Below are 70,081 nucleotides of genomic sequence, written 5' to 3'. Positions count from 1 at the left end.
TGGAAATTTCCAAGGAGTATTGAATCATTTTTTTTCCATTTGAACAAGCTAGCTCCAGCAGCCGCCAACAACTCAATTAACATAACCAAAAAGGACGTACATTGATCAATCATGTATTCATGTTGCCCTGGCCTTTCTCCCAAATTTTATACTACTACTCCATATATATTACACTTGATTATATAAAGTGGCCGAACTTGGGAAATTTAAAACAATCCAATTTTCTTTGCACCGCTTGACTAATGATTTGACTGACGGCCATGCATGACGGAAAGAGAGATCTAGATGGTATAATGAAAGAATGGTAACAACAAAATGTGGCAAGATTAAAGTTGATGGCGGGGCCAAGGAAAAGATGATCGAACACCTCTAGCTTTGATTGAAAGGTGCCTCTGCTCCGTACAATGAGAAAGAGATCGAGGACACTAGCAGACTAGCTAAGTTGTATATTCCCTCTCCGATTCTAAATTTTTGACTCAAATTTATCCAAATATAAATATATTTATTTTTAAAAGACGTCTAAATACATGTAATATTTCGACAACAATTTAGGATCGGAGTGAGTACATCCTAGCTAGCTAGCGAGCTAGCTAAATGCACACAATTCCTATTTTCGATGGATCGGTGGACGTTCAGTGGACTCGCACCGAAAACCTTGTGATCCTTACAGTGAAAGTGTTGGAAACTTGGAATGTTCTTTTCTTCCCAATAAAGGCAAAAGCCGGAGCCCAATGGTTCGACCAGCTAGTGGGCCTGTGATCATTTCGATCGCGAGGAATGCCGTTCTTTCTATAAAGGATATAAAGGCAAAAAATACCTATGGAGGAGTACGTACCAGAGATAGAAAAAGAAGAGGAAGAGAGATAAGCATCTGTTCCTCCTCCACCGATTGCACCGCACAGCCACTAGCTGGTGGCCGACTGAATTAATAGGAAGTCGATCATCAGGCGTTAAGGGAAAGAAGAATAAGGAGTGATTCTGTGAGTTTGTGACTGCGGAGCCGCGGATGTACCTGAAAGAAGAAGGAACTACCGCGGAAAGGAACCGCCCTTAATTAATTAGGAAACCATGATGAAAGGTTAGCTAGCCGCTTAGCTTATTAGGACGTACGTACGCGGTACATCTGGTGGTTTTTGGTATAGTGCTAGCTTGCTGGCCGGAGCCGTCCGAGGAAAACAAAGTGTAGTCGCAATGAAGCCTGCAGCAGGGGCAGAGGGCCTTGGTCGGCTGAAGTTTTGTTTTTTGACAGCTGGTCGGCTGAAGTTGACACTTGACAGAGCCGGGTCCATCTGTATCTATCCGTCGCCTTCTGAGTTAAACGGCTCCATCGATGGTCCTCGCACGTCCTGCAGCGTGCTCCATGCGGCCACACGTACACGTACGCAATCGATGGACCGAACAGGCCGGTTTACGCATGTGTCCTTTAATTTACCTTGGTCGTCCACTTCGACCAATCAGCCGCGGCGTACGTACCTAAAAACATGACGCACGTGTCACGTCCCAATCGTCATTACCGTGATCGTAATCAAACTACATTTATCTAAGCTCCGTTTTTAACCAATTCGACCAGCTGGTTTTGGGCTCACATTTCTCTAGCTAGCTAGGCTGCGCGCCCAACAGGCAACATCAAAAGTAGTGCATCGGCCGTCCGGGTCCCAGATCCAAAAGCTTAGACGAAGACTGATTTTGATTTTTAGTCATAGATAAGTTGACGGTCTTTAGATGGTTGTTTTGTGTGAAATGTAATAAGCCTTGTAACTGCTGGTTTCTGTTTTCACTGCTACAAAACGGTCTATATCTCACGACACATCAGTAACGGTTACGGCGAGACCGTTACTGATGAAAAAACATCAGTGCCGGTCGCGGCCGCGACCGTTACTGATGAACAGAACAGGGTCTGCCCGTTCCCGCCCAGCCATACAACAGTGACGGTCGCGCGAGACGACTGCCACTGATGTACCATCATTCCTCGCGAGAGACATCAGTGGCGGTCGATTAAGAGCCGATCGTTGCTGATGAGTGACGGTCGCCCTAACGTGCCCGCCACTGATGCACAGAGCATATCAGTAACGGTCGTTGATGGCGCGACCGCCACTGATGTTCTGTACAGCACTAACGGGCGTATATTCAGCTATCGTCACTGATGTCGCCCCTGTTATCAGTCACGGTCGCAGGCGTCCCGACCGACAGTGATGACTCTCGCAGTATAAATAAGCTGGACAAAGCCGCAGCTGGTCGTGCTGCGCGTCGTCACAGACCAGCTGCGGCCACCTCCACGTCCGGCGCTGGCGAAGCCCTGGCAAAAAATGCTGGCGGCGGCGCCCAGCAGCAGGTCCCCCCTCTCTCCCGGCCCCATCTCGTCTCTCCCCTGCGGCCGACGCCAATCTCGAGCTCCCGCCCCGGCCGGCCGGCGGCGGCCATTTTTTTGGCTAGCTCAGCCGCCGCCCGCCGCCCCCCATCAATCCCGCATCGCGAGCTCTCTTCCTCCCTCTCCTCTGTATCCCCACCCTGATCTCTCTCTCTCCAGCCTCTAGCTAGCTAGATTTGGCCGCCTAACCCCCGATGAAGCTCCATTTTTTGAGCTCCGTCCGCCGGCCAAAATGCGGCCTCCTCGTCGTCGCCACGAGCTTCCCTCTCCCTTGCGAGCTCTCTCTCACTCCTAATCTTTCTCTCCGGCCTCCAATTTCTCTCCGAATTTGCCCAATTTCAAATTCCCTAACTTCAAATTTCAAATTTTTAGTAAACCCCTCAATCCCCTTGTTAATTATCATGCTAACTATTTTGATTTATGTTTTCTTGTGTATTGTGTTGTAGATCAAATGACCGTTTTTGGATGTACGCCACGGAAAGAATCAATGCTCGATGGATAACCGAATGGACGGTCTTTTTTGGAGTCGCGAAAGGTGATATGGAACGAAAAGGACTTGTGATGATGTGTTGTCCATGTCGCAAATGTAGAAACACATGCATGATGAAGCATGAAGATGTTCCGATGCACGTGCTGACATCGGATTTTGTGGAAGGTTATTCATGCTGGAGTTGTCACGGGAAGGATGCGGTTGATGTCGGTAGCGGTAGCGAAGATGATGATGTTCTGCGGTATGATCTGGCGAATGATTCTGAGGAAGAAACAAGAGTCGATGAGGAGGCTAATGTGGAAGGTGAATGAGCTCCACGTGGCAGGATTGCCGAAATGCTAGATAACCCGTATCTACGAGACCAGCTGGAGGACCCCGAAGATGAGGCAGAGTGTGCTCAGTTCAAAAAATTATTGGAAGACGCAAACACACCCTGTATGATGGAGTTAGCGAAGAAAAAAACGTGCTCGAAGTAACGCTCGAACTTTTGAGGCTGAAAGCAGCATCATGCTGGTCAGACAAGGGCTTCACGGACTTGTTGAGTTACCTTGCTTCGATTTTTCCACAATCAAACAAGTTGCCCAAGAGCACGGCATTCTTATGAACAATCACCGCCACTGGTGCACGGCATTCTTATGAACGACACACAAGTGAATGTGATGGTGGACTCCATCGTCGAGGAGCATCGTGATTATGCTATCCCGCTACCTTCGGAGGAAGGCGTGGATATCCGAGGCGGTTGTCCAAACTACCGCATAATGTGGACTAGGAGCTTGGTATCTCTCTACAACCAGCGCCGGCCCTCTTTGACTCCATCTCCCTCCGCCCACAAAGGTACTTCTCAATCGCCGCTCGGCCTTTCCCCTAGGATACTGCCTCCTGTCGATGCCGGCGGAGATGAAGAGCAGGCAATGTCGATGCCTCAGCTTAAAGATAGCCAGACCACAGGGTCGGCACATGCTGGAAGCGTCCCTCCTACCTTCTCTCTCTTGGGTGCCGCTGAGTCCATGGGTGGCCGCAAGATCGATGACAAGTACAAGACAGAGGAGCAAAAGGATTGGGACAATAAGAGGAGGCATAAAAAAAGGGGGCGCGACGGCAAGACCATCAAGAACTCCTCGAATGTCAAGCAAAATGAGATGCACGATGTGCCTGACATAACTGGAGTGTGGGAAGACAATAGGCCTGATATTCTCATGAAGAACCCCCGTCAAGGCTAGAGATTCGAAGACGGATCCTATTTCGTGGCTAGCGAGTTTGACTGGTAAGACCAATGCTCACCGAAGCTTCCCTGCGTGCCGTGTCCAGAGAGATGCAAGCATCAGCTGGTTCTCAACAGCATGCCCAACAAATTAATGTTCGAATCCCACGAGACTATGGCTTCTTTGACCAAGAAACTGGAGCCATTCAGGAACGTCCTATCACATTTGGTGTGGAGTTCAACGAACTGTTCCACCTCTTCAACCACCAAAAACTTGATATCAACCTCTTAAGGCTGTGGTCTGCCTACCAAATAAGGAAAATGCAGTGAATGGAGGTCAAAAAATTAGCCATTTTAGACCCCGCGGTGTTTAACTACGGTGACATCGGTCTTGAGCCAGAAAAGGATCACTCAAGAACCCTGGCGTCTAAATACTTGGTGGCATGTCTGGAGAAATACGCGGACCATGATTTTATCCTCTTCTTGCTTAATTTGGAGTAAGTTGAATTTTATATATGAAACCGTTTGTTTTTTCTAATTCAGTCTTTTTTATACACCCTTAGTTACTAAAGTTTGTTTCTTTTGAAAACAGAGACCATTGGGTGACACTACTCATTTGTTTGCCTTGGTCCGCGGTGTACTATTTCGATTCATTACTTCCGAAGAAGGGTGTTCGAGGTCGCTACCGAAAACCTATCAGATCACTCATTAACACTGCCTGAAAAGTTGCGAGCAAGGGAAAACTAGCTGGTAAAGGCTATAAACACGAGCCTCACCACAATCACAGGTTCCCTTGCCAGCAACAGCCGGCCGGCAGTGTGTACTGTGACTACTACTGCTCTCACATCCTTATGGAGAATGCCAGCATGTTCAAGCCTGAGTGGAAGGGGTCAGTCGCGGCTGTGGAAGAGTACTGGCGGCCCCGAATAACAATTGCACACTGACCTAAATGGATCGTGTATAACATTCAAAGGGAGTTCGCCCATCTCATCAACAATGAGGTAGATCAAGCCTAGTGGGGACTTCTACGAACACGTGGAACAAGTGGTCACTAGGGTTCACCCACAACAATAGCTTGAAACTTGATTTTACTATGGAATTTTGACACTTTGTAATCAATGTCGTGAAGTGAGATACATTTGTATTCTTTATATGCTTTAAATGGTGCAGCTTTATATACATTTGTATGCTTTAAATGATGTGGCTGTGGTTTTAATTCGAAATATATGTGATGTGCTGTGTATTCCAAATATGCATGTGCTGTGTATTTTTCTGTGTATAAATGCTGTGTATTTTCTGTGGTTTTAATTTTTTTTAATTACTGAAAATGTATCAGTGTCGGTCGCTCGCCCGACACTGATGTGGCAAAGCAACTGTTACTGATGTACCTATCAGGAGTGGCGGGCGCGGAAACGTGATCGTTACTGATGATTGGTACATCAGTAACGGCGGGCCCGACCATTACTGATGCATTTTTTTGACCGTTACTGATAAGCCTTTTTGTAGTAGTGTTTGGTTGTCTTTTTCTTTTGCTTACCCTGACATTTGGTTGTGTTGCTTAGTTAGAGGGCAACATGTTTCATTTTTTTTCTAGAACCTGCTGTAAGACATAATGTTGGCGGTTTCTCTAATAGAAATTGATGGGGCGCCAATTTTTCAAAAAAGGAGAGGAGAAAACAGGAATGACTCAGATTCTAACTAATCCAACGGACATATATAAGTCGCCAATTAATATATCCGTCCATCTGCCAAACCTGGATTATATGTTGCACACATAATGAACGGATTCACCTGGCTTAACTAGATCGATGCCAACGGTGCAAGATCATACAGTAGTATGTTGCGCACAGGTAAGCACACACGTACGTGCGCAACTAATTATTCTTGCACTCGTGTACTGGATTATTGGCCACTTAATTCGTTCTGTCTGTGCCGGTGCCAGCTGGCCGGTGATCAAGGTGCCAGCGCTCCAGCAGCAAAGTGTCAACGGTCGATTAGTACACTTATCCGAAAAAAAGATTAGTACACTTGAGATTAATTAGCTGGCATGGCAGCACTATTTGTTCTCTAGAAAAACATAGAGCTGAGCTAGCTCCCGTAGTTTTTTTTTTCCCATACCGGCCACGAAATCGATTTGTATTTCATATCTCAGATTATATGACACCATCGATCGATCGACATGGAGCTGGAGTCGTATCCGTATGGCGCTGAATTGGTTGGTTTAGTTATATCATTATACAGGCCGGTTAGCTAAAGTTGGTTAATTACTTAGCCGTGGAGACGCACGCACTAGCTACGTGTGCCTGGTTCTATTTTTTTTTCTTCACACGAGGCCGGTTTCCACTGTGATCTTTTCTGTTGATATCGATGGCGTATAGTATGGCGCTGAATTTTCAAATTGAGTGGATATATAGCATGCGACCGCTAGCTGGCTCATATATACCGAGTATAGTACACCTCATTACCAAGCGTGCTAGTAAGCTTGTTCAAACATGAATATGGCTCCAACGGACCAAAAGGCGATTAGTTATGCCACTAATTTTGAGAGATCAATCGTTGGAGACAAGTGAGGATCAATGAGAGGCCAGCAGGTCGATCCGTACGTAGCTCCAACCGATATCGGAAAAACTCCCATGATCGATCATCTTCTTATTTCCTGACTTCCTCGGTGCGCCCGGCAGCGAGAAGAATTATATATAATACACAACTAGTACTGCATTATGCGAAGATCTCATATCCCACACAAGCATAATCAATTAATCATAGGCTAACTGATGAGATCCAACGACGAGTCAACGTCCGAACCTCTTAGCTGAGAACACCACAGCTAAGAGATACCATTACGGCCGGGGTCGGTGCATGCCCTGCTAATTTAAGCTCGATCTCCATGCATCGATGACCGTACATGATCATCATGTGAGTAACGTACGTGTCCGCTGGTTGAGCGGCAGCCTGACAGATCGAGCTGACGCGCAATGCGTAGTCCCTGCACATTATTCCAAATGTCGGGCCTGGGCTCGTACCACGTACTCCCTCCGTTTATGCTGTTGCACTAAAACAGCATAAATATTTAGGAACGGGGAATAGCTGCGACTAAAACCACAAGTAGATATTCCGTATTTTAATCAGCTGTGTGACTTTAGGTTCAGACGCATGGAATGGAATGAAGGAAATGTTTGGCCAGTAACATACGTGACACGTATCGACCTTTCCAGAAAGGAACCCAAGTGTACACATTACGTACAAAGTCGATATACGTGTTTCTTTCTCCTCCTTTTTGTAGCAGAAGAGAAAAGGCTACGAGGCCGACCGGCCGGCCCAACAACCAAATTGAACAGCAAGTCTCATGTACACTCCAATTGCCTTATTTCTGCGACGTCTCGTTCTACTCGTGTACGTTACAGACGAGAGTTTTACCTGTCGGTGTGATCGAGGCCAACTTAATTAATCAATGGCGCTCTCCTTTCTGATCAGGTGAACAAGTTTTCTAGGGCTGGCTCTGGCCTGCGTGATCATTTCGATCGTACGTTGTGGAATGTTTTGCCTTTCCCAAAAGCAAAGATTTGGGCATAGGGCAAGGCATCGATTCCTTGGTTGATTCGATACGCCGGCCGGCCGAGAGGTAGATCATGATCGATAAACAAGTTGCTTAACTCAAAACACGTCCGTACACGCAACACATTAATAAACAAGATACGCACATCGATATAGTCCAAGCGATGATCGAGAACACCGACCTCAGATGCACATCATGCGCGAGTGGTGTACGTACGTACAGAGGATAATTTCTAGTGTGACAGTACAACCCTTTCCTTCTCGATGCTGCTAAAATACATACACATATACACTCTTAATATTCACTCCCCAGCGAAGCCTTTCTTTTTTTTCTTAGGGAAGCGGGGGCCTCTCTTCTAGCTTCTTCCTCTTTGAACCTGGACCGTGGACAGACAAACGTACGTACTGCTAGCCCATACATGGCCTGTTTGTTTGGTCTTCTGTTTCAGATTTTAGTGCTTTTAGCAATCTCAAAAACATTTTTTTCGTTTACACATGAAGCTGAGAAGCACCTCCGGACGTACTTCTTCTCAGCTTCATGTATAAACGAGAGAAGTGCTTTTGAAATTGTTAGAAGCACAAGAACTTGAAAAAGACCAAACAAACAGCGTCTTACAAGCGCGTTTGATGATTAAATGAGCAGGTTTTGAACAGAAGCTTAATTAAGTCCTGGAGGCATCGCGTTCCGTGTGCATGGCTGGCGGGAGATGCAGCGTCGACCAGGTTACATCAGCTGGCAGCAAGCCTTTTTCTTAGCCCGCTTAGCTTCCGTGCCCAGATAGACTTTGGCTATACTATAAAAGAGAGCTAGATGATCTGTTATCAAGTGAGAAGAAAGGCAGGTCCAGAATGCCGTTGATAGGCCTAAGTCCCTCACCTAGAGTCATCGTCCGATTCGTCGGAGGAAAATCGGTAACCTAACCTACAGGAGTCGAAAATGAAGTAGGTCCAGGTATGATCAAGCCCCGTCGTGAGCCGGTGCTTGAACCGTGGTTGAGGCTGCCTCTCACATTAGCGAAAAGACCTCCCGGCCGCTAAAAATAAGGCTAGGCTTGCGAGCCCGCCTTCCCTAATGAGAAATAAAACTATAACTATTATAGCCTTGACTATAAGCTGGGAACTCTTTCTGACTAAAGAAAAAAAGGAAGCAAAGCTATATTTCGCTCCAAGCCCTAGGTTTGGCTCACGCCCGGAAACCGATAGTACAAGGGTCGGTGGAGGGGACCCTGAGACCTATGGGATGAGATTATAAGGAGGACTGAGAAGGCAAGACGGATATCAAAGGATTCTATTCGGTCAGGGCGGCTCTTCAAGACGAATGGTATCGATGCACTGCTCTCAGGCGAGATTGAACACGAAAAAGGTGCATCAAGGCGTGAATAAGGAAGAAGTCACCTTTGTCGGTTTTCAAATTGAGGACCAACTGTGCTCCGAAAGTGAGAGAAGAGATCTGACTCACCGACATCCACATCAAGAGAAACAGACGAAGCAGCTCAAGCAGAGCTAGAAACGGAAGCCGAAGCAGCATCTTCTTCCTTTTTCCGTACAGAGAAAGGTGCCTTCGCTTATAAGGCCTTTATTTTTTTTATTTGATCAGGATTCCTTAGAATAAATTGGAAGAAAACCGTAGCGAAACGGTTGAACCTTAGCGAAGTATTTTTGGTTCATTACAACCTGATCCTATTCAGAATCGGAGAATAGGAACAATAGGAACGAAGTAGCTCGCCTAAAGAGGAACTACAATGATTCTTTACTTCGGTCAAGAAAGAGCTTTCTCAATAGAGTTGCTTACTACGAAAAGAAAGATGCCCCACTAGTCTGATTAGATGGATCACTAGCCCTTAATCTCAGTCACTGATTCAAGAACGAATACCGAGACAGCCGTTCCCTTGCCGGTCTACTGCCTGATGGCTTTACATCGCTAAAGAATCTGTAATGGACAGCAAGAACTCTGAATCAAGAAAAGTACCAAATCGATTGGAAATGTACGCTCCTGTGGGAGTCGAACCCACCGCATAGGTGCCTTGTTCTACCGAGAGATGAACTAAGGAGCGGCAACCCCTACATCAGTTCTTTGTACCGCCCAGAAGGGCACGAGAGAAAAAAACCAATAAAAGATCAGACGAGACGGAATTGGTAACGTGAACGTCTTTTCGTCTTCTTGCCTGAGTTTCATATAAAAAAACCTGGCTTTCCAAAAAATAAGTACTGATTGAGACAGGCTTTCCCTTTTCTGATGGCTATCCCTAGTCTATTACTTACTTAATTTCTTGTCTACTGGCTGGAAACTTGAAAGGCTTACCACTGGATTGAAGGCAGAAGAACTTTTAGGATTGGCTAGAGGGGAACTATGAACTACTCCCCCAATCCCATTGGCTGCACGGGAACCCGATGTTATTATAAAGTCTTCATTCATTCTGAATCTTTTATAATATCGCTTATTACGGGTATCTTTAGAATTTAATTGACTATATATGTTTCTTTCCATATGAGCTATTCCCTTTGCTTTCAATCTGTCTTGTGCCACTCCAGCTTTCACTCAAGCCATTCTTTGCCTGTCGACCCTCACTCTTCCTCTTGCTTCCTTAGTCTCGAGCATAAAGAAGGCACCGAAAAACCGTCAAGTCTGCTGCCGGGAATCGTTACCCGTCGAGTCCAACGAGTACTGTCGTCTCGTTTGCTCGGTTCGGTAAGAGCCCAACACCTGTTTCAGCCCGTGAACAGTCCTAACGAGCCTAACAATCCGAACAAACGAGCCTCCCGCGCGAGTAGCCCGGTAAACCCGTTGGTTTCTGTGAGCCCGGCCAGCCCAGAAGGAGAAGCCCACTCAGCTGGTTAGCCCATCATAACTCACACGACCTACACCTCAACCAGTGAATCTCACGCCCCCGGTTCCTCTCCACTGCACGCCGCCCGGTTCCTCTCTACCCGTCAGTATCCATAGGCTTGTCAAATATGGAACCACGATTATTAGTGAGTACTTATTTCTTTAAAAAATGGAGTCTTCTTAAACCTGACCACAGCATCACAAGATGCACACAACCCAAACAGTAAATAAATAAATAAAATGTAAGAACACGTATATGACAAAGTTGTCAATGGCGAACTCACATACCACGCCATCATTCATGGAGGACGAACAAACAGATCCTTAAACAAAAATAATTTAAGTCTTACTACTTGCTCCCAAGCCGAGATGCGAAAGTACGCTGGCCAATCCATCTCAAAGGGCACAATGTTGGTATAAATAGTGCCCATTACACCGAGAAAACGAGTCCGTCACCTCCTCCATCAGGCTGTCTCGAGATCAGCAACATACACATTCTAGTTCAGCACGTCCTTGACAAGCAACGTGCCACTCTTCTCTGCTAACCACCATTCATATGGCATGTACTGCTTCTCCCCTTCGGGCAGTTCTAGCTTGATTACCGAGGTGAAAATCCAGCCTGCATTAACATTATTAGCATCCTTGCGTATCTTTTCGTCGTCGTCTTGCCGTGTCCGGATCTCTCCCCGAAGTGACCAGGTAAAGCAACGACATCAACCCGTTGGCCGCGATGCTCAGGAGTGGTGTATGATAAAATCCGATGTTGTTGTCTGTAATTGGGATCGAGGTGTTTGTCGTGGACAAAGACAATTGCCCGGTTTGGATGCTCGCGCTGAGGATGTAATCCCCTGTCGTGCCCCAGACGAACCATCGCACCATGCCACGCCATACAATCGCACTGGACGGCCCAAAATCCATCTAAGGGTGGGGATCATCCACAAGATGAGACCAAGGCCTGCCTGCTCCGCTCCACCTCGTCGTCGACTCGGTGGACGAGAATGAAAGTGTACAATTTGCAAAGTTGTCGGCCCAGGACAACGACAAGCACTTTGAAGGAGGAGGCTAAAGTAGCCCGAGCCGAGCAATGGGTAGCAGTCTGCGTCGTCGGTCAGAATGGCATAGCTTATCTTCGTACTGAAATATACGCAGTTGGGGTTTCGCGGTAGCAATGTCAGGAGGACGGACGTGCCGGCGAGCAGATCGCGAACGGCGAGACGGAGCACGCTTATGTCAGGATTTAACGGGCCTCCGTGCGGTGGAACGAGGCGGACGAGGAGGAAGCCATTGCGTGAGGTGAGAGGCACCACGCGGTCGAAAGGCCCGGCGGCGACGCCCTGGACAAGGGACTCGAGGGACCCGCAGGGAGAAGCCATGGCCGACCGTGGCGACGGGATGAAGACCGGGGAAGGCCGCCCCACGGCCACGGGCGTTACCGTCGGCCACAGATCTTCTCAGTGGTTTGGGCGGAGCTCGACGAAGAACCCGATGACAGAGGACGTGCGGCGGCCAGAGGCGGCGGAGGAAAGAGGGGTCGGCTGCGAGGCGGCTCCACCGCTTGCAGGCCGTGGCGCAGCGGAAGAGGCCGGCCACGTCCGCCGCGCCCACGCGCACGAGGATCTCGAGCACGAGGTCGTCCGGGAGCCTTGCCGCTGCCTGAGGATCTTCCATCTTCTTCCCCAGGGACGATGTGCCGATCAAGGTGCTCGCCATGGGATTTGGATCCATCGGAATTGAATCTTCAGGAGTGGTCCTTTTTGTTTCGAGTTGGCTTGCGGATCGATCTGTTCTTCGTCCTTGACTCCCTCGATCTGTGTATGCAGCGTTTTCAGGATAATGCACGACCAGGCAGAGCAATTTAAAACTAAAGTACACTGGCAAAAGAACCCGTGCAATGCTGCGGAACAACGGAAAGTGTATCAAGCATGAGTCGATGAAAACGAAGTCTGGACATTGATTTTTCGATTGGATTGATTTCCATACTGAGATTGATACCGAGATTTTTTGTTTGGATTCGGATTAATTTCCATACTGAGATGGATACGAAGAATTTTGGATTTCATGCTAAGGAGATTGATTTATTTTAGGACTGTTCGTATTATGTTGTGACAAATTTGGACCGTGGGATAACTTTTGGTAAATCTAAACCGTAGAATTTCTACTACTGAAATCGTGAATAAGGCAGGAGGGAAAAAAAATAAGGGGCATTGACATGTTGATTGTAATTTTAACGAACTTGACCGACCAACACCGACCAACGCGCCCACTCATCACCACCGATTCCAATGTAATATATTGTAATAGATAATAGATAATAGATAGATTAAGTGACTAATATACGGTACTTTTATACATCTATACGCGCACGAAGGGGTATCTTTTAATCTGGACCGTCAATTAACCAACGTCTGAGATCTGCCCGCACTCTCTCTTCCCTCTCTCCCTCTGACAGATGGGCCCCGTCTGTCAGGCCGTCTTCCTCCTGGTGCCCAGCCTTGGCTTCCCGTGGCCGTCAGAGAGAAGTGAGTGATTCATGAGAGATTCTTCGCTGCCCCCTCTTCTTCTTATACCCAGCACCGAGCGCCCTCCTCCCTCTCCCTTATCTCTTCCCCCAACCCCAGCACTCCTCTGTTTCCTCTCCTTCTTTCTTCCCCCACCAAGCAGCTAAGCTTGCAGCGCCACCTCCGAGCTCCCTGGTCCCCGGCGCCTGCATCGCGAGCACCAGCGGACGCGCCGCTCGAAGTTGCGCAAGAAGTAGCGCCTCTCCAGGGAGCAGGCCGCGTTCCTCGAGGCGTGGGCAGGGACTGGCGCGGGTGCGGGGATTGGGGCGAGCGGCGGCGCGGGCACGGGGATGGCGGCGGGCGGCGTCGCGGGCAGGGGCGGGCGCAGGCGCGGGCGCAAGGCCGGATGGCGGCGGGCGTCGCCGCAGGCAGGGTCGGGGCGCGGGTGCAGGAATGGCGGCGAGTGGCGGCGCGGGCGCGGGGAATCGGGGATGGCAAGCGCGGGCGTCAGCTGCAGGGGGGAAAAGAAGAACATGGAGAGGTGGAAGACGACCTGACAGGCGGGCCCGACTGTCAGAGAGAAGGGAGAGCAGAGCTCAGCAGTTGGTTAATTGACGGTCCGAATTAGAAGATACACTTCCAGGAGCGTATAGATGTATAAAAAAACTGTATATTAGTCATTTAATGTTTTTTATTTCCTGATTTCGTCCAAAACGTAAGTTTAAGAACTAACTTGCACATGCTTCTCAAGTCAAGGGACTTTACTCTTTATACTAGCATAAAAAACAATATTCAACCGTATGCCCCAATTTCCTGAGTTGATGGCCCCACATGTAAGCCTTCCTCCCTCCCTCTCCCTGCTCTCTCCGTGGTCTCTCGCTTCCATGGCCACCGCTTCCTCCTCCTCCCTCTCCTCCCATCCCACCTTCCTCCTCCTCCCGGCCCCGGCGCGCCGCCTCTCCCCCAACTCCACGCCCACTCCCCTAGCCAAGCCCCAGAGAAGTACCCGGAAGCCTCCTCCCATCTCCTGCACCGCCGCCACTTCCCCTTCCCCCGCCACCACCACCGCCGCCGCTGCGGCCAAGGGAGGTTCCTGGAGGGACCTATGCAGCCTCAACGCCTGGGTGGTCCGCGACTACCACCGTCTCATCGCCGCCGTCAGCGCGCTCGAGCCGCCGCTTCGGAGGCTTTCCGACGAACAGGTGCCGTGCCGCTCGGAAACACCCTCCCTAGCTAGTCCCCAATTCTTGTTTCCCCCGATTGTTTCTTTTGACGTGGATGGTGCTCGTGCAGCTGAAGGGGAAGACGGAAGAGTTCCGCGCGCGCCTGGGCCGTGGGGAGACTCTCGCTGACGTCCAGGCTGGTGGGTGCTCTTTCCGTTTCTGTCCAGTGCTGCATTGCAAGGTTCCCCAGAGTTGTCATTTGAAAGCATTTGTTGTGTGTTTGATTCTATGCAGAGGCGTTTTCTGTGGTGAGGGAGGCGGCGAGGAGGACGCTCGGCATGCGGCACTTTGATGTTCAGGTATGCTGGCTTTGCTTGGATAGGGGGTGGGGATGTAGTGCAGGAGTTTCCTTGGGGGTGCTTGAGCTTTGTTTCATTATGTGTTTGTGTTAGATTATTGGTGGTGCCGTGCTTCATGATGGGTGCATCGCGGAGATGAAGACTGGTGAAGGGAAAACACTCGTGTCGACTTTGGCAGCTTATCTCAATGCTCTGACAGGGGATGGGGTTCATGGTAATGTTGAGTTTGGATTAGTTTTATTTTCTGGTCAAACATTGCAAATTAAGCTTTACCATTGAATCTATTATACATTCTGCATGGTGTAGCATGAGCACAATGCACATATATGTTCTTCAAACCACCACATTCCCGATTGGAGTTTGTGACAACCATATTAAATAATTTATGCATGAGTAATTATAACTTGTTACTGCTACATGGATTGGTTCTACTTTCTGTTTAATGAGCCCAAAAAGATTGTTATTCCAGGTCGATATTTTGATATTCCCAGATACATTGATCTGATCCGCTTTGGACATTTCCATTGCTAAGCTCTAGTTAGCCATCCATGTCGATGGCCCTATTTCTTCACATTTTATAAGCACTATGACCCTTTTTCAGTGGTGACTGTAAATGATTATTTGGCTCAGCGAGATGCTGAATGGATGGGTCGTGTTCATCGTTTTCTTGGTCTAACTGTCGGTCTCATTCAGGTATTCACACCGTTGAGCATAATGCTGTTGTACTTTTCTAAACCCGCTTATCATTCTGGCTTGTAAACACTGGGTTTTGCCGTTGTTACAGTATTTATAGAAACATATCATCAGAGGCAAAGTATAACTTGCCATCACTATTTCCTCTGTGACATATGCATAGGCGGGTATGAAGTCTGATGAGAGGAGAGCCAACTACAGGTGTGATATTACATACACCAACAACTCGGTAAGATGCTTAGCAGAGCAACTTCAATTAGTTTATCATTTGGCTATTCATCTTCGAGGAGACATTTTTTTCTTCTGGTAACTTGGTACGATATCTGCATAGAGAGTTGGACACTACCTGGGAGTTGTGACCAACATGTATACTTGTTAATAAAACCGTTATCTGCTTATCTTGGTTATGCATTGCAGCATTGTGAATTCCTCTAAAAACTGTTCATAACCAACAGGAGCTTGGATTTGATTATCTTCGTGACAACCTATCACGAAAGAAAGAACAGCTAGTTATGAGATGGTACATTTGAGGCTGTCCTCTCTGACTTTTCAGAATTGTGGTTTTCCTATATTTGTTAATTTCTGTGTAATACATGATCTCATAGGCCAAGGCCCTTCCATTTTGCTATTGTGGATGAAGTCGACTCGGTGCTTATAGATGAAGGAAGAAACCCATTGTTAATAAGTGGAGAGGTTTTTATCGCTAATTCTTCCACTAACCTTATTCCTCCAATGCCATGAATTTCTTGACCCGTCAAATGTATGATATTCATTAGCTTTTCCTGTCTTGTACTAGGATAATCGAGAAGCAGCACGGTATCCAGTTGCTGCCAAAGTTGCAGACCTTCTCATGGAGGGTGCTGTGAGTTTTTTGTATTCGTTGAAACTAAACATTTCAAGGGTTCATGGTTCCTAATATATCGCAGTTAAAGTGATTATATTGATTTATTTCTGCAGCATTATACTGTAGAGCTGAAGGGCAATAATATAGATCTAACAGAGGACGGAGTTTCTTATGCAGAGATGATTCTTGGCACCAATGATCTGTGGGATGAGAATGATCCATGGGCAAGGTACCATCACTGTTGTTTCTTTTATAGCTTTTTGTCTGATGTGGTTAGTTTTCTATATGCAACTATTGGCCGCCAACTAGTCAACCCAGCTTTTGCAATGCAGTTCTGTTAAAGTATTAAAATTGCTTGTCAGCTACCCAGAAGTATCACAATTCTTCCATGGCACTCTTATAAGTTGTCTAGAAGTCATTTTGATGCTTGCCCACTTGTGGACATCCGTTGTCACAGTACACCCAAATGGCTGTTAGGATAGTGTTAAATAACACAGCTGGATGAGAGGTTCAACCAGTGGGATTTTAAACAGCGGGATTTTAAAGGGCTTTGATAATGCTAAGAGGGGTAGAGGACGACCTAAGTTAACATGGGTGGAGGCAGATAAAAGGGACCTAAAAGACTGGAATGTGTCCAAAGATCTGGCTTCCGACAGGGCTGCATGGAAATCTGCAATACATGTGCCTGAACCTTGATTATTTCTTTGTTTTTCTGTTTACTTTTAGTTTCCACAAATTTCTGTTTGGGTTTCATATCTAGCCTACCCCAACTTTCTTGGGACAAAAGGCTTAGTTGTTGTTGTTGTTGACTCTAACCTTAAACTTGTCAAATGCTACAGATTTGTGATGAACGCATTGAAGGCTAAAGAGTTCTACCGCAGGGATGTACAGTACATTATCAGGAATGGAAAAGCTCTCATAATTAACGAGGTGCTCTCTCAATTTCATGTTGTCTTATTTGCCATATATAGTGCCCTAGTATGCCATTACTTTTTAAATAATTGATGGATGGTGACATTCCAGGTTTCCTGTTTGAAAGACCGAACTTGATTGATGTTAAATGCATAGCAAAGTTTCTTCTCTTCTCATTATACAATTTACAAGTACAATGACTGGCATATTGGGTGCAGTAGCACCTTGAGGTGACCAGTGTACCACATCCCTAATTAGCCATCCCAAATGTTTTGGAGAAAACTGGTTTTTTTTTTACAAGATGCATACAACATGCATCTACTACGACTCAAAATTCAGACGTAAATTCAATCCACAGCTCAAGAAACAAAAAATCAGACCGAAAAGTATCAGCAGGATATTCTTCACTTTCTTTTTCAATTTTGTACTATTCATAGCCTGATTTTTTTTGTTCATGAAGCTGCGCATTGAATTGGGTTAGAAATTTTGGGGCATGAATGCATGATAGATATTCAGTTTAGTAACCTGAGAAGGATATGAATGTTTTAACTCGCCTTTATGAACTTTTTCCGAGCTCTATCTCAGATACATTAGATATTCTTGAGCCTATATTTCACACTGCCTGTTTGTCAATTACTATGCTTATTCTCCAGCTAACTGGCCGAGTCGAATCGAAAAGAAGATGGTCTGATGGTATTCATCAAGCAATAGAAGCGAAAGAAGGCCTCAAAATACAGGTCATTATTGCCAATTCATACCTATTGAACTATATATGATTCTATTTGTTAGTTTTGTCATTGTTTGTGAAATTTCATGATGGTTTCTGGGGTGCAATGCTAATTGCAATTCATCAGGCAGATTCAGTAATTGTGGCTCAAATTACGTATCAGTCTCTGTTTAAGCTTTACCCTAAGCTTTCTGGGATGACAGGTACTGCTAAGACAGAGGTATGACATCAACTTGGCACTTCCTGGATAATTTCTTTGTTTATATAATTTATGATCAAATGATATGATCATACTGGTTCTGTAGGAAAAGGAATTTCTGAAGATGTTTAAGATGCCAGTTATCGAGGTGCCCACGAATCTGCCAAATATACGGGTGGACTTGCCTATCCAAGCTTTTGCGGTAAGGCTTCTGAGAAGTGATGCCCAAGAGAGACCCAATTTATTCTTCTTTTTATGATGAAAAAAAGTTTGATGGATACTATTGCTTTCTGTAGACTCTAAGAGGTAAATGGCAATATGTCCGGGAAGAGGTTGAGTCTATGTTTCAATTGGGTCGTCCTGTTTTAGTTGGAACTACAAGGTATATTTTCTTTGCAACCTAGAAGTAGTCTTGTTTGCGCTGCATCGTATACCACTATCACCAAGCTTAACATGGAGCATATTATGTTCAAACATGTGGCTACTGGACCATGGAATATTTACATGCTACAGTTCTTTGGTTGGATGCTGAGAAACCAGATAAGCTAATCCCTCATTCATTCATAATGGCAAGGACAGACTAATAACCTAAAGAGCAAATAACTTATTGCTCATAAGTTTGCCCCTTGTGGGAATATGAGTTGTTTTCTTTGTAGACTTTTTTTTAGAGAACGAGAAGAGCAGTCCCAACTATTCAATAAAATGGTGAGGTGGTGTAGGAATTTTCTGTAAGGAGATCCTCACGTGTATATTCTCAAATTAACAAGGGCAAACATAGATAAGGAATAGAGAAGTCCAAGATAGACACCTCACATGTTTTCTTCTGTAATGTGCGTGCTTGGTTAAGGGCCCTTAGGTTTGATTGAGGTGTCCCTTGATGCAAGGCACCATTGCGGTAGCCAGACCACAATGGCAGGGAGAGGATATAACAAAACTTCGATTAAGTTATTGCTTGCTTGATGACGATAACAATGAGCTCCTAATATAGTGTCTTCTCCTGACAAGTCGACATAAACAATCCAAATAATAACCTGCCTATAAATAAGTTACTGAGCAACTAACTTTATCCTAGGAAACTTGTTAAACTAGTTAGGGAAATACTATATAACTTGGTTGAAAGAACAATCATAGCCCTCATGCATGAATGGTGCATGTGTAATACATTTTGCATGTGGCAATTTCTCCCTTACCTAGCGACAACTTGCCGTCAAGCTGTTGTGGTGGGCTGCTTCCTCAGGAGCACCACACTCCTCACTCGAAGAATGATCACAGTGTCATGTGTGTGAGCTGTGTGAGGCATCCATGTTGGTTGAGGGTGAAGGCGATAAACCATTAGCACGGACTAGCATTGAGGAAGCTTGTGGGATGGTGGCAGCAAGGGTAGACAGTGCGAGGCAGCAGTGGCACCCTTCCCACCATGACATGTGATAGAGGTGGGAGGACGCTACCGTGTTGTCATCTCCCACACGCGTTCCGCCACGCTCCACACCACCACTGAATTACGGTGTCAGCGTCGACTTTGGGAAGATGGCCACGAAACAGCAGCCCCTCTCTTCTTTTGTCACTCCAGTCGAGATGCCGGTAGCAGTGTTGGCACTGGGAGCAGCGATGTCAGAACAAACAGAGGTTCCTGCTACCGGAATGCTGGCAGGGTTGTCCAATTCTGCATTATCTTTCCCAAAGTGCCCTGCATGTCAACCACTGCCTGTCGTCTCATCAGTCGGCCATAATCTTGTCATTTGCTGAGTGGGCACGTACACTAATGTAATTGTGTGCATCGGTATGGACCCTAGGTCTGATGGAGGTGTCCCCAAACCAAGTAGAGTGGGTGTATCATAGGGCCAAGGAGAAGAAATAATCTTTTACCTGATGAACTTTGGTTTGTTTGTTGTCTGCTTGGCAATGATAATGATGACCTCCTTATGAAGTAGACCCTTACAATAACCTAAATAAGTAACATATGAGATACCAAACAATGAATCTATACCGCAGGACTATTTAGGCTGGGAAGAACTGTCAAAATACTCGATGCATGCCATTGCTATAGTACCCCCGCCCCTTGGTACCATTCATACGGATAAACAGTCCATGTTAACAGTAATTTCTGCACTTTGTGTGGTTGCTACATTTGGAAGTAATGGTGTCTACCTGTTGCAGTGTTGAGAGTTCGGAATACTTGTCAGATCTTCTTAAATGCCGTAATATTCCTCACAATGTACTTAATGCGAGGCCAAAGGTATGTAAACTCCTACTTCTTAGTTTAACTCATTCTTCCATGTTTGACTGGTTCCTGGCAGTATGCTGCAAGAGAAGCTGAGATAATTGCACAAGCTGGAAGGAAACATGCAATTACAATTTCAACAAACATGGCTGGCAGAGGAACAGATATCATTTTAGGTGGTAACCCTAAGGTTAGTTTATCTATATATGTGATCTCTTTTCCTCCTAGACCCTTCATAAAATATACTGAAAGCTAGCACAGATGTTTCACCTCACGGCCTGATCATTTTTTTAATTTCTTGCTAGATGCTTGCAAAAGAGATTTTAGAAGATAATATACGTCCATTTCTGACTCATGACATCCCAGATGTTGAAACTGAAGGGGAGTCCACATCCCACAAGGTGGTTCATTTCGCCCTTTTCATCAACTCTAAACTTAGCAGGTGTTTCTCACTGTTCCCTTTTATTTTTGGTAGGGTCTCTCCAAGATAAAACTTGGGCCATCATCGCTAGCCCTGCTTACCAAAGCTGCAATCATGGGTAAGCCAAAGTATTGGAGTATCAATGGTTGCATATTCTATTACCTGTAGCAACTTTTGTTATTTTGTGGTTCACTCATTCACATGTTCTTGTAGCAAAATATGTTCAAAAAAGTGAAAGAAATGAATGGTCTTTTCAAAAGGCAAAATCCACTATTGCGGAGTCTATTGAGATGAGTAATACGATTGGGATGGAGAAACTACAAGAGCGTGTGGCTGAAGTGACTGAGATGTACCCTCTTTGTGATGCAATAGCACTTGCTTACATCACTGTCTTAACGGATTGTGAAATTCATTGTTTGACGGAAGGTGCTGAGGTGAAGGCATTAGGTGGGCTTCATGTAATAGGAACTTCTTTGCATGAATCACGCCGAATAGATAACCAAGTAAGACATACCTGATGCTGCAGGGTATCATCTGTAAGGCGTGATGCATATTCTTTTTTTTATATCAGATGTGATTTGAAACTAAATAAATTTGTAGCTAGCAGGAGTGTGTCTTTGAGCAAACATTTTCAATAAGCTGTTTACCCTGGGGCAAATAAACGTAGAATCAACTGGCACTGAATTAAAAACAGAATCTACCAAGTTCAGATGTTTTATTTTGTTAGTTAGTAGTACATCTTACTGTAAACAAATTTAGTTTTCTATCTATTTGTGTTTCATTTTTTATTTTCTTTCATAGTTTGAATAGTCTGAGAATTCTTCAAAAGCATCACATGCAAACTTTGGCCTCCTTCTTTTGGGCTTAATTTCAGTTTCTCCCAGAAACTGACCCTCCCCCAGCTTTTCCCATAAGCCGAACAATAAATTTGTTTAAGCTTTCAAACTAGTAATCTCATTGCTAGTTTAGAAGCCTAAACGAATTTACTGTTCAGCTTATGTGAGAAGCTGGGGGAGAGGCAGTTTCTGAGAGAAACTGAAATTAAGCCCAAAAGGAGGACTTTGTGCTTTTGATGTAATCTGTTGTCTGTCTGATTGAATTAGTGGAATTTTTCATTTCCTTGGACAAAATGCTTACTGAGGATATAATTCTGTGTCATGGAATGTTTACTGCCACCATGATCTCAAATCATCAACCTTTTCAACAGTTACGTGGTAGGGCTGGGAGACAAGGTGATCCTGGGTCCACACGGTTTATGGTGAGGTATATATGTTCCTGAACATCAATACTTATGCTATACTAAACTATTGTAGGATATAAAGCTCCTTTTACTTACTGAATGTCTGAATTTAAGAGCTCTAACTTTTGTCAACCAGCTTACAAGATGAAATGTTCCGGAAGTTTAATTTGGACACTGAATGGGCCGTGAGGCTTATATCAAGGATAACAAATGATGAAGACATAGCCATCGAGAGCAATGCTGTTGTAAAACAGGTCACATTGCATTTGTTGACTTGCCAAACTTATTTGTCATTTGGCACAGAGTCTATTTGTCTTGTACTTTTTGTTTACACATTTATTACTTTTCAAAATGCAGCTTTTAGGCCTTCAAATCAATGCAGAGAAGTATTATTTCGGCATAAGGAAAAGTCTTGTTGAGTTTGATGAAGTCCTGGAGGTATACATATATTTTTTTCCCAGTCGATATACTTCTATACTATAGTTTTATTCCCTGGCTGTTGTACTAAACTAGATGATACCCCACGTGTTGCCGCGGGACGCTTGCTGAAAACTTTTGGAAATGTTTGCTCATCAAAGAAAATAATAATTAAGGCATGGAATGGAACGGAACGGAATGATCATCTACCGTGTGGCTGTGGAAGCAACTAAGTTATTCTGCCAACAAATGTTGCTACATATTGCTGGTTTTTTATAGGAATAACATAGGCTGGTTTTGTTATCAACAGTGTAGTTAATAACTAGAACTTGTTAGTGTGTCTCTTGATGATGTGGCTTAAGGAAATAGCAGCAGAATTAGCTAGTGGATTGCAACTATTTAGATATAGAAGATTCCAGCTATTAAATTTGTCTTTTTTCTGTATCATATTTTACTGGTCGCAAAAGACTACCATTCATTGTAATGCCCTGTGTTTCATTCATATAAACCATGATGTTTGTACCCGAATGAAAAGGTTGCCCTTTTTGTTGTTCTTAGTCCTTCTGCATTTAATGTAACATATCCTTTGTTTCATGAACTCTGCTTATTTGATAGGTCCAAAGAAAACACGTCTATAGTCTTAGACAGGTGATATTATCAGGTGACTCTGAAAGCTGCAGTGAACAAATTTTCCAGTGAGTTTAACATGCCATCTCTTATCTAGATTTCACGTGTAGTTAGAAAAGAAATTGAACTGAGATGTAATGATCATATTCTAACTTACTGCATTCTTTTGGATCAAATCTTAAGAGTAGAAACACTATGTTCTTACGTGGAAGTGGGGTAACTCCTGTCAGAAGCATATTAGTAAGTAGGGCTGATAATCAGCTTGTTATATCATTAGGATTTATGCTTCAGTTCATTATGTGATGATATTTCATTTTGTGTTTTCTAAGAGTTTGCAAGTTGTTTAGCATGTTTTATGTGAGCATTGATGCTTGCTACTGCTCCCGTGAGCAGAAATTTCTTTGCTTGCATGCTCACTTTTGTTTTGAATGAAAACCACTTTTCCTAGCTTGCCAGTTCAGCCTTATGAGTTCTGGTAAATTTCTTTTAGGAAAGAGGTACCCGTTCCCATCTGATGCTAAAGTGATACTGTCGAATATTCTTCACTTTATCATTATCGTTAGTCAACTATTCATTCTTTATGTATAAAAAAAAATTCATTCTAAATTTTTTAAATCATTTATTACTGAAAGTTTTTTTCCCAGTTACATGCCTTTAGTTGAAATGCTATTAGGTACATGCAAGCTGTAGTCGATGAAGTTATTTTGGGAAATGTTGATGCCCAGAAGGTACTTTGGCTCGCACTGACATATTTCTTTCTAGAATGTTTTTTGGTGCTTTGTCAGTTGTTCAAATTACATTTTATTTCAGCCACCTAAAACATGGAATTTGGCAAAGCTTTTGGATGAGTTTATCAGTCTAGGCGGGAATTTTCTGACCGGTAATAAGCCTAAATTCATAGTGAGTTCACGTTCTTCTGCAGTTAACTCTTCTGACTTTGAGATGCTCTGCAGAAACATTCAAGGAGATACAAGAGGAAGACCTACAATTATCTGTTGAGCAAATACTTGAATATGCCTCTTTAGAGACTGATAATTTTTCTCTCCCAAACATGCCTGTACCACCTAATGCATTCAGAGGAATCCGTAAGAAAATATCTTCAGTAAAGCGGTGGTTCGCCATTTGTGTTGATGATTCATCAAAGTAAGCTGTGATACTCCCTCTGTCCAACAAAAGATGTCTCAACTTTGACCAAATTTGAATGCATCTATACACTAAGTCATGTCTAGATACATCCAAATTTTGACAAACTTGAGACATACTTTGTTGGACGGAGGAAGTATATGTTTTTTTTCTGGACATGGAGTTACACATTCATCTACAATTTCTCTATACTCCATTTTTGTGATAAAAATCCAGGAAAGGGAGATATACAAACACTGTCAATCTACTTCGGAAATATTTTGGGGATTTTCTAATAGCTACCTACCTTGATGTGCTGCAAGAGTCTCGTTATCATGATGCCTACATTAGGGGAATTGAGGTTTGCTTCTCTTACGAATTCGTTATCGTGGTCTTCTCAGGAAATAATGCCCCACTGAAACCTATCTGTACTGTGTGGAGGTCAAGGTCATAATCTATCTTGAGTACTTTGCAAGTGATGTTGTAATCTGCACTGCATTTACTTATGTTCTCATTTCGAGTTCCGGTACATAGTACCATGTGAAAAGTGGTTTATGAAATTGTACTCTTTTAGAAACTAGCATATGATAAAAATAAAAATGAGGGATCTTGATTGTGGCCTCATGGGAATGCATAATAAATGGTTAGTTGGTGTTACTGGACAAGTTATATGTGCGGTCATGATTATATTATCTTTTTCTCAAGTCAAAGATATTAGTCATGTAATCTTAAACTCTGTTGAATTGAAGAGGGAAGTACTTCTGAAGACACTTGATGCTCTGTGGAAGGACCATTTGGTTAACATGAACAAGCTTAGTTCTGCGGTAATTTCAGTATTTCCCTTTAGATGTCCTGTCTCCTCTTGGATTGCCTTCTTTTTTTTGTCATCAACTCACATTTTATAATTTTTTGCTAGGTGAATGTTCGGAGCTTTGGGCATAGAAATCCTCTAGAGGAGTATAAGATTGATGGCTGTCGGTTTTTCATCTCAATGCTGAATACCACACGGCGACTGACAGTGGAATCTCTACTCCATTACTGGTCATCTCCAATGGAATCTGAAGAGATTTTCAACACTGCGGACGGATAACTGAAAAACATCAATATTATGAAAATTATCTTCCTGAAGAGACTACTACTCATTCATGGCTGTTCATCAGATGCAATAACCTATTACTCGAACTTGTCTTCAGTCAAGATCAGCATCTTTATTCCTCATCAACAGAGAAGTTTCTAACACAAGCTTGTCTCATATGGCAGCCACCCACATTAGGCTTTCACATGGGGGCCTTCCCTAACTGTCTTGGACTGTCTTAGATAAGATAGACACCACCATTCTTTAGTACTCCACAGTAGATTACTCCAGGGATATGAGTTTTGACACCTCTCAGCTGATTATACATGTCGTTTGCACAATAGTGTTGCCTGTACCACACCATGTAATTTTTTTGACCTATGCTCACATCTCAATGCAAATCCAGGATCCGAGGATTGGATCCAGCTGATTATACATGAAGTTTGCACAATATTGTTGCGTGAAACAATTTCTTGAACCACTGCTTGATTGCCTGTTAGAACTTTGAAGCAAAATACTTCGCGACATGGTGTTGCCCTTATCATAATTGCTGTCCATTCACCTTTCTTGTGAGTGAAATGTTTGCCAACCAATGTCTGAATTTCAAGTAGCGAGGCACTAAGGCCTAAGACCTCTCACTTGCTTATCTCTTGTCAAATAGGGATTGCACGTGGAATTGTGTGTGGACAAGGAACTCTTGAGCTACTGCTAGTGGCAGCATTTTGACATTGTGAAGGTTTTTCCTTTTCAAGATGATGACAAGCCAATCAAACCCATGGCAGATTTTTCAACTCTCCAAGAATCTGTTCATACTTCCATCAGAGATCCAGTCTGAACAATGATATCGACAAAGTGATATTCTGGATGTATTACGCATTGCGAACTGGCAAAGCTGCAAACAAGTATAATACGGTTGGTATAAGTTATGCTGCATGATTGTGATGATGAATTTTTGTTCTGTTCTGCTATGTTCTATACATTTCTTGGATCTTTTGGGTGTAGCCATCAGGCATGTGTCTGTATTGTACTCCATATAAAATTATGATAACAGAGTATTCATCTTCAGTTTCTTGGCTTGTACGCGTTCCATTCGCGTGGGCGGCTGGGTTTCTCTTTCTCCCCCTTTTCAGCATCGCTGTCAATACGCGAAAGATGATCTCACTCTCTCGACAATGCGTATGACATCAGAGGTGATGTGTGCGTGAGATAGACACTGCGTCTCATCCAAATCAACGGCTGGCTGGTTGGATCATCCAAGTTGGTTCTCATTTTTACAGAAAAGAATCCGTGCCTGTCAGCGTATCAGCGGTGACACGTTTAATTTGCCGCGCTAGTGTAAGCCTAGCTCAGCTTTTTTGGGGAATAGGATGTACATTACTCTTTTCATATTATTATAGAGCTTAGAAAGGTTTCGACGATTACTTTATTATTAATGTGCACCTTTTGTCATATAAAAATTAATTCTTAATAATAATAATTTTGTACTTATCACATAAATTGTATACCAAGCTCTTTTCCTAAAGAAACCTAATATACCATATAATATGAAACGGAGAGATTACAGAACAAATTTCCAGATTAGACTCATCAGCTCGAGTTAGTAATTTGTTTTTTTTCTCCCGGTTAACAGAATATATGCAGCTTGATTTTCAAAGCAGAAATCGGTGCTAGTGTGACTAGCTTTATCACAGTAGCCTCTTAGCTTGGTTTACCTTGCCCTTGCCAACAGGGAATTTATGGTGTCCACAATATATACGTGTGGATGTGGTCGTGTAACCAACTTCTACGTACAAAGAATGACGAAGACCCTGCAGTGGACTTGGACCAAGACCAGCTGGATCCATCGTGTCCTGGCGCCGGGGCACACGACTAATACTAGAATACATTAGACCCAGACAAACCCATCATCAATCGTAGAACCACTACGCTTAATTCTCTGGTCACCCATGAGCTGAGATCCAGAATTAATCTACCTGTCTAAGCTTTCGGTGGTTGGGTTCTTAGACCAGCTCAATTCTTAAGATTGGATACTTGGATAAATTGCCATATTTTTATGAAAAGGGAGGTGACGCAGTACATTCAAATTCTTGGAAATTCTTGGTTTTACACAAGTTATTATGTGTAGTACTGCCTTGCTTTGCGTTTTACACAGTTTGACGTCAACTTTTCAGGATATTCCTTTGATCCCATCATGCATCAGTAGCTGCTGACCAAAGACCATGACCACATCTATACACCTGGTCAAATCCTTTGAAATTCTACTGCGACTTGGTCACCTTTCTGGACTGAACTCTGCAATTTATATGCTGCTCCTGCTTAGTGTCTTTCTCTTCTTTTTGAAGAATGGTGTTGTTTCCCCTGCTTCCGACCACTCTTGCCCCGTACAAACCCTACTTCAAAGCGGCTTTCTTTTTTCTCGATCCTGCATCTAAATGCGTTTCATTTTTATTAGAACGGACACCGAGATCAAAAGTTTTAAAAAATCTGGTTCGAGAAAGAAGTTTTAAAAAAACACAAAAATGACTCTTTCCGAGCAGTTGAGTTCTGGATCACTTGATGACGAAGAGTTGGTAAAAAATTTTTTGACAGTACAAAGAGTAGTAGTTAACAGTTAGTACTTCCCAATTGTTTCTGAATTCTTTACAAAGGTAAACAGAAAACAACAAGCAGCTAGGATTATTCTGAGTTGATTTCTGACCCACGCTATGGGCTATGGCGTGATGATCATGCCCACGCTCTTGATGACGACTGTGCAATCACATGATGGTAGCATTTTTGGTGTATATCCACACCTGAAAAGGAACAAACAAACAAGAAAAAAAAAGACAAAATAATATCTCTAAAATAAATATGAGACAGAGAAATTGTTAGCAGGTCCACAGATTAAATAGCATTCAATGGAGCAACTGTCAGGTATGTGTCGTCTTGATTCTTTAGGTACCCACTAGTCGTCTGGTACATCAATCACAGTGTGTAATCTAGAAGGTTATACAAAGTTATTTCAACCAATAATGGAATTGGATTTAAAGAAATACTAAACTGGCATTTTTGTATTTAACATGAGATATAGTTTTGTGATGCATATCTAGTTTTTAATGAAACCACATGGTATTTTCATATTTATTTTTTCATAATGGAAGCGTTTTATTGAAATATCGTAGTATTTTCATGGAATTGAGAGACTAAAGTGTCTGTTTATTTAGTTAACTTTATTATCTCAATCTCTGGCCACATTAGGTTAGGGAGCTGGGAGATAATAGCTCCTCTGCATCACAAGCACGCTGACCTAGCTTACGAGCGCCGTTTACCAGGCTTCGATCATCCAACTTCGCTGTCATCGATAATCTGTTCATCAATTTCTTTAACCTTTCTGCACTGGGCAGGTGTTGGTCAAATTCATAGATTATATCGAGCACCCTGGAATGTCAAATGTACCTCCGATCCAAAATAAGTGTGACTTTGTTCAAAACCGAGACACTTATTTTAGATCGGAGACAGTAACAAATTCTTCAAGGTGTCCTATACTCTATACTAAGGTATTTCTATCACAAAGGAGGAGAGCGTGGATAATTCAACCTAGGTCCGGGAACCATTCTGACTTTCTGTATTTTACCACGTTAATATCCAAATAGGAAAAAAATGACTCAAAGATACTCCATCTGTCTACTACGTACATAATAGTGCATACTTTTTTTGTTTAAACAAAATTTTAACAAACAATTACTAGAATACCATATATGTAATTTATGTGATGTAAGATTATTGTCATTTGTTTTGTATTCAAAAGTGTGCTTATGATTATGATTTTGCTTTACATAAACCAAATTTCAGAGTAAACCAAATATCAAAAGAATCATTCTTATTTAAAACCTTGGGTTAACCGAGCAAACGTTCACTCCCTAGTTTTTCGACGCGACGGGTAAAGTTGCCATCCGCACAGAACTAAAGTTGACACCCCCACAGATTAAAGTTGCCACCCCGCAAAATTTAACGTTCGTTCCCTAGCATTCTGGCGCGGCGGGGTAAAGTTGCCACCCGTATAGAACTAAAGTTGCTAATCTCATAGTCAAAAGTTGCCACGTCTGCAGAACTAAAGTTGCCATGGCACGAAGCTGAAGTTGTCACCCCACAAGATACGTGCCGTGATCCCAGGCACTGTCTTCTCAATCGGACGGTCAGCAGATCGTTCGCTCCGAGAGACTAAAGAACGAACGTTCGCTCAATATAAATTCCTATACATAAAAATAGGCCATAAATATGTATCTAAACCGACGAATAATCAGTTAAACTGTTGCCTCACTCAATGCAAGTCACTTTGCTCACACTGTTTCTGGTGATAAGATTAAAACGCTCAAAAGTACTCCTTCCGTTCCTAATTAATTGGTGCCGGTCTTTTTCAAAGAAATCCCTGTAAATTTCTGAAATAAACCTGCACTCCACGTTCTATTGGAACTTTTGCGGAAAAAAACCCTGTAAATTTCAAAATTAACGCGCAGTTCACATTTAATTGAAGATGTGGACTGCAGATTTATTTCGGAAATTTACACAGGTTTCTTTGAAAAAGATCGGCGCCAATTAATTAGGACAGAGGGAGTATATGATATTCATTTGTTGTCAATTTGATATATTCTATATGCCTGTGTTCAGCCCCACACGGTGGTATAATTAGCGACCTACCTTTTTCCTGAAAGAGTAGACGTACGTACACGTACCTAGCCTAGAATGAAGTCCTTGTCGCTTGTCATTTGATGAAAAAAATGCTTAATAAAATGGCAGCATGCATGTGGTGATTTGACCACACATCACATAGTTTACAACCGCCAGCTGGAGTTGTTTCAAAAAAAGGCCCAAAATGATCTAAGGAGCTTCGATTATACACCTTTATTGAAGAATGAATTTAATTTCTTTATGCTCTGTGTACCATACACATTTTCTCAAGAGCATATATGTAATTTTCCTTTATCTCAACCTTCTCTTCTTTAATATTCTCTCCAATTCTAAATTCTTGTCATGATTTTAGTTAAAATTTTAAACTAAAACCACGACAATAATTAGAATTGGAGGGAGTGGGTTCAATTAAAGCACACAAGACACCTTGAAAAATAATACTAACAGACAAAAGATGTGTGGAAGTTCATTTTTTCCATTATTCCCGTGACTCCCTGTTCTCTACTTCTCCAAACAGAGCACAAGCGGGACATAATGGCAGGAAATCATGATGGCACTAAGTAAAATAGTAAATTCAGTACACAGTTGATGATTGTTTGGGAAAATGCCTGCTTTTTTCTTTTCAGTTTGTTTAGACATATTTCAAAAATTACACTTTTGAAATAAGTGACATGGATTTGCATAAGAATCTATACCAATCCACGTTACTTATTTGGGATGGATGGAGTAATAATCAATTAATGCCTAGTTAAGTGAATTGCCAGCCCCTTTTCTCTCTGTCTCTCTCTCGTATTGGTTGATTCCACATTAGAACCAAAATTACACATAAATCAGAGTAAATGCAATTAATTATGTCTACCTTTTAAGTAGATGGGGCTACAAACTGCATTTTTTGGATTCCACATTGCTATAGTGTAATATTCAAATAGTTAAAAATAGTAATATTAAAGGTTTTATTTTGATCATTGGACTACCAAGGGTCGAAAGAGAGTAAAGATAAGATGTGATGGCCACTTAGATTTCCGCTTTTTGTACGAATTAGAGCCAGTTCACAACTTTGCATGCACACATGAATATCAACACATGCTGAAAGTAAAAGGTGATATGGTAAAAGGCAGATTATGGGGAGAGCAATAGACCAGACCAATACGAAGATCAGGATTATTAGAACAAAGTGCATATTGACCAAAAATTGTAAATAAAAATTAAGTGTACATTGCACACAATCTCGGGTCATAGTTCTGCAGCCCTAGATGGAAGAAGCAAAATTTTGCTCTTGGTAGATCAATTGTTTATCTTTACCATAAAGTGAAAATATCACAGACGACTAACATGCACTTCTAAATCCCACTTATTTATACGATATCCCGAAGGCAATTTTTAGAATCTAGTATATATGAACCTATTTTGAAACTGTAACAAAAACACATACTCCCTCCGACCGGAATTACTTGCTGCGGATTTAGTACAACATCCTTAACCATACATAAGTTTTCTTATAGTAACAAAAACAGATTTCGTACATAAGTTTCAACCGCCTTAACCATACACCCTGAAAAGGAGCCAGAAGCCCTACAGGAGGAACAAGTCATATCTAAGGCCATGTTTGTTTGGGCTTCTGCTTCAGCTTTTGGTGTTTTTAGCAATCTCAAAAGCACTTCTGTTTACACATGAAACTGAAAAGCCTCCGGACGTGCTTTTGGTGCTTCTAGCTGAGAAGCACGACCGGAGGTGATTCTCAGCTTCATGTGTAAACGGGAGAAGTGCTTTTGAGATTGTTATAAGCACCAAAAGCTAAAGCAGAAGCTCAAACAAACATGACCTAAACAACACAAACACCAGGGTTCACCTCCTCGTTTTTTTTTCTTGAGAGCATAAAATTCAAAGATAAGTAAGGCGATTACCATTTCTAGGAGGTCCCTAACCTAGATAAACTTGTTTCCATGTTGTCCTCGAGGTCACAACTCCCCTCGTCCTTGACATCCATTAACAAGATCGACGAAAGGCATAACCTAGACAAATCATTGACAACTTGTACCTCGATGATTTCAATCTCAATTGTTTATGCAATTTGCAAATAATTATATTTTATTAAATCTACAAAGATAAGCATCTAAATACTCTCTAGGTGCAGTTTTTATTTATTAGCTTAAATAATTTATATTTATGAAGTTTTTTTTAAATAGTAATATAGACCCATATCAAACTAGCAATTTCCTGGTGGCGGATGTTTCTAGATTCACTATAACTTCTTGAAAAGCGAAGCCTTCTATTGTCAATTGCTGTATGTGCTAGCTCTTCGACGCATGTTAGCAATGTAATTAAGTTGGATTTTTTGGAACTTAATTCAAAGATGAGTATTACAAATCTAAGATGTATTAGACTACTCATAGTGGGAGTAATATACGTGGTAAAACAAGTGCCAACTAAGTAATTTGATGACGTGTCATGTTATTAAATGAGGAGAGATAAAATGACTTTTGAAGCTTGTGGATTTTAAAATGTACCATGAAGCCGACGTGGCGGCCACATGATGTGTTTATTGCCAAACCGTTTTTGGATTAAAATGACACAATAGTCCCAGTTTAGGGGTTTAAGCATGTGTTTTTCGAGTTCGTGGACTAAAATGTTTATTTTTGCCGAGTTCATGAACCAGTGGCATATTTTACTCTATAGAATAAATCTAGCACAACACAAACTCATTAATCAGAAACTATGTCCTAGAAACACAAATATTGACAAAATTTTGCATGCTCCAACTGGAGACTGATCACTTCCCAAGAGGTTCTTGAAGGACCAGAATCAGTAGCTAAACTCTTGAAGTCCCTTTATGCAAAATCAACCACAGTAAATTTGACCAGAGTGCAAATAAAAAAAATGCTAGAGTACCCCCCCCACCCCCCCCACCACACACACACACAGAGAGACTAGAAAAGCCACAGAATTAAACTTGATCTCTTCCTCTGTCTTAACCCTCAACCCCCCTCCTCCCCTCTCTCTAGCGCCCCCTTCCAGGAAGCTCGTCAGCCATGGAAGACGCAGAAGAAATTTCCATGTAAGTTCCTCCGATCTTCTTCCTTAACTTTCCGCAGCCTCTCAAAGATATAAATACTTCTTGCCGCGCGCCCTTGCACGAAAAGGTTGCTTTGCTTGCTCGATGTCTCGATCGCATCAAATTTGGCAAAAAAAAGAGAGGAATTTTTTGGGTTGGGAAGATTGAGAGGCTGAAAATGCGTGTGCGATTTGAAGGTTCGAGACCAGCCATGTCCTCGGCGCGCTGCTGGCCTCCTCGCCGCTGCTGGCGCGCGCTTGGGACCGGTGCGCCGCCGCCGCCGCCATGGGCGCCGCTTCCCCCGGGTTCGTGTACGGCGGCGGTGGCGGGGACGACGGAGGCACGGTGTACGTGGCGTTCTCAGGGGTGCAGGCGGCGCTGTCGGTGGCGGGCGCCGCGGTGGCCAGCGGCGCCGACGTCTTCGCGCCGGTAGGGCTCGCCGGCGACGCGGCCGGGGCGCGGGCCTTCCCGCAGCTGGCCGCCGCCGAGCCGGACGCCGCCGCCGGGGATCCGGTTGCCGTGCAGGCGCTGGCGCTGCGTTGCTTCTTGAAGCTCTGCGGCTCCCCTGAATTCCAGGTAAACTTAGTCAATCAGTTAGCTGAAAAATATCTGAGCAATCAGCATTTAATCCCGTGTTTATCTCGTTATTTTTCTCTGCTTAATAAATGTGTCTTGTGATTTTTGGGCGTGATGATCTGATATTTTTGTTTCCTTCTTTTCGGTTGTTTGGGCCCAAGTTATGGTGATGTTGATGTGCCTGTCTTTAGTTGGTTGGTATGCCCTTGCGTTCAGACTTAGCAGATGAGAGAGATACGCTTGCTTTAATTATTAACAGTGTCAATTGTTTGGCATTTAACTCGGCAATAATTTAACAGCTTGATTGTGCCGATAAATTTAGTTACGTTTGTGGGATAAAAGACAAGAACATGCTCTTTCTATTTGTTCTAAATGTTGCCTATATGAGTATTGCCATTGACTTCTTGTTCCTCTTTTCCTATTTCAATTTTTTTTGTGTTTAGGAGATTACTCTTTTTTCTATATTTCTTGTATGCTGTCTGAAGTTCAATACATCTTTTTTGCGTGTTTTATTTGGTGCCTTTGACGTAGAGTTTGTGTCCATGAGTTTTTCTCAAAGCTGCAATCTCTATCAGACTTGGTGGCCAGTTGAGATGCTTTGCACCTGTCCATTTCATGTCAGTGCGAACAAAAAGTACGACACAGATGGCACATTGCGCTGGACCCGAACAACTGTGTTACTATTGCTCTCTTTTTTGTCACTTGCATTCTGAGGAATTTGGTGTGGCCCATGGGCAACAGATAATGATAAAGCATGAAGAATGCAGTGCAGTTCATGATTGGGAGCGGCTGGGCTGGCAATATACTATGTGGCTTCATTTTGCCCGCAGTAATTTCATGAGAATTTCACATCAAGTGATGAAACAGTTCAATTCATGTTCTATTTGGGGGGAAAATCCGGGTTCTAGATGAGGACTGCATCTAGAGCACTTGAAAAATTCAGTGGTCATCTCTGGGGAATGGGAATCCATGTTGTTCCATACTCTTTAGATGCTGAGAATAAAGGACTGCTCATTGATGGAGTATGATCTGAAATGATGACTGATGAGGAATAAGTACTTTAGTGTCATCAAGACCAGAGGCTGCTTTTGATGGTTACTATTCCTATGCTCTTTAGAAACATTTTCATAAACAGGGTTATAATTTGTGGATGAGCCTTAAATTGTCATTTTACTTGGTCGCCAGGCATATGACCTTAATTTCTCCCTCTGCATAACTTGCGGAGTAGAAACTCCAGCATTTGTTGATATGTTCAGTAATGCACCGTCACCTGTTTTCAGCTGGTCCTATACTTTATCTTCCAATATCTTTCATACCATTGTAAATGGAATTTGTGGCACTCCTATTAATGAATATATCTGAATATTCATATTCTCCTTGATCTTTCTCTTGGAACTCTGGTAGTTCAGCATACTATGTGGCACATTGCACTGGAGCCCAACAAGTGTGTTGCTATAATGCTATTGCTCTTTTGGTGTCACTTGCATTTGAGGAATTTGGTGTGGCCCACGGGCAAAAGATGATGATAAAGCATGTAGAATGCAGTGCACTTCATGATTGTGAGCGTCTGGCAGTATACTACGTGGCTCTCTTTTGAACGCAGGAATTTCACGAGAATTATATGGTAATTTCATATCAAGTGATGAAAAAGTTCAATTCATGTTAGATTTGATAAAAGAAATTCCGTGATCTGGAATCTGGATGGGGTTTTCTGGATGAGGGCTGCATCTAGAGCACTTGGAAAATTCAGTGGTCATCTGTGGGGAATGGGAATCCATGTTGTTCCTTACTCTTTAGATGCTGAGAATAAAGGACTGCTCATTCATGGAGTATAATCTGAAATGATGACTGATGAGGAATAAGTACTTAGTTTAGTGTCATCAAGAACAGAGGTTGCTTTTGATGGGAACTCTTCCAGTGCTCTTTAGAAACAATTTTTCTGAACTGGGTTATAATTTTTAGATGATCCTTAAATTGTCATTTTACTTGGGTCACCAGGCATATGGCCTTAATTGCTCCCTTCACATAACTTGGGGAGTAGAAACCCCAGCATTTCTTGATAAGTTCAGTAATGCACCTTCACCTGTTTCCAGCTGGTCCTATACTTTCTCTTCTAATATCTTTCATGCAATCAAAAATGAGAACTGTGGCACTCTTATTAAAGAATATATCTGAATATTCATATTCTCCTTGATCTTTCTCCTGGAACTCTGGAAGTAGTATACCTGCTATCTGCAGTTTGCCCCAAAAGTGGTTGTCCTAGTTCATTATTTAATGCTTTACCGCATTCAAAATTGGTCTTTTACTAATTTCATTGAGTTAATAACAATGCAGATGCTGCTGAATCAGATTAGGGGCAAGGGGGTGGTGTTCACTGGCCACTCCCTTGGTGGTGCCATCGCCACTCTAGCAGCGCTCCACTACCTCTGCATCTCGTCGTCAAGCTCGGCATACGCCACGGCTCCTCCTGTGCTGTGTGTTACATTCGGAAGCCCACTACTCGGTAACGAGGCCCTTTCCAGGGCCATCCTGCGTGAGCGGTGGGGTGGCAACTTCTGTCATGTTGTCTCGCAGCATGACGTGGTCCCGAGGCTCCTCTTCTGCCCCCTCGATGCTGTTCCTGTGCGCATCATCGTTGGGCTGCAGCTGCAGCAGTGGCCAGGGTGCACTCGCCATGTGGGCACTGTGACCAATAGTGTGGAGGATGCTGAGCAGGAGGCGCTGCAGCAACTGATACAGGCACATTCTCGCGTGGTGGCCATGGAGCAGAAGCTCGCGGCCCCAGAGATGCGGGGCGGGAGCCCTTACCGTCCATTCGGGGCCTACGTGCTGTGCTCGCCTGACGGTGCAGCATGCGTCGACGGCCTGACCGCAGCAGTCCAGATGCTCTACGCTACATTTGCTGCCAAGTGCGTGTCAGGCAGCGTGAAGTCCTTGGAGGCCGCGCACTCCTGCTATGGGGACCTTGTACTGAAAATGCCACAGCACTTGGTCCTCAAGAGGCGGCCGCGTGCTGTTGACGTGCTGGCAGCTGTGTCCAATTCCAACTATGATGCTGGTATCTCCCTCGCGCTGGAGGCCTCTGGTATTGACGGTGAGGCGACAGGGGCCACGACAGTGCGGCACTGGCTGAAGGCGTCAAAGCGGGCTGGCCGCAGCCCAAGCCTGAACTGTGCGGGGCTTGCAACGCGGCTTGGGCGGATCACACCATGCCGGGCGCAGATCGAGTGGTACAAGGCATCGTTTGATGGCGACACGGGGTACTACGATGCGTTCAAGCAGCGGAGGTCGCCCAAGAAGTTCCACAAGGCCAACATATACCGCATCAAGCTGGGCCAGTTCTGGGATGGTGTGCTCACCATGCTTGAAACTAGTCAGCTCCCCCACGACTTCCATCGCCGCGCCAAGTGGGTCAATGCCGCCCGCTTCTACCAGCTTCTCGTCGAGCCGCTCGACATTGCTGACTACCACCGCAACAACCTCCACAAGACCAGAGGCAGCTACATCACTCATGGCCGCGAGAGAAGGTAATAGTAGCATTACCATCATTTTCCATGCTAGATCATTTATTGAGTTCAAAGAGCTCATGTGTACACCCACATTGCCTCCACAATCCACAGGTATGAGCTGTTTGACAAGTGGTGGAAGGGGAAGGGAACCTTTACTGGCTGCACCAGCGACACCTCGACCACAGCGAGTAGGACAAGGAGCAAGTACGCGGGGCTGACACAGGACCCATGCTTCTGGGCAAGGGTGGAGGACGCGAGGGAGCAGACGGAAAGCGCTGCTGCCGGTCACGATGCGGTGGCTCTAGCGACAAAGCTAGAGAGCCTGAGAGAGTTCGAGCACTATGCTGCTGAGCTGGTGGAGAGCAAGGAGGTGTCCATCGACGTCCTTGCGCCACAGTCAAGCTACAGCCTGTGGTTGGAGGAGTGGAAGGAGCTCAAGCTCAGCGATGAAGCCAGGACATCATCATTATTTCAGTTCTGAATTTGTTGGCGCAGCCTCAAGAATTTGTTATTTGTTGCCACTAGTTTAGGTAACTTAGTATAGCCATATAGGTGATTGTAAATATGCATAGACTTGCAGGCTGAAGAGGCACTGCAATATGTACTTGTTCTTGCTCAGATGATCTTGAGTGCTGGTTGATTCAGTTAACTTGCTGCTGGTTCTTGTTCTTTATCAAGAAGATTAGATTGCCCTGTATGGTCAGGGTCCTTTGGACTGCAAGAGAAACATTCTGTCATGATCGATGGGCCCTGAATATGTTTTACTTTACTATACTTAATATTTGTTTTGAAACGCCAGCATTCAGTGCATTTCTCAATTTCACGTTGTGTGATGACCACTGCTTCCGCAAGTTCCAACTTGGTTATTCTCTCAAACCTGCAACCGCTGCAAGCATTGGAATGCTACTACCTCTGCTCTTAAATATAAAATGTTCTAACTTTGTCTCAAGTCAAAATTCTTTGTGTTTGACCTAGTTTATATAAAAACGTAACTATGTGCATCAAATAAGTATGCTACGAAGACGGATTGAATAAAACTAATTTAAAGTTATAAATGTTGGTACTGTATATATTTTTCTATAAACTTGGTGAGAAAGCTGCAACATCATATAATTAGGAACGGAGAGAGTACTACTTGTTTTCTGTTCTAGTGCTTGAATAGCTAACAATGGAAACAAGACATCTTGCGGTAGAAATGCAGTCTTATGAAGGAAAGAAAAAGAAATGCGCAGTTGAAGTTGTGTTTCAGTTTCGGCGACTCTGTCCATGTCCAAAATGTCTTGAGCTCCGTGAACTCAGGGATTATAACTTCCTCAGAGACTACAAAGCAAGATATTAATTACTCCCTCCGTCCCATAATTCTTGTCGATGTTTCAGTTCAAATTTGTACTAAAACAGCGACAAGAATTATGGGACGGAGGAAGTAATTCCTAGATGAGGCCAGAAGAGCCCAGTAGAACAACCATTCTTTGAAGTAGCAGCTTGACACAATTTGCCCCAGGATAAACACAATTTAGATCCAAATGACATCTTGAAAGTTGAAACACAACATATGGGGACATCTGTTACTGTTTGACAACGATTCACCGATCATCAACCACTATGTTGTTTGCAAGCTACTGGTCTGATCTGCAAGTGACAGGAAAAGAACCATCCGAGCCTGGAGGGAAATGCCATGTCGCCGGCGCTTCCTTGCCCATGCATGATCCAATGAGAAATGGCAAGTGGAGCATTCCATCGCTCATGTCGTACATGGCCTAAGAACTCGGCGCATCCTTCCAGTACCAGCTGCAGCGGCCATCATCCAGGAAGAAGATAGAGTTACCCTTCACCTTGTACTGAGACACGCAGACAGACTTGGAGCATCTTGGCCCAACGAAGAGTGCCTGGTCATCCCCCAAGCTCCTTATCTCTAGCCACCGCAACAGCTGCATGTTTGCCTTGAACACATGAAATCTGATCTGCACCACCCTGATCCTGGACCTCCCACAGTTCGTAGTTAACAGACTAGAGATTGTTTTGCAGACCATAAGCAGGGCTCCATGAGATTCAACCAGGTATTGGTCATATGTACCACCGTTACCCACGTATGACGTGAAGGGCAAGATAGGGCCAACGATGATGCGTTCAATCCATGCAATGATCAGCTTGCTGCTGTCAGTGTCCTCTCCGACATCGATGGCGTAAAGGCTCCTCGGTTGATCAACCATGTACAGCTTACCATCATGGAGAATTATGTCTTGAACGAGCCTGCTGCCGCCGAGCGCACTTATGAACCATAGTTTACCTCCGGGACGGCACAATGCCAGAGTGCGGAGTCTCCCAACAACAATGATGGCAGCAATGAGGAACACCGAGCACACGATTACCTTATGTATTGACATGGCTACATTCAGGTCCAGCAATGTCTGGGGTATGCTGTCACCATCACCATTGATAACTTCATCAGGCTCATCGATGGGGCCAAAGGCATCCAGGTCAGGGAGAGCCAAGGTGACCTTTGTGATGGTGTTTACCAAGGAGCAGGTGTACTCATCTGCGAAGACAAGCCACTCGCCGCAGGAGCTGTGGAATTCAGCACCGTTGGGGATCTGGAAGGATTCGCTGTGGGGTAAGCTGAAGAAGGTGCCTCTGGGGAGCATGAACCATGGCAAAGGCGGGGGCAGGTGTTGCTGCTTTGCGGAGATGCACCAATCGCGGCATACAGCTGCGAAACGGGTGCGGTCAGAGTGGGCAGGGAGGCGGAGAAGGACCAGGCCTGCAAGCTCTGATGGTATGTCTGACCATGATTGTCGGCATGTTGCCATGTTACTTGGGAAGATTCTGTTTCAGGAAAATAAATGAACAGATTCTTGTGAATAAGAATAACATAAAGGTATTTCGCATTATTGTAAATTGAATCACAGTAACCTGGATTAGGCAATATCAGAACATCAAGAATACGTGAGTTTAATCCATAATTAGCTGACTAGAAGTGCTCCAACGCTATGTGGGAAAAAATCACTAATTTAGTATTCCCTCCATTTCAAAATGCAGGGCACGTTTGCTTTCAAAAGAACGGAGAGCATATTTTGTCTGTCACTTGTACTGCAAACTTCTTGTATGATACTATTTGCTAATGGTTACGAAACTGCAATCACGAGAAAAGTGATTCCAAATAATACCAATTTGGTGTAACATATAATCGACACATTATGAGGATTAGTCATTGGTCAAGGCTTGATTTTGTACTGTCAAAGTGTCAAGATACACCTTACATAACACAATCCAGGCACGAGTTATCTAGAAAGTTCTGTCCATCTTAGGCAGTTCTTATAATAGTTACTCTCTCCTAACGAATTAATTAGAATGACAGTATTATTCTCCATTCTTTCCAGCCCCATTAAAAATCGCACACTGTCACAAACATAGTCACCTGTCCTAAGAGATAACCATCAGTAAGCAACAAAAGGTGGTAACTGAGTTGTCCTAAGAGATAATCACCAGTAACCATCCATCCCACCCCGCCCAATGGATCTGGAACTAAATCAAAACCCTAGGGAGCAAAACGATGTGCAAATTTAGACGGAGAGGACGACGCCGGCCGCCAAATAAATCTGCCAGAGCAAACTATCTTTGAATATCCCGCAACGAGATATGCTGATTTAGCATTACCTCTTTAGGTTCTTCGATGGCGACGTACCGCTGCTAGACAGCCGCCGCCAACGATCTCGTCGCCGGCACGCAGACAGCCCTGTCGTGTGGTCTACCGTAGAAGAGGCCTAGCGTCAAGGGCGGAACTTCTTTCTTCTGGGCTGTGGAAGCTGTGTAAAATACCCTGGGCCCGCGGCATGTTTTCGGCCCATCTTCTTCTGGGCTGAATCGTGGCCGCCCAATGATATCAGCGTCAATCTCCTAGGCCTTCCTTCTCGTTTTGAAATAACATCATTTAGTAAATTTCTCATTTTTCACTTTTTTTTGAGGGATAGTAAATTTGCCATTTTTCATTTTTCACTTTGCGTAATGGATATATGTTCGGTCAAGAAATTGTGGGAGGCAGCTTTCAAGAGCAAGGAGTTGTACTGAGTACTTCTGCAAGTTCCAGCTTACTCGTTCTTCCGCACATGCCGGCAGTGCAAAAAGGGAAGTTCCATCCTCAAAGTACCAGAAAGAACAGAGTACAACAGTAATTGCTACTCCCTCGTGCCGCCACTCGGATTCGAACCGAGATGCTTGAGCACTGCTTCCTAAGAGCAGCGTGTCTACCAATTTCACCATGGCGGCTAACTTCAAATAATAGGTAACTTAAAAGAATAATAGTTATTATCTCACGAACCGTCCAGATTGGGAAAGTCCATAAAATTTAGGAACATTAGAGTCTTCATTTAAATAGACTTCGTTTGGTAGTATCATTGCGATTTTTTTTACAATAAACTCTTGCTTTGCCTAATAGAAACACTGCTTGAAAGAGTTGGAACTCCTTTTTTCTAAGTTGGAATATAGAAGAAATTTTTTTTTAATTAGTTTCTCGTTTCCATTTTTTAAATTCTTTTGATACAATGGAGAAAATCCAAAAACTCTTTTCTATTTATGCATTTTAATTTCATCATTAAATAGAAACCCTTTTTTATTTTAGACAAATTTATAGAATGAAAGCTTTTATGCTCTTATTAATAGGATTTACCAACCTTAAAGCAATGATTTTGGATAAGATAGGTGGAAGTTTTAAATCCTATTGCAAGAATACTTCACTTTTCATAAAAGAATTCTCATATTTTATTATGAGAATTCTTTTATGAAAAGTTCATTGATAGGAAAAGAATACTTAGCACACAGTATACCAAAAACTATTATTCTATATATCGGACGGGTTTGTTCTAAGAATATTGTACCGAGGAATTCGACACATAAAAGTACATTCATTAATTAATCCAAATTATTCATATTAAATAATTGGAATTGTTTTTTGATAGGTCAATTCAGATTATTCCAAAACCAGATTATTTGTTTGTTTGTTTCCCAGAAAAACCCTTTGGTTTTGGATGCTCGTTACCGCTGGAAAATGATCTTGATTTTGCTAAACAATAAGATTGTACTATGGAAAAATAAGTCTTATTTTTCCAAATATTTTTGCGAATACGCTTTTTTGACATTGAAGTACGTTTTTTTGGAACTGCCATTCAAAAAGGAAATTACTTTTTTCTAGTTGTATGTGAAAGACATCTATTGCCACAAATCAATCCTTCTTTCTTCTTTTTCTTAGTATTTCTTCTTAGTATTTATACTTATATACTGAAAGATATTTAAATTCTGAATTATTTTTTACTTCATTTTGTCTAATGCAGATAAGACAAGAATTTGTTAGCACTTTTTCCGTATATATTTTAAACTTTGTTTTAATAATATAGAATATATAGAAAGGTTTTCCATTTAAATCTATTTATCTATATATTTATATATCAAGGATACTCCATATATAGATATACGGTACGGAAGTCTATCCCCCATATAAGACGAGGGGGTAAAAAGAACGGAAAATGCAAATATTTAATTTAGTTAATTAAGTTAAGAATGGTATTCCATAATGGAATTCGAATTAAAAAACAAAAAATACTGAGTCTCTTAAACAAGACATTATAAAACTTAGGTAATTATAGTAATTATGATTTTAGTTCTCTAAACAAGAGAGCTGCTTCATCTTTGTTTTAAAGAAATAGAAAAATGAATAGAAAGTTAAATGATTCCACTTTTTTTTTCATAAATATCCTTATTTAGATAATAACTAGGTAACGAAGTTAGTTGATTAACTTTTTTTTGAATTTAACCAACTAAACCCATTCTTAATTTTGGATTATTTCAATGATATAAATTTTCAAAAATTAAGAATTCCAGTATTTTTTCTTATTTTTTTTACTTATTATTTATTCCTTCAGAAAGAGATAAGAATAGGTTTGGTGAATCAGAAACAATTTTTTTATAAAAAATTGAAGTAAAAATTTCAAGTAAAAATTGTAATTTCTTTTCTTATGGAACATACATATCAATATGCTTGGGTAATCCCTCTTCTCCCACTTCCAGTTATTCTGTCAATGGGGTTTGGCCTTTTTCTTATTCCGATCGCAACAAAAAATTTTCGTCGCATATGGGCTTTTCCTAGTGTTTTACTCTTAAGTATAGCTATGGTATTCTCAGTTCAATTGTCTATTCAACAAATAAATGGAAGTTCTATCTATCAATATCTATGGTCTTGGACCATCAATAATGATTTTTCCTTAGAATTTGGATACTTGATTGACCCGCTTACTTCGATTATGTTAATGCTAATTACTACTGTAGGAATCCTGGTTCTTATTTATAGTGATGGTTATATGTCTCATGATGAAGGATATTTGAGATTTTTTATTTATATAAGTTTTTTCAATATTTCCATGTTGGGATTGGTTACTAGTTCAAATTTGATACAAATTTATTTTTTTTGGGAACTTGTGGGAATGTGTTCCTATTTATTGATAGGCTTTTGGTTTACACGACCAATCGCAGCGAGCGCTTGTCAAAAAGCTTTTGTAACTAATCGTATAGGTGATTTTGGTCTTTTATTAGGAATTTTAGGTTTTTTTTGGATAACAGGTAGTTTAGAATTTAGGGATTTGTTCCAAACAGCTAATAACTGGATTCCTAATAATGGGACGACCTCTTTACTTACTACTTTATGTGCTTTTTTATTATTCCTTGGGGCAGTTGCGAAATCCGCACAATTCCCTCTTCACGTATGGTTACCCGATGCAATGGAGGGACCCACTCCCATTTCGGCTCTTATACACGCAGCAACTATGGTTGCTGCGGGGATTTTTCTTCTAGCTCGCCTTCTCCCTCTTTTCATATCTCTACCTTTGATAATGACTTTCATTTCTTTAGTAGGTACAATAACACTCTTCTTAGGAGCTACTTTAGCTCTTGCTCAGAGAGATATTAAAAGAACTTTAGCTTATTCTACAATGTCTCAATTGGGTTATATGATGTTAGCTTTAGGTATAGGTTCTTATCAAGCTGCTTTATTCCATTTGATCACTCATGCTTATTCAAAAGCTTTATTGTTCTTGGGATCCGGATCCATTATTCATTCAATGGAACCGCTTGTTGGATATTCACCAGATAAAAGTCAGAATATGGCTCTTATGGGTGGTTTAAGAAAATACAAGACCCATATTATTTGTCCTAGATTTAGTATAATGTTGTACTAAATCAGTAACAAAATAATTCCGGCATGAGGGAGTACTTGTTTTCTGTTCCTGTTGCTTTAATAGCCAACAAAGAAAACAGGACCACTACAATTGCGAAATGCACGGTCATAAGTTCTGCTTTCACGATTCTGTCCATGTGGAAAACGATGAGCTCCGTGAACGGATCAGAGCATATATAACTACTTGCCAGCAACACACATATAACTTCCTCAAGGGACAACTAAGCAACATAGTTCTTCAAGGAGGCTAGAAAAGCCCCAGTAGAACAACCATTCTTCGGAGTATAATCTTGCTACAACTGACCCAGAATGAACACGGTTTAGATTCAAATGACATCTTCAAAAGACATCTGTTGTTGATAACGATTAACCGATCATCACTTGCGGTGTTGCATGCACGGCCCTAATCTGATCTGCACGTCACAGGGACTCATCCATCTGAGCCTGGAGGGAAATGCCATGTCGGTGGCGCTTTCTTGCCTTTGATCCATCGGGAAGCGGGGAGCGGACAGTTTCATCACTCATGTCGTATATAGCGTAAGAACTCGGCGCGCTCGGCGCATGATCCCAATACAAGCTGCAGTTGCCATCATCGAGGAAGAAGATAAGAGTTCCCCTTTACCTTGTACTGAGACACGCAGACAGACTTGGAACTTCTTGGCCCGACAAACAGAGCCCAATCATCCCCACGCTCGTCATCTGTACCCACTGCAACAACTGCAAGTTTGCCTCAAACACCTCAAATTCGATCCTCGACACCCTGGGCCCGGACTCCCACTCCTTGTCAGCGAAGAATGTTCCACGGACCAGCAGCAGGGCACCACGAGATTCAACGAGGTATTCATGGGATATGATAAGGCAATGTGGTAACTGCTTGAAGGGAAAGGGAGGACCGTTGATGATGCACTCAGTCCGAGACATGATTAGCGTACTGCTCTCACTGTCCTCTTCAACATCGATGACGTAAAGGTTCCTCCACCCATCAGCTGTGTACAGCTTACCTTCATGGTGAATTATGTCTTCAAGGGATCTGTCGCAGCCAAGCGCACTCACAAACCATAGGTCACCTCCCGGACGACAAAATGCAAGAGTCTGGAGATCCCCAAGGTCAACGATGGCAGCAACAAGGAGACCTGAGCATACAATGAGCTTGTATATTGAGATGGTTTTATTCTGGTCAAGTAATGTGTATGCTATGCTATGACCGTTGATAACTTCATCAGGCTCATCGATGAGGTCAAATTCATCCAGGTCAGGGAGAGCCAAGGTGACCTTGGTGGTGGTGTTTACCAAGGAGCAGGTGTAGTCACCTGAGAAAACAAGCCACTCGCCGCAGGAGCTGTGGAATTCAGCACCGTTGGGGATCTGGAAGGATGCACTGTGGGGTAAGCTGAAGAAGGTGCCTCCGGGGAGTATGAACCATGGCAAAGGAGGGGGCAGGTGTTGCTGCTTTGCGGAGATGCACCACTGGCGGCATACGGCTGCGAAACGGATGCCGTCAGAGTGGGCAGGGAGGCGGAGAAGGACCAGGCCTGCAAGCTCTGATGGTATGTCTGACCATGATCGTCGGCACGTTGCCATCTTACTTGGGAAGATTCTGCTGCAGAACAAAAATGAACAGATTTGTTTGAATGAGAATAACATAAAGGCATTTTGCATTATTGTAAACTGAATCACCGTAACCTGGAGTAGGCAGCATTAGAACATCAAGAATAGGTGATCTTGGACATTAATGAGTTGACTAGAAGTGCTCCAACACTATGTAGGAGGAATAAAAAATTTAGAATTCCCTCCATTTCAAAATGCAGGGCATGTTTGCTTTGAAAAAAAATGTAAGGAGTATTTCGCCTCTCACTTATACTGTAAATATCTTGTATAATATCCGATCCTAAATTCTTGTCTCAAATTTTCCCAAATATAGATGTATCTATTCTTAAAAGGTGTCTGGATACACGTAATATTTCGACAACAATTTAGGATTGGTGGGAGTATTTGCTGGTTACAAAATTGCAGCCACAATAAAGTGATTTGGAATATGAATCCAATAATTTCAATTTAGTGTAGCATAACCCACACATTATCAGGATTAATTATTGGTCAGGTCTTGATTTTGTACTGCCAAGATACACCTTACATAAAGAAACAGATGAAGTAGTACTATACCTAGGAGGTTTTGTCCATCGTGGCCAGTTCTTATAATAATTCTTCTCCCCTAACGAATTAATTAGACTGAAATTATTGTTCTCCCTTCTCTCCACCCCCATAAAAAACTGCACGCACACAACACACACACTGTCACAAACATAGTTCCCTGCCCTAAGAGATAATCATCAGTAAGGAACAAAATGTGGTAACTGAGTTCTGCTGAACGAAAATAATAACCATTCATCCCACCCCGCCCATGGATCTGGAACTAAATCAAAACCCTAGGTAGCTAGCAAAACAAGCTACAAATTCATCTTACCCCGCCCATGGATCCGGAACTCAATCAAAACCCTAGGTAGCTAGCAAAACTAGGTACAAATTCATCTTACCCCGCCCATGGATCGGGAACTAAATCAAACCCTACCAGGTAGCAAAACAATATAAATTTAGACGGAGAGGGCGATGCCGGCCGCCAAATCAATCTACCAGAGCAAACTATGTTTGAATATCCCGAAACGAGATATGCTGATTTAGCGTTACCTCTTAGGTTCCTCGATGGCGAGACCGCCGCCGCCGCCCACGATCTCGTCGCCGGCACGCACACACGCTCGTGCGGTCTTCTGTAAGGGCAAGTCATCGAAGGAATGGGCGTTTTTTAGGAATTCAAATGGGCATAATAAGAGACTCTTATGGGCCTTCACGTCTCGTCTCGTCTCCCCACAGCAGCGATAACCATGCATGGCGACAGAGGAGAGGCCGGAGACTGTAGGTCTTCATGTGCTGTTCATGTGCAGATCGGTCTTCATGTGCTGTTCCACGCCCTCCGATCCCCATCCCAGCCACCGTGCCGCCCCGCCCTCCCATTCACCGCCGAAGCTGGCGACGCCCAGCCGCCCAGCTGTCAGACTCAGACACCGCCGCCGTCGGTCGAGGTCGCAGCCGTCGCCGTCGCCGTGGAAGAGGTCGACATGGCGCCGCCGAGGTCGTCTCCAAGGAGCGAGCACTGCGCTGTCTAGCTCTGCTTTTCTGTAGATTGTAGGTTGCTGCTGACTACTACAAAACAATGTATATGATTAGTCATCACTCACGGGTCTTTCGTGCCCGTCACTGATGACCATCATCAGTCATGGGTGTACCGGGCATAAAACCCGTCACTGATGAGGGGTCATCAATGGCGGGTGTACCGCGTCCTTCACTGATGAACCCTCGTCAGTGACGGGCGGGGAAAACCCGTCAGTAATATCCACGTCTGAAAAATTACAAAATTCACAAAAACACGCATCAGTGGCGGGCTTTACATCTAGGCCCGTCACTGATGACCATCGGAGACCTTTGAAAATTGAAAAAATCATAACTAATTCATAAAAGATCGGAAAAATGTGGTTCTTTTTGCTGAAATCGTATTTTTTTTCTTGTTTAACATAGTGGAATAATAATATCATACGGTAAAATTTGAAAAATGACATATGTAATACAATCTTGTTATTTCTCATAATTGAACGTTAGGTTTTAAGGCAAATGACCAAAGTTTGTCCTTTTCTATGTCATGGTTCATGATAATTTATCCATTTTTGCACAAATGTGCATATTGTCATGACAAAAAAAATTCGTAAAAAGATTTATAATTTTTTGGTTATAAAAAATGATATTTTCCAACTGCAAAAAATGGGTATTTTTTATGCCACATGACCAAAGTTACCGTCATTTTTGTGCTATAGTTCAAGATGATGTATTCATTTTTTTTTACAAAGGTATCTTGCCATGCCAAATAATATTAGACCTTATTTTACACCACTAAGACATTAAGCTAATAGACTATGAGAAACACAAATGAATAAAAGAAAAAGCTAGTAACGTGTTTACCGATTTGGCCCGGCACTAATAGACTATTGGGTTTACATACAAATCTCGGCCCATCTATTTCCTATATAAAGGTAACTCTAGCTATCCCACGACCAAACTCTTTCAGTCTCTCCTCCCTGCTGCCGCCAAGTTCTCTCTCCTCTCCCCTACGAACTCTCTCCTCTCCCCCAAAATCTCTCCTCCTTCCGTATCTCTCCCCCAAACTCTGTCCTCTTCCTTATCTGCATCAACCGCCAGCGTCATGGACGATGAGGAGGAGCTGTGCGCCCGTCCTCCCTGCCTCGCCGGTGCAGGACGCCTCTGGATCTGGCCGCGGGTGACTCCGGCTGACCACTGGAGCAGCGGCGGAGCGTGGCGCCTGGAGGAGCAGAAGTCGGCCCCTACGCACCATCTTTCTCCACCCACGCCGGATCTGAGCCGCCCTTCTCTTCTCTCCTCTGCAGATCGGCCTTCTCCTTCGTAAGTTTCTCTCCCCATCTTCACTCTCGGTTTTCTTCCACTCTCCCTCTCTCGGCGCTCTCTGTCCTTTTCCTTTTTCAATCTCATGCAGTTAAGGAGGTAGCCGCCGCCATGGCCAGAGACGAGGTGGGCGCCGCCATGGGGAACCAACTCCCGCCCCGCCCCGTATCGGAGGAAGATGGCACGGTCTGGTGCGTGCGGCGGCTCCAACTCCACCGGGATCCAACGGGATCCAGCGGTTGTGGTGAATCCATGTGACGATGCTTTTTTTATTTTTAATTGTGTTTCTTTGTTGTGAATGCATGGGATGTAATATTTGATTGCTAATTGTGTTCTGTTTTGACTGCATATGCAATGATTTTTAGTTTGTACTCTATGCAATCGGGGAAAAAATCATGGCTAGCATAATTATATGCTAGCCATGAGCTTTTTTTTAATTACGCTGAACCGACACTAATGAGTTGCACATCAGTAGCGGGCAGGCCGCCCGTCACTAATGTGGGGTACATCAGTGAAGGGTAGTTAGTGACGGGCGGCCTGCCCGTTAGTGATAGCCATTTTCGACAGTTACGGACGACTGTTTTTGTAGTAGTGGCTGCTGCGCTGCCGTTTGTTTGCCTTGGCCTACAGGTTGTTGCTGCTGTAGCCTGCTTCACGTAGAGCGCGGCGGCGGCCTCGTCCGGTCCGACGGCAGCGATTTGCAGAGGTCGTGGGCGGTGGATGAGGAGCGCTGGGATGCGGCGGCAGGCGAAGTCCGACGCGGCGGCGGCATCTCCGGCGGTCCGGCCCTTCTCCTCCCTCTGCCTCCTCTGGAAAGATCGATCAACTGGGACAGCACATGAACATAGGTGCCATGTTTCCGGGTCGAACGGGTCGAGGGACGGGAACGAGAAACACTGTTGGCCAAAACCACGGATCTATCAGGGTATACACCTGAGTATTTTCAGCTCGATCGCGGGGACGTGACCCGTACGATGCCTCAGGGACGATTAGAAAATGTGCCTTAAATACTTGCCTAATTACATTACTTGATTTTAGCCATGATTAGAAAAACGGGCCTATTGTTAGTTGCCTAATTAGATTGCTTGTTTCCAAATATGATTAGGAAACAGGCCAGCTGATTAGGAAACAGGCCTAAATTGGTAGTTTTCTAATTACATTGCTTGATTCCTGGGCCTTATCTCGTGGTGTCGTTGTTTTGGGATCGAGACCATCAGGAGTCGCGTTCCCGAGATCGATCCATACGAGGAACGCCCCATCGTTCCCCGTTCCCGGCTGCTATGCACACGAAGGGGTAGGTAGGGGCACATTCGGCCAGAAATATCTGCCATGTGGGCCCAGATGAAAAAAGTAGTTTTCAAAAACAGAAAATGCTATTTTGTCTAAGTTCCAAGGAAAAGTGTGTTATTTTGTTTAACAAAAGGAAAGGTGTGCATTTGAGGCAAAGTCCAAAGAAAAGTATGGCATTTTGTCAAATTTCTCCTTTTCTTTTTCTTTGAAACTTTCGGTTCTGCTCAGTTTGTTTGGGCCTAGGATCCGGTTCAGGGTGTGCGTTCGGTTTTTCGGTACCGTTGGGTACGGTTTTTTGGTTAATACGGTTTGTGTATTTCGGTTAATACATTTTCGTATAGAAATACGTTAGGTTTCGGTTATAACCATGCATTAAAATTTTGGTTTGGTTTCGGTTATAACCAAATTAACCAAAGTTGACACGAATTTTTGAGTAACAAATAATTTTTTATACTATTTTTCAACACAAACTGCCCAAAGATCATGAATATTCGAGTGTGTAGTATACTCTGGCAGTGTGCTCCCGTGTCTACTAGTATATACATGGCACAAATAGCAACAGCACAAGTGAAAACAGGTCAAGTCTGGAAGCCCAACGTTGAGACTTTGGTTAAAAAGATGTTTTCCTTTGTATAATGACAAATGTGTCACAGACTCACAACCCAACAGGCTCATTGGCACAGGGGAGAGCCAAAGAACCGGAGTTAGACTCCCAGATACAACGTATTTTCATTCGCTGGTTTGTATTTAGGTTTAACTGAAAACGGACAGATTATAGAAGCCAAATTTGAACAATTGCAATTTTGCAAAGATAAATTATACAAGCAAAAGATGGACACTTCTATAGGTACGAACAATTGAAATCTCAACAATAGTTTAGGCATACAGCAGGTTTATACAAGGAAAAATGTTTGATATATCCATATATATTGTTGATAGTAATCCGTACAAGGCACGCTAAATACAATTACTCATGTTTGATATATCCATATAAATTGTTGATAGAAAAAATACAAACAAAATGATGTCGATTTTTTTTCTCCTACTCGTTAGTCTTGGGGTAACCTCGCCAGCAGGTGAATACATTATTAGCATGCCATTTTATCTCTCCAAGCAAACATGTAATGTAACCATTATATTCTGTTTTATTATGTCAACCAAACAAAATATATAGCTGCTCCATCTTGATATATCCATATAATTGTTGATAGGAAAAATACAAGGCACACCCAAATACAATTAATCATGTTTGATATATCCATATAAATTGTTGATAGAAAAATACAAACAAAAGGATGTCGATTTTTTTTTCTCCCACTCGTTAGTCTTGAGGTATAACCTCACCAGCAGGTGAATACACATTATTAGCATGCCATTTTATCTCTCCAAGCAAACATGTAATGGAACCATTCTATTCTTTTGAAAGATCGCTCACAGAGGGGAGGGGGGGGGGTGAATGTGACCCGTTTTAATTATTTCTTCAAAAATATGAAGACTGAAGACAGCCACAGTACTTCAACAACAGAGATTACACTTAGCAATTTTAGAATAGCAGCGGAATGAAGAAAGATGAACAAGTAAAGCAGTAGCGATGAAGACAAACACAGTGAGAACAATTATACTTTAACAGAAAGTATTAGGTTGAGGAACGATATCACCAGATCACGAAGACACGGGGATTTGTTTTCTGAAGTTCGGATTGTTGGCACAATCCTACGTCTCCATTGAGGGGGCTGAGTCACACAAGACTCGCGTCCACACAAGTCCACCCAATCCTCCTGAGTTAAGACCTAAGTCTCGCCCAGTTACTCGTGGTAGATCTTGAGGTGATCTCCGGACCTTCACAGACTGGTTGATGACGAATTACAAGTTTCGATTGCTCTTCAACACTGAGTCCTAGCCGTCTAGGTGATGCCAATCACCAAGAGTAACAAGCTTCAAGTGCTCGGCTAGAGAGGGGATCTCATTCTTCACGCTCAATTCAGCTCTAAGGGTTTTATCTGGTGTTCTTCAAAACAACTCACTGGGGGATCACCACCGAACCCGTTCGGGGTGGGTTGTCTTATATAGCCTTGGCCACGGCTGATCTAACCGTTGTGACCCGTTGAATAAAGTGATCCCTGAGACTCCAGCTCACACTTTATCTCTTTGTCTCACAACAGTTAGATTAGGTGGTCAAAACGAAAGCGACAGGTTTTCAAACACATTTGAAATCAAAGTGAAGACTTCACGCGGAAGTTTCTGTGAAGCCTGAAATGCTTCATTCTTCACTCCGACGAAAATTACTCACACGGAAAATGGTTTTCGCCTAAGCTGCACATGAAGAATAGGTTTCACCTGAACCAGCTTCACACTTCAAACCCCCCTTAATAGTACGGCGTTCCTATACTCAAGTGAAGAGAAAAGCTACGGAAAGACCTATGAAGAAAGCTACACTTCACATTCTTCACCGTTCTTCACTGAGTTTTTCATACTTCACGCCAGTACCTGTACTTCAATTTTTAGGGGTTGTCGATGCTGGTTAAACCAACTCTTCTGGGGAACTAAAACCTGAAACACTCCGTGTAACTCATTAGTTCCTCAACCATGTTGTCATCATTCATCAAAACCCATATAAGGGCAAGGTTTCCTTTATATATAACTGCTCCATCTCGCTAACCAAACGACAAAGTACAATCATTTCATTACATTCCTTTTCTATTGAAATGGAACCGTTCCATTCCATTTTACCTCGCTTTGCAACCAAACATTACCTAAAAGAACAATAGTTCATCAATTCAATACTTGGCCATATAGTTCAGTCGTACATTAGATTTATACAAGAAATTTGAAGCACTTAGGCCGGAAATCTGGACTGTTCTTTACATGATGATTCAAGTACATAGGCCGTTTTATTTATACACTTAGGCCAGAAAATATTGTAGTTAGCCCCAAAATCCAAAATAGTGATATCAAGTACATAGTTGTACCATTTGTATTAAAAAAAGAATTGACTTTGTTCACCTCTAATCACTATGCCTGTAGCTCCTTGTTGATTTTCTGAACTGAAATTCGCGTCAACATAACCAACTGGAGGAGGGATTTCATTTATGTACCCAGCTTTGAGCTTCACATCATTTGCTAAAGAAATCAAATCTAACACTATTTCTTTCGCTCATTTGCAAGTTTGTTTTAAATTCATCGAGTCTTCATTATGTCACCTTCCATCCCGAGCTGTCCTGATAGACCACATACCACATAGAATGTAAATGCATTCTTGAGGTTTATAAATGGTTTCATCTACTATGTTCTGACACCAAATAAGTGGATGCAAGTTTGGGAGTTTTGGAATTTTACATGCTCAACTTTGTAGGTTTGCTGCCACGAAATTCCAAACTAACGAGTTGTATAGAATGTGTATAAATATTTTAAAGTATATGAACTCGACGTTTGGAGACTATTTTTAAATTCCACTCCAGTTAAGGAACCATATGATTTTTTTTCTTTTGCTAAATTGCATATATCGAACAACTACGTCAGACACAAAGCTTAAGCGGCCGAGAAAACAAGTATAAACTATTTCAATAATGAGGGGCAGTGTTTTGAGAGTTGTCTTATAAAGTTACAAGGAAGTCTAGAATAAGATAAACAAACATTGGTTTTCTACACAACTCTTTCTAGAAAATATCCACCGGTTGTCAGATACATATATTATCAAAATATCTAAAAAGTTCAATGTTAAATGGGTGCATTGCTGGTCATTGCAATCAAAGAAGCTTCACGAGGAAAGGTGTACGCACCATATCACTGTGCGAACATAACCACCAACCTAGCTAGCTATGTTATCTACCTACCAGCACACAATCAGATCATCCTAGAAGAAAAAGAGACAACCGATCGTGCTGGTTATAAAATGTGACTACTCGTACGGTCATTTCCTAATCTTGCTGGTAGCAGCTGCCAGCTGCTAGCCATGGCCACCGTTATTAGCAAGATTCACCTTCTCATCGTTAATTCGATCCATTTATCTTTTCACGTGTGCGTGCGTGCATGCATTCGGGGGACCGAGAATCAGATAATCGCTTTGCTTTATCCAATTAATCCAGCAGCATCAATGCGATGTTAAGCCTGCAGAGACCGATCGACGTAAAATGGATAAGATCATCATGGTTAATGTTTGCTTCGGCCTACCCAGAAGAAGCAAGATTCACCTTCTCATCATGGTTAGTTGCAAGTACGCCACACACATGTATATATGCCTTGCTTTGCTCTATCCAGCATTGCTGCCACGCTGGGCGCCTGAGACCGACGACCGTGTGCAGCACAAAGGCTCATGCATCCATAACACGTACGAGGCCGGGGCCTTCAGACATGTGTGTGGTCTTAATTAATTGCTCTTCCAGAGATCGATAATCCCTCTATCCCAAAATGTAAATTAATTAAGCAAAGGCACACCCCCAGTACGTACTCCTTTCCCGAAGCTACAAAAGAAGGAAGGTGGGCTATCTTCTCTTCAAGGAAAACGCCAAAGGTAGATCGATTAAAGCCAGTGCCCAGTGATGTATCATCAGCAAGAAAAGCAAACAGTCGCCAAATCCAGGAGACATATGTGTAGTATCGCTCAACGTCGTACGTTCATTCTTTACACGTCCACACGCCGCCGACGCCGGCGAACAACCATTCTGCAAAAGACAGAAGCCGACGTGGACGCATCGGGAGTAGCGCTTTCTCCCTGTCGGCTCGATCCGCAGTCCACGTGTCAGCTTCTAGATCGAACAGTTGGTACAAGCGCTGCAGTAAAATCCCACGCAATCAAAAGAAACGGAGTAACACGTGCAGAGGGCTGAGAGGGGGACAGCCTCGATCGAGTGAATCTGATTCGCTCTAGGAGTAATAAAATTCTGGGCGTCATTTGAACAAGCACGTACATGTTCCTCCCAGAATTTCTATCCGATCCTTGTGCGCCCAGCCATGCATGCATGAAGGCTGCTTACAAAAAATACAAATTTAGAGACCATTTTTGTAGACTGGTCTCATTACAATCATTTTTTTTTCAGTCACAAACCGATTGCCGAAAACCAAATTCATACGGAGTATATCACAGTTGCATGCAGACGAAACAGTGTAATTAATGCAAAGAAGAAGAAAAAGATCATATTTTAGTTGCAAAGGATCGTAATTATCCTTATCGATAACAACAACAAAAGTTGGGTACGGCGCCAAATAGCGGGTGAAGATATTCCGGGCGGCATGAAGAGGAGAAAATAACCAGGAAGACCAGTACTGATGAGCTTAAAGTCTTTAATTAGCTAGCCTTGATCGTTGAAGCACTGCACGTGTGCTAGGATAGGGTTATCTCACCATATGAGTCTTTTTCTTGACCGAACGATCAATTAATGATGACTGCAGATATTTAATATTCCTTCCGTCCAACAAAATATGTTTCAAGTTTGTCAAAATTTGGATGTATTTAGACATGACTTAGTGTATAAATGCATTCAAATTTAATCAAAGTTGAGACAACCTTTGTAAGACGGATGAAATATTAGTTTATATCAATATATTAAATTGGAGTTGGTAACGATGGTACAACCGCCGCTGTACGTCTTCATCCTTTCCGCGCGATAGCTCCACCTTGCGCAGTTGCGCTCCCGCATGGAAAAAACCCGTGGCCTGACCCTCTCGCACGCGGCCCGACCGGCCCAACACCTATCCCCTCTCCCCCTCGCATGCCGCCCCTGTCTCGGCCGATCGATCCATCCTTCCCGATGCCTCGCCCCCTCGCCCCGATTTCATGCCGCCAGGGGCCTCTCTTCTAACGCCGCCTCCGTCGCCATGGCCTTCCTCTGGCTCGAGTTCTCCCCGCCGTTCCAGGTGCTCGCCATCCTCGCGTCCAGGCAGGCCCACTCCATTGCCTTCGGGTTCTGCTTCTAGGCCGGCACGGGCCTCCCGGCCGCCATGGGCGCTGCCTAGGTCGTATTCGCCTGCTAGGTTGCGTTGTGGGCTGCAACCTGTTGTGCCACGCCAGCGTTGTGTGGATGCAATTCGGGGAAGCCGTCGCCGGCGGATACAGTGGCATCGGGCGTGGCCCGCGTGGGTGTTAGCCCCTTCCCCTGCCTTGCTCCCCTCCGGGGTCTCCTCTCCCCTCCGCGGGAACCAGGCGTGAAGGCGTGTCCTAATGGCGCCGCAATTGCCGCAGACACGGCCGAATCCTTCGCCGCCCCGTCGAGTTGTCGCCGTGCCGCACGAGGGACACTGCTGCCCTGTCTAATGCATCTGCTGACCTTGTGGACGGTACGTCGTACCTGCGGAAGGTGAACCTGGAGGCATACGCCGGGCTCCAGGACAAGTTCTTCTCCCACTTCACCATCAGTGAGTGCCTTCCCCGTTTCTGGTCGCTGCTAGCTCCTGTTGCTTCCTCGTTGTTCTGAGCTGACGAAGAGGGAGGGAAGTTTGCGGATGAAGCAGGATTCTGCTGACATTAGTTTCAGCATTTAAGGGTAGTATTAGGTTAGCTGTGTCAATATCTTTTCTAATCATGCAAGGTAGGAATTAAAATTTGTTTTAAGTTCTAAGTAGTAAATTAATACATCGTGTGCCTTTAGCCCTTTGCGGAACTTACGTCTGGACCTTGTATAGTTAGTTAGGTTCATCACATCCAAGCAGGGGTAAGCATATTTTCTGACGGTGAACTCTTACTTGTTATGCCAAGAAAGTAGCAGCATGAACAGTAGTAGCAGTTACGAGATCCAAGAGTGTCACTGTTTACAGACAACATGTATTAGCAGTAGACCTTTCTTTTTTTTGCTTTGTGAGTATGTGCTTATCAAATTGGAAAGTCAATCCAGTTTACCAAGTATCCTTATTGGTTGAGCACTTATTTGCAAGGAACGCTTGGAATAAATTAGGTGCTATGCCCACGGAAGAAGCTATGGAAGAGTACATTACAATTGTTGATGAGCTATTCCCTAACTGGGCTGCTGGTTCCAGCGCAGTAAGTTTCATAAGTCCTCATTAACCATACAGGCTACCATTTACATAGGAATCCCCATCCATTCGTTGGCTTATATTTCATAATCTGTCTGACATCGTTTCAGAAAAAGACCTAAGAAAAGAAGTTTTCATTCGTGTCTTTGAGTGTATCATTTTATTTTGTTACTCCGTTGCAACGCACAGGCATGCCCAGATTCCTTCCCGCCGTCGGCTTCCTTTGGGTCTCTTCCCTCCCTGCAGTCGCGTGCCGTTGCAACGCACGGGTATTTTTCTAGTATTAATTAATCTGGAGTAAAAAGAAAACTTTTCATGATTAGCTCCTGAACTAATTAATACACGAACTTTTCATGAGATTAGCACCTGAACTAATTAATACTTCCTCTGATAAATAAAAAGTATCGTTCATTTTGTATTAAGTCAATGCAAATTTTCTACTAAGTGAAAAACACTTTCTATGGACCGAAGGGAGTGCATTTTTTTCTTTCTGAATTTTTGAAACAGAGATAGCACCCACACTCAAAACAACATATATCCGCCTGCTAACTCCACCAAGCCATGTCTGCAGCGTGACAGATGAGCCCAAACACTCCTTAACCAGCCCAACAAAGAACTCTGACTCCTGAGCATAACAATGCAGCTAGACTCCTTTTCGAAAAGAAAAAAAGTCCAGTGCCCAAACATGCATGCATGGGTAAATGAAATCCATAACAAATCAAGCAAGAGCTCCATGTCTAAGACTCTAAGCAACGAAGACCATTTTACTACTATGTAAAGCCTCTCTCTGATTTTAAGGTGAGACTTTGCTCAAAACGTTTCCGGCCAAGCAGCTTCACGTGCACGTAAAAAAAAAGAGTGGTTGTGTGCATCGATTGATGCACGGAGCTTACGAAATTAACTCGGTATATATACGATGAAAGAAAAAGCTAGGCCCTGTCTTTCTTCTTCTCCCAACGTGCCATGTCTTGCCCTCTTCTATGATCCTTACCTAGCTTGTCTCTCACATGCATTGATTGGTTCCGCAATTGCACGCAGAACGTGAGACAAACAAGTGCCAGAAATTTTGTGTTCATCTACCCCGGACTTGTACGTGCCACGATTGCAAGTTTTGGATTCATGACTGGCTCCATGCCATTTGTGTTTGCCCCCACACATGGGTGCTGAGTTGCTGCCGGCCCCTAGCTCAGGAGAGCCCGGCCGGCCATGAATGCATGGCATATATGGCACAATCCAATAATGTGGGTTTTAGTCAAGTATCTCGGCCATGGCTCACCGGGAGTATATACTATTACAGAAGAAAAATGGCCTACTATAACATTATGAAAGTTCGCCGAGAAACAAAGGGCTTGAGAGAATGGAGTAACGTTTATGGAACTTACCACGAAAAGCGAACATAAATGCTGAAGGCTCTGAATGAATTTGATGGATCACACCATGTGGATGCTTCTAGAGGTAAACAAGAGACGATTGGTTTCAACCTGAGGTCGCATCCTTTTTCTTATGTCCCGAACAATTTTAGTAAGCTTGTTTATTATTCCCAAAACAAGATTGGTGAAATTGGAGAACAAAGTCGACATTTTGGTCGGTCCGGATATACCATCCTACTAGCAATTTACGGATGGATAAGTCCATTATAAATAGAATGGAATATATCCATATAGCAATAACGGCACGCAACTTTCAAAATGTTCCTTGAATAGCAAAACACAGTTCCGGATTAAACGGTATCCCGTCAGAGACACATATTATCCGTCAGAGACACATATTCGTGTGCATATATGCCTGATACTCCAATGCTGATCCGATGATATATACTCCTAAAATGCTGTGTGTAGATTGATCATATTGGCATAATTAAGTTCATTACACTTCCTCCGTTCTTGTTACTACTAATAAAGAATTTTTGCTAAGACCAAGGAGTAGCAGTGTGCGTGCAGAATTCTAATTGATCTCTTCATTATGAGCCCTGTGGCTCCGCTAGCTGGTTGACTGCATGTAAGGAAAAACTAGTATTAATTAATCATCTTGATGCACGCCTTTGCTCATTGGTTGCATGCATGCTGAGCAGTTAATGAGACGTTATGCGTCTTGTTTATAAGAATTTTTGAAGAAAAATTATGCGCCTGCCGATTATACTCCCTCCATCTCGAATTAATTCTTATACAAATTCATGTCAGTTAATTCGGGATGGAGGAAGTATAAACGGAGGGAGTATTTATTTTGGAAAATATACTTCAGACCATAAAGTACATAGTAATTTCTAGCATTTTTCCCAATGTTTACTGAAAAACAGTGCGTTTCACCTTAGTTGTCTTTTACTTCCTCCGATCCATATTAATTGTCGAAATATTACATGTATCTAGATGTTTTTTAGGCATAAATACATCCATATTTGAGTAAATTTGAAACAATTAATATGGATCGGAAGAACTACTTAGAGAACCCATTTCAAAATATCGGCACATGGAAGAAATCACGAGTGTAATTGTTGCAATATTTTCGATCCGTGAGGTACAATTAGATGTTTTGAAATTAGCATAAGCGTCTGAAAAAACAAACAAATCTAGCATGCATAAAAGAAAGACCAAAAAACATCAACTCCCAATCGTGCATCCAACTGATACATAGCAAACCATGATGCACAACAAGACGGCAGGCAGAAGATGCAACCAATTATACCAGCAGAGCTGCCATCTCCTGTGAGCCATTCTTTTTGCTGTGTCCCCAGCAAATCAGATCCCTGACCAAACCATGCTCCCATCAGATCACCTGCCAAATCAATCAAACAAAAGCAAACGGCAACGGTCCAGAATTCCAGATGACAACCATGGACTGCCCTGGGAACGGGTCGATATATGCACAGCACATGCCATTTCATCCAGACACTCCGGTGCCTGTCCTCTCATTTCCTTTTTTCACAACTTAAAAGAGAGCACAAAAATTGCTGAATGATTGGATGACTGAATGGTGCCTATCAGTTGCCCTGATCCACCAACAGTGGAGCTATTCGTCCTCTCTCCGCACCAAACCATGGAGGGCCCGTGGTGAAATGATGTTTTTTTTTGGAAAAGAAGATTTTATTCATTAAAAGCACAGTACATTTAATGGCTAGAATTGCATGCATTTTGGTGTCCTCTTCAGAACGACATGTACTCCGTTCGTTCCTTAAAAAGTAAGAAGTCCTAACTTTATTCTGAGTTAAACTTAACCAAGTTTGTAAAAAAAAAATCTATTACTCACTTGTTCTTGAATACTTGTCGTGGTTTTAGTGCAAATTTGCACTAAAACCACGACAAATATTTACGAACATTAGAATATATCAAATTTGTATACCATAAAATAAATATAATTGCAGATTAAATAAAATTAATTTTGAATTCTTTGATAGATTTTTTTATAAATTTGATCAAGCTTAGATAAGTTTGACTTTACCACAAAGATACAGATTCTTATATTCAGGAACGGAACTATTTATTTATCATGATGAGACAAAATACTAGAGCTAAGGATGCAACTGAATTTAGTGGAAGGGGCTCTTTCCCAAGGAAAAAACAAGTATATTTACAAGGTGCTCCATGACAAACGTCACACACTGACACATACAAGCTTTCCAAAGCTCGATCAGCAAAAAAAAAAAAAAAAGAGTTGTTTCCTTCTCTTTCTTCTCCATGCAGCAGCAAACGCCGTACGTACACATGGTGCTACTGTGCTACACAGGCTCACCGCCTACACTACCCTCATCAGTAGTGACCATCCCTTGATTAACTAGCTAGCCGCTGAAGGGGCGGTACCCGTCCTTGAGCTCCCCGGCGACGTCGGCGATGGACCCAGCGGCGGCGGCGACGGAGACGACGAGGCAGGCGGCGCTGAGCAACTGCAAGCAAACCCACCTAGCACTCCCTTTCCTGACCCCTCTCTGCACTATATACATCTCCACGGGGAAGTAGACCGTGAGCGGCCAGAACGCCACGGCGCCGAGCAGCCCCACCACGTCGCCGAAGAAGGGCAGCAGCATGGCCACCACGGTGGTCGCGCACACGAACGCCGTCCGCCATGCCAGCCTGAAGACGCTCACCTTGAACCTGAAGAGTCCTACCCCCAGGGAGATCTCGCCGGAGACGAAGGAGGAGGAGGAGTAGTTGGCGGCGGCCCAGGCCTCGACGAAGGCGAAGAGCGGCTGGCAGAAGACCTGGTAGGCGCCGACGAGGTGCACGGCGATGGCGGCGTTGGCGAGGTCGAGGAGCCAGAAGGGCTCGTAGAAGCCGAAGCCGGTCAGGAGGTTGTCCGGCGCGGCGTCGCCGAAGGCTGCGTACCCGGCGCACCCGCAGAGCGTGTAGAAGAGCGTCGTCGTCGCCACGCTGATCCCCGTCGCCTTCTTCATCTCCTTCGCCTCCGTCGACCCCGCCGGCGCCGCCACCGTGTCCTGTTAGAAGAAACAGAGCAGCTGTCGTCGTTCAGTAGAAGAAAACAGAGGAGATCCAAGAAAACAGAGGAAACAGAGCTTATTGGGGATGAAAGAAGCAGATAGGAGTTCGACAGAATGCGTGCCTGGATCTCGATGAGGATGATGGAGTAGGAGTAGGCGAAGGCGATGTTGCCGAAGGCCTGGAGGCTGCGCCAGACCTTCTGCGCCGAGGTCACGCCATCGCCGACGCGGATGCCGGTCAGGCTGCCCCGGATGCCGCCGTTCGCGACGGTCTGCGCGATGCCGAGGGCGAGACCAATGGTCGAATAGGTGAAGGACATGACGGCGGCGACGATGGAGAGCCACCAGATGCGGCCGAAGTCCGGGATCTGCGAGAACAGCACCTGCAGGGCCCCGAACGCCATCATGTAGGGGTTGCTGGAGCCCCTCCGGCACGCCTCGTCGCCGCCATGGCCCTGCTCCTTGACGCGGTGGAAGCAGTCGGCCTTCCCGATGGCCCGCATGCTGATGGAGGCGGCGATGGTGTACCCGATGGCGACGCCGACCAGGTTCGCGTACTGGATGGCGCCGCAGAGCTTCACCTTCCCGCCGGGGAGAGTCGACCGGACGGCGTCCATGTAGGTGTAGTTGCGCTTGCCGTTCCCGGAGGAGGCGCCATTGCCGGAGCGGTAGCACTCGGCGAGGAGCGTGGAGGTGTAGTAGACGACGCCGGCGAAGAGGAGCATGATGGCCGGGCCGGCGGCCCAGCCCAGCTGCGCGATGGCCCAGGCCAGGGACAGCACGCCGGAGCCGATGACGGCCGTGATGATATGCGCGCTCGCCGTCCACACCGTGCCCCTGCGCCGCGGCCGCCCGTCGTCGTCCACCAGCTGCTGCTGCTCCGACGAGCCCAACCCGGCCTCCTCCAGCTCCATCGATGACGATGCCGCCGCCGGCCCCTTGCCGTAGTAGCTCCCCTGCTTCTTCTCCATCGCCGGCCGCGCTAATTAAGCCAGGACAACAACCAGTGTACTGAAGCTAGTACAGTAGTAGGAGATTGTGAGCGATGGCTGTTCTTGGTGTAATGGGGAATGGGGGAAGGGATGGGAGAAGTGTTTATATAGAGGGAGAGAGCAGAGAAGCGTGTAGGGATGGGTCGAGGCCATGTGTGGTGTGGGACTGTGGATGCTGCCGTTGAGCTTTTTGCTGTGTGTTTCCGGAGGAGGAGGATGAAGCTAGGAAGGAGGACTGGTGGAGTCTTGTTTGGCTTTCTAACTTCCACTGCTAAATTGCCACCGGGCGTCCATCCATCACATGTTCTTTGCAGAAGCCCTTTTTTGGTTTTGGTGTGTGTTAGAGGAGGGAGGGAGGGGATTGATTGGAATTTTGTTAACGATGATGATGTGAAAGGATCAAGTGATATATATTATTCCTTTTGCAAAAAGGGAAAATGAATTTGTAAGACTTTTGACGGTGTTAATAGAGATAAGAGTCCCCAATGTATTTCGTTTCAAGCTATCGATATAGCTCTTGCCCTCCTCGCCTCCTCTTTCCTCTCCCTATGACCAACTGCTGCCACCAACCGCCTTCTCATGCATGGTCCTGCTGTGCACCGTCCATCGCCACCGTTGTCGCCGTCCAGATGTTACCCCTTAATTCAGTGATGGTCGTTCATTGTTGTGTTTGGTCAACCTGGTCACATGTCGGTCATCGTGTTGTCAAGCACGCCTCTCCACCCATCCCGTCCTGCTGTCCCTTGTCCTCCTCCTCCTGCTACTCCCGACTTCATCCGTGTCTCTACTAGCGACGAGGTAATTAAATTTAGTTTTCTCATTCACTATCTTTGGCACCTCTATAAGCATCAACATGATGTTATATTCGGTGCAGTGCGCCCATCAGATTCATTCAAATCCTTCTGCGTTTATCTTCCATTGTGCTTGCTAGGTTCTCCTAAATGCACCTCCATTCTCCATGTTGTTTGTTTCTCAATGAACTTTCATGACATTGTCGTACGTCATTTTTTCTCTGTAATGCATAAATGGGGTTTTCGAAACAATCTCCGTGAGCCATGGCCGAGCCGTATACACAATTATATATCCAATGGCTAAGACTTGGCCAAACTCCGCGATTCGGCGTATATATAAGATCCATTTAATGACCAAATACTTGACTTAAATCCACATTACTGGGTTGTGGCATATATGCCATGCATTCATGGCCGGCCGGGCTCCACTAAGCTAGGGCCAGCAGCAATTCAGCACCCATGTGTGGGAGCAAACACAAAAGGCATGGAGCCAGTTATGAATCCAAAACTTGCAATCGTTGCACATACATTTCCGGGGGAGATGAACAGAAAATTTCTGGCACTCGTTTGTCTCACGTTCTGCGTGCAATTGCAGACCCAATAACTGCATGTTAGAGACAAGCTAGGTAAGGGTCACAGAAGAGGGCAAGACATGGCACGTTGGGAGAAGAAAGAGAGGGCCTGGCTTTTCTTTCATCATATATATACCGAGCTGATTTCGTCGTCAGAGTAGAGATATCAGATATATATGTGGATCCATTCACTCAGTGGTGCATTTTTGTAGGATTCAGAAAGAGGTATGCTCCATGCACACGACCACTTTCTTTTTTTACGTGCACGTGAAGCTTCTTGGCCGGAAACGTTTTGAGCTAAGTCACCTTAAAAGCATGCGGAGAGACTTCAACCAACAACGCCAATGAAAGACTCAGGCCCCGCTTGGAAGCCTGGCAAAATCTTCCACCCTAAAACAGTTACACGCGCAAATATCGGAGCACTGATTAAACCCCTCGGAAAGAAAAACGGAGGTCAAGTGGTGTGTTTTGTTTTACGGTTGGGTCAGTCGAAACGATGGAAAGCTGCCTACCCAAATACGACGATCCAACCACAGTTTTTCATGGAGGATGGTTTTTTTTGTGGGCGGTAATTACACCCGGACTGGGCCTCAATAGTCAATACGGCCATCCAAGCGGGGCCTTATGCTATCTTCACCGGTGTTTGGCGCCGTATATATCCAGTTTTATTGTGGCTATTGATAAGGATAATTACGATCCTTTGCAATTAAATCTGACCACTTTTTCCTTCTTCTCATTATTGTTTCATCTGCATACATATTTAAAATGGAAAAACAGTACTCTATCCATTCCTTAAAGGAGTTAACATAATTTGTATTTATTTTCATTTTTTTGGCTTCCGCTCATGACCAATAACTATTCACGCTGATTAATATTAAACCAATATGAATGGTCCGATAAGTAAGAGTTGTCTTGATTCAAGCGCAAAAGTCTATATAAATTCTATTAAGAAATGGAGCGAGCTTTGTATTTGGTCTCCGCACATGGCTCATGCATGAATTTGGTCTCCAACGATTAGTTTGTGGTAGGTGACAAAAAGAAGATGACCGTGGTGAGCTTTGTATAAAAAGGATGGTCTCTAAATTTATTTTTGTGACTCTGACATATTAGCGACACTCACTTTGGTCTCATTTGCAATAAAATGGGGCTGGGGTGGGGGCTCTCCCCTATTTTTTTCTAAAAGTAAATAAATTAACTCCCTCCGTTTCATAATTGTTGTCTCAAATTTGTTCAAAAATGAATGTATCTATTTCTAAAAAGTGTCTAGATACATGTAAGATTTCGACAAGAATTATGAAACGGAGGTAGTATTTTTGTAAGCTGATAAGTTGTCTTCATGCATGGCCGTGCGCATCTGAGGATGCATATATAGGGCATTTTTCCTTTTGCCAAAAGAACAGAGCAAGCATATATCCTCCTGCGAGCAAGAAAAACAAAGCACCTAAAATCTGGACGAGGAATCAATAAAATTGTTTTTAGAAAAAATCTGGAACGAACACGTGCGCCATGCATGTTCAATTGACATCCAGAATTTTACTACAGTAGTACCGGCGAATCAGATTTACTAACCCCAAAGCTACCACTGGCGCTCTGCACGTGCGTGTTTGATTGACGGGCAGAATTTTACTGCACTGCGTATACGAACCGGGGGGAGTTAGATCTCTACTAGAAGCTGACACGTGGACTGCGAATCGAGCCGACAGGGGAGAATGCACTGCTCCCGATGCGTCCACATCGGCTTCTGTCTTCGCCGAATGATTGTTCGCCGGCGGTCGACGTGTGGACGTGTAAAGGCGGGCCGACGTTGAGACATCGCTGCAGGCCGGCTTTATCGATCTTTGGCGTTTTCCTTGGCTCACCTTCGTTCTTTTGTAGCTTCGGTGAAAGGATAAAGTGTCTTGGCTTAATTACATTTTGGGATAGAGGGATTATATATATCTCGTGGAGTCGTGGGAGAGGAAGACCCCACACATGTCTGAATTAGGCTCCTTGTGTTCTGGATAAGCCTTTCTACGGCACACGTACGGTCGGTCTCAGACTCTCAGGCGGCCAGCGTGGCAGCAAATGCTGGATAAAGCAGACATATCTGTGGCGTACGTGTAATTAATCATGAAGAGAAGGTGAATCTTGGTGCTACTGGTTAGAAGCAAAACACTAGAAAACGACCTGAGGAACACTCACGTTTTGTGGTGCGATATATATGCTCTCTCTTTTGGGTTATCTGATATGTTGTTGTGCTGTTACGGCGCCACATATGTTAGCTTAATTTTCAGGAGAGGGACACAAGGGCCATTTGGCGCAGTTTCAAATCCAGTATCAACACTACAGCTGAAAACAAGAATAAAATCAACAAATTCTGCTTAATTACATAGGGTTCATGAGTTCAATCCACATCCCGTTTTGACTTAAAATGGCATGATTTTTATTTTTCATTTATTTCGTCGGTCAAGCTGTGAGTGGAATTTTAAACCCAAATCTTCGGAAATGGTAGATACATAGTACAGTAGATGTTTTGTGCATGTGAACTACTCCCTCCGTTTTTCTTTATAAGCCGTATAAATTCTAGCGCTAATATTAACGCAAGCTACCAGAGCTACCGAACTGATCGATGGAAGGTGTTAGTATGTGCTCCCACATGGCAATTGGCCCTTGTTGACTTCCGCATGGCAACTGCCTGATTTTTTTTTAGAAGAGGCAACTGCCCGATGTGCATACATGCATGCAACCACAGGCTGCCTCCTTTTCTCCACGGGAGCACAACGCGTGCGTTTTTTGAGTTAGCAGCCAAACCGTTCCAGCGCGTGAGACGGGCAGAGGATTCGGCAAATCTCGCCAGCGCATGGATGGGGCAGTTGCGTGCTTTATATTCAGGAAAACGGATGAAAATTTTATACGCCCTATATTAAAAAAGGAGGGAGTATAATTTTCAGATTTGTTTTTCCGAGTCTTTTAGAGAGTAGTTTTGAATTCGAGTGCACTGGTACGGTTGCACCGTTGCGTCCTCCACCTTGGGATAAAGAAAGACATGTACAATACCTTTTTTTTGAGGTATATTAAAAAGAACTGTACATGTTACAAAAATGAAACAGAACTATCTAAAGTTCTGAATCTATGCGGCCATGGAAGAGTAATTCTTTCTCTCAGCTCTATGAATTACAAGATTGACGTTTACAATACATTATCTATCCAGTAAATCACGTTTCATATCGCCCCCCTTATCGGTCATTTCTCATTTATGCACAATGTTGATGAGTCGTCGTGTCCTGATCTAAACATAGTGACATCGCTCATGACTTTGTCAGCGATTCGCTCTAACTTTTTATCTAGATCAACCTACTCGCAATAATAGAAATAATAATCTCTCTAATTCGGAGCTTTTCATCGTGGAGACTATTTTTCCCCAAAACTTCAACAAAAAATGGCTCTAGTGTAAAACTTTAACCAAATCGATCTAACCTCTTTGCTCAACGACGTCATGGTGCCAGTTCCATAAGCTTTGATTCATCTTCAATTGCTGAGCAGAACATGTCAGTCTTTGAGATATTGATGGCATCTGTAAGTCTTTGCTGACCAGAACTAGGTTGTCAACCTGAATTGCTCTACATTTTGTTAGTTTGATTTATCTATCTACATAGCTCTACAGGCAGCAGGGACTCAGCAGTCTCAACCAACTGGACCTCTTCCTGAGAACCTTTTCATATCAAGCCAGAGAGTTTCACTACCAGCACCAAGAGCTACCATTGCAACACATGATGTAGGAGGAAAGAAGAAGGAGAAGGGGAAGGCTAAGGCCAAATAGATGATTCAAAGTAGAGGTGAAGCTACAGGGGTTTCATTTTGGACATATGGTTTCATTTTGGACAGATATAGTTTAAGCAGAAGGAGAAGGTTGGACCGACAGTTTCTTTTTGGACAGAACATAAGGAAGAATAGCTTTTGCTTTCGATGCCGTGAAATCTGGTGTGTATTGAACCTCAAGCATTAAGTATTGCTGTAGGAATCACACCAAAAACATCTCTATGGAATTTTTTTATGTATGAATCTTAAGTACTCTATGAATCTTATGCTGTCATGAGTGTCTTAATTATGAGCTATTTCCAGTGAAATGTCTGTGAACACAATATTCTTTTCAAATTACAATACATGAATCAACCATTCATTTGAAATTCATAACATTCCCATTCATAACATGAATTTTCATTCGTACATCATGCTGCTCATTTCACAACAACATCATACATCATCATCGCCACAAACACCACAAAAACAACCAGCATCATCCTACATAAACCAATGATCTCATCCATCTTTTGCACCAACTCTGTGAGCAAAATATCACTGGCGCTGTTCTTACTCTCAATAGCAGGCTGCCTCCCCAACTTCATCTTCCTCTCCTGCTTCGGTCAGACCACCAGAATCACCACCAAAAAAATACTACATTGCCCAAATTGACACCAAGCGATGCTAGATATTCCACGTAGTTGTCTTCCCAATCCTCCCAGTGAAAGAAATGGCAACCCTGAGGCCCTCTCTGCCCAAATCGAACAAACATTGAGAAAATCGGAAGATTTCATCAAATCGAACAAACTGACCAATTAGATATGCAATTACCGGATGATTGGGGCATTTGTAGAACACCTGGCCTGAATTTGGGAAGAACCAAATACTAGGCGTAGCACCGTTCTCGAATGACAGCAAGGGCACTTCACTAGGGGAAAAGTGCCTGCTGGTTGTGGCGGAAGAGCAGGGGGAGGTGACCCTTTCTTCTTCCCTCTCTCCGACGACGAGCCGACATGCGACCTGGATGTCATGGCGGCGGCGGGGGATGAGGACGGGAAGAGAAGGGGAACAAAGGAATAGAGATGAGGACAGAAGGCATTGTATCCTTCTTGAGTACTCATCCTTCTTTTCAAGGGGTTTTATGCAAAATTCCCTAACTGCCGTAAGAGGGAATTCTCCCGCCAAAGGCCCGGCGTGTTGACGTGTACAACGTCAACGCACCACGTCAGCTGGTCAAAGGCCTGAGAACTAGTTTAGGACCGCGTGTAAACAAATTTCATAAAATTAGGACCTAAACGTGCAGTTTCATAATTATGGGACTAACTTGACACTTCTTCAATAATAGTAGGACCTGCGGTGTATTTTACTCGGGTACAAGAGTCTCGCTAGAAATCTAGAGATGTACAACATACTCAGCACATTACCAATCGGTAATCACAACAGCAACCATGAGAGGTACAACCACAACAAAGCAGAGTTGACACAGCTTCTGTCCCCTTCGGTATTCTGTCAACTGTTCTGAAATCTCTGATCCAAACAACACCAAATTTGACAGACAAGTAGATCCACGAGTCCTCAACAATCCCTCCAAATTTCAGCTCAATTGGACACCTTTTGCGTACCCAAACTGTTCGTCTACCAAAACTACTTTGTTCTGAAACTGCAATCTTAAGCTGACGAAACCACTCTCAAATCTAATGCTCCTCTGACCCAACACTCAAACTAGCCAACCAGATCGAAGTACTCAAAGTAAAGAACAAGCTCACGAAGTTAGGAGCCAATCCAAGTACGTTTGAGCCTCCAATCACCGGCTTGAAGACAACCGGTCTGGAGTCACCAATCTGGACAGAAATCACCTCTTACTTCTTCTTCCTCTCTTCTCACAGGTTGTGTTCTTTTGTGTTGCTCTCTCTTGCTCACTCTTGCTCTCACAATGGCATCCACACATAGAACTTCTGTGGACTTAAGTAGCTAGGTTTTTTTTTTCTCTTTATACAACAAGGAGAGCAATCTCAGCCGTTGGATGCGACCGAGATCAACGGTTCACATGAGTTGGACTTCTTGGGCTTCATTGGGCTGCAGCTCACCACCTGCATGTGAAGGGATCAACCCATCAAAAACGTCACAAAAACAGAAAAAATAATGCAAGACAGAGCATTTCCAGAGAAGAAAGGGGGAACGTTTCCTTTCGGCATATTGGATTTGTGCTCATTACCTAGAGCAGAGAAAATAAGTGCTTGCTTAGCAAATGGTTGTTTAAACTTCTTTATGAAGAGGGGATGTGGCAGCAGCTGTCACAGAACAAATATTTACACTCTACCACATTGTCCCAGGCCAGTGTCAGGCCAACTGACTCTCATTTCTGGAAGGGGCTCATGAAAGTTAAGGATGAATTCTTTAATCGTGGTATGTTTGTCCTTGACAACGGGACCGGAATTCGTTTCTGGGAAGATACCTGGTTGGGCGTTTCGCTGCTTGCCTTTCAATACCCATCTCTTTATAGGATTGTGCAACAGAAGAACGTTTCTGTTGCCACAGTCTTTACGATGGTTCCTTTGAATATTAGTTTTAGGCAGAACTTAGCTGGAAATAGATGGGGGCAATGGTTGCACTTGGTTCAACGCCTTATGTTAGTTCATTTCACCGGGGACAATGACAAATTTATTTGGAGTCTTGTCCCCTCTGATATTTTTTCTGTAAAGTCTATGTACGCAGATTTTATGGAAGGGCATACGGTTTTTCATCAGAAATACTTATGGAAATTAAAAACACTGCTCAAGGTGAAGATATTCATGTGGTTTCTTGACCGTA

General features: G+C 43.7%; 6 protein-coding genes and 1 non-coding gene across 10 annotated transcripts; 3 read left to right on the top strand and 4 right to left on the bottom strand.

Annotated features, from left to right (window-relative positions):
- The first annotated feature begins 10,868 nt into the window (after positions 1-10,868).
- On the top strand, positions 10,869-12,430 carry LOC112268782. The gene is made up of 2 exons (XM_024454891.1): positions 10,869-12,140; positions 12,262-12,430. Exons 1-2 carry the CDS (start codon positions 11,669-11,671, stop codon positions 12,273-12,275), a joined length of 486 nt encoding a protein of 161 aa, XP_024310659.1. The 5' UTR covers positions 10,869-11,668; the 3' UTR covers positions 12,276-12,430.
- Positions 12,431-13,402: 972 nt separating this feature from the next.
- LOC100825147 (protein translocase subunit SECA2, chloroplastic) lies at positions 13,403-25,484 on the top strand. Of its 3 annotated transcripts, none has more exons than XR_001407885.2 (30): positions 13,410-14,141; positions 14,233-14,302; positions 14,397-14,461; positions 14,555-14,675; positions 15,063-15,154; positions 15,318-15,383; positions 15,610-15,674; positions 15,760-15,847; positions 15,951-16,016; positions 16,112-16,227; positions 16,838-16,928; positions 17,564-17,647; positions 17,765-17,857; positions 17,943-18,038; positions 18,133-18,218; positions 19,994-20,072; positions 20,134-20,247; positions 20,363-20,458; positions 20,533-20,596; positions 20,692-20,981; positions 21,686-21,741; positions 21,855-21,972; positions 22,076-22,156; positions 22,751-22,830; positions 23,436-23,490; positions 23,573-23,642; positions 23,716-23,905; positions 24,122-24,331; positions 24,634-24,708; positions 24,801-24,943. XR_001407885.2 is itself a non-coding variant. In XM_003577702.4 (30 exons), the coding sequence occupies exons 1-30, from the start codon at positions 13,740-13,742 to the stop codon at positions 24,972-24,974; spliced, it is 3,267 nt and encodes a 1,088-aa protein (XP_003577750.2). In that variant the 5' UTR covers positions 13,418-13,739; the 3' UTR covers positions 24,975-25,484. The 3 variants fall into 3 exon arrangements, 1 of the variants encoding a protein (XP_003577750.2); XM_003577702.4 differs by having other exon boundaries at positions 13,418-14,141; positions 24,122-24,245; positions 24,801-25,484; XR_001407886.2 differs by lacking the exons at positions 24,122-24,331; positions 24,634-24,708; positions 24,801-24,943 and having other exon boundaries at positions 13,403-14,141; positions 23,407-23,490; positions 23,716-23,887.
- A 7,038-nt stretch (positions 25,485-32,522) lies between these two features.
- On the top strand, positions 32,523-37,557 carry LOC100824537 (lipase-like PAD4). Of its 2 annotated transcripts, XM_003577700.4 has the most exons (4): positions 32,523-32,682; positions 32,877-33,255; positions 35,590-36,782; positions 36,876-37,557. In XM_003577700.4, exons 1-4 carry the CDS (start codon positions 32,657-32,659, stop codon positions 37,243-37,245), a joined length of 1,968 nt encoding a protein of 655 aa, XP_003577748.1. In that variant the 5' UTR covers positions 32,523-32,656; the 3' UTR covers positions 37,246-37,557. The 2 variants fall into 2 exon arrangements, with proteins under 2 accessions (XP_003577748.1, XP_024319224.1); XM_024463456.1 differs by lacking the exon at positions 32,523-32,682 and having other exon boundaries at positions 33,129-33,255; positions 33,831-36,782.
- Positions 37,558-37,979: 422 nt separating this feature from the next.
- Positions 37,980-40,544, bottom strand: LOC104584618 (probable F-box protein At1g44080). Its single transcript, XM_010239563.3, has 2 exons — positions 40,419-40,544; positions 37,980-39,587 (listed from the first exon to the last, which is right to left on the bottom strand). Exon 2 carries the CDS (start codon positions 39,569-39,571, stop codon positions 38,522-38,524), a length of 1,050 nt encoding a protein of 349 aa, XP_010237865.1. The 5' UTR covers positions 39,572-39,587; positions 40,419-40,544; the 3' UTR covers positions 37,980-38,521.
- Positions 40,545-40,947: 403 nt separating this feature from the next.
- TRNAL-UAG lies at positions 40,948-41,027 on the bottom strand. Its single transcript has one exon. It is a non-coding gene; the product is annotated as a tRNA-Leu (tRNA).
- Positions 41,028-44,023: 2,996 nt separating this feature from the next.
- On the bottom strand, positions 44,024-46,747 carry LOC104584617. The gene is made up of 2 exons (XM_010239560.2): positions 46,669-46,747; positions 44,024-45,583 (listed from the first exon to the last, which is right to left on the bottom strand). Exon 2 carries the CDS (start codon positions 45,562-45,564, stop codon positions 44,602-44,604), a length of 963 nt encoding a protein of 320 aa, XP_010237862.1. The 5' UTR covers positions 45,565-45,583; positions 46,669-46,747; the 3' UTR covers positions 44,024-44,601.
- A 13,465-nt stretch (positions 46,748-60,212) lies between these two features.
- On the bottom strand, positions 60,213-62,474 carry LOC100824231 (amino acid permease 3). Its single transcript, XM_003577699.4, has 2 exons — positions 61,258-62,474; positions 60,213-61,132 (listed from the first exon to the last, which is right to left on the bottom strand). Exons 1-2 carry the CDS (start codon positions 62,104-62,106, stop codon positions 60,479-60,481), a joined length of 1,503 nt encoding a protein of 500 aa, XP_003577747.1. The 5' UTR covers positions 62,107-62,474; the 3' UTR covers positions 60,213-60,478.
- Positions 62,475-70,081: the final 7,607 nt, after the last annotated feature.

Source organism: Brachypodium distachyon, chromosome 4 (genome assembly GCF_000005505.3).
Source record: "Brachypodium distachyon strain Bd21 chromosome 4, Brachypodium_distachyon_v3.0, whole genome shotgun sequence".
In the NCBI taxonomy this organism is placed as follows: Eukaryota; Viridiplantae; Streptophyta; class Magnoliopsida; order Poales; family Poaceae; genus Brachypodium; species Brachypodium distachyon.
Note: the sequence above shows the minus strand (reverse complement) of the source record. Positions and strands in the feature narration are given on the sequence as shown.

Coding starts and splice junctions, on each gene's coding strand:
- LOC112268782 (XM_024454891.1), top strand. CDS start 11,669: ATGTCAGGATTTAACGGGCCTCCGTGCGGTGGAACGAGGCGGACGAGG.
- LOC100825147 (XM_003577702.4), top strand. CDS start 13,740: ATGCCCCAATTTCCTGAGTTGATGGCCCCACATGTAAGCCTTCCTCCC. Junction 15,675..15,759: donor GAACAGCTAGTTATGAGATG/GTACATTTGAGG, acceptor ATGATCTCATAG/GCCAAGGCCCTTCCATTTTG. Junction 16,228..16,837: donor GAGAATGATCCATGGGCAAG/GTACCATCACTG, acceptor CAAATGCTACAG/ATTTGTGATGAACGCATTGA.
- LOC100824537 (XM_003577700.4), top strand. CDS start 32,657: ATGGAAGACGCAGAAGAAATTTCCAT. Junction 32,683..32,876: donor GACGCAGAAGAAATTTCCAT/GTAAGTTCCTCC, acceptor TGCGATTTGAAG/GTTCGAGACCAGCCATGTCC. Junction 36,783..36,875: donor ACTCATGGCCGCGAGAGAAG/GTAATAGTAGCA, acceptor CACAATCCACAG/GTATGAGCTGTTTGACAAGT.
- LOC104584618 (XM_010239563.3), bottom strand. CDS start 39,571: ATGGCAACATGCCGACAATCATGGTCAGACATACCATCAGAGCTTGCA.
- LOC104584617 (XM_010239560.2), bottom strand. CDS start 45,564: ATGGCAACGTGCCGACGATCATGGTCAGACATACCATCAGAGCTTGCA.
- LOC100824231 (XM_003577699.4), bottom strand. CDS start 62,106: ATGGAGAAGAAGCAGGGGAGCTACTACGGCAAGGGGCCGGCGGCGGCA. Junction 61,133..61,257: donor TCATCCTCATCGAGATCCAG/GCACGCATTCTG, acceptor TTCTTCTAACAG/GACACGGTGGCGGCGCCGGC.